The 72,089-nt window shown below is 35.2% G+C and overlaps 3 protein-coding genes across 3 annotated transcripts; 1 reads left to right on the top strand and 2 right to left on the bottom strand.

Annotated features, from left to right (window-relative positions):
- The first annotated feature begins 19,377 nt into the window (after window positions 1-19,377).
- LOC108979951 (enolase 1, chloroplastic) lies at window positions 19,378-23,400 on the top strand. The gene is made up of 7 exons (XM_018950754.2): window positions 19,378-19,984; window positions 20,960-21,267; window positions 21,590-21,744; window positions 21,821-22,138; window positions 22,418-22,564; window positions 22,652-22,702; window positions 23,016-23,400. Exons 1-7 carry the CDS (start codon window positions 19,563-19,565, stop codon window positions 23,079-23,081), a joined length of 1,467 nt encoding a protein of 488 aa, XP_018806299.1. The 5' UTR covers window positions 19,378-19,562; the 3' UTR covers window positions 23,082-23,400.
- Window positions 23,401-24,567: 1,167 nt separating this feature from the next.
- On the bottom strand, window positions 24,568-26,089 carry LOC108979946 (strictosidine synthase-like). The gene is made up of 3 exons (XM_035690739.1): window positions 25,815-26,089; window positions 25,261-25,452; window positions 24,568-25,054 (listed from the first exon to the last, which is right to left on the bottom strand). Exons 1-3 carry the CDS (start codon window positions 26,087-26,089, stop codon window positions 24,568-24,570), a joined length of 954 nt encoding a protein of 317 aa, XP_035546632.1.
- A 2,566-nt stretch (window positions 26,090-28,655) lies between these two features.
- On the bottom strand, window positions 28,656-42,386 carry LOC108979954 (phenylalanine--tRNA ligase beta subunit, cytoplasmic-like). Its single transcript, XM_018950756.2, has 20 exons — window positions 42,151-42,386; window positions 41,979-42,034; window positions 41,755-41,855; window positions 41,171-41,300; window positions 40,951-41,066; window positions 40,160-40,226; window positions 39,468-39,509; window positions 37,999-38,040; window positions 37,783-37,859; window positions 36,894-37,020; window positions 36,644-36,811; window positions 34,227-34,355; window positions 33,979-34,113; window positions 33,726-33,860; window positions 32,459-32,533; window positions 31,409-31,516; window positions 30,762-30,851; window positions 30,582-30,665; window positions 29,106-29,196; window positions 28,656-28,960 (listed from the first exon to the last, which is right to left on the bottom strand). Exons 1-19 carry the CDS (start codon window positions 42,206-42,208, stop codon window positions 29,128-29,130), a joined length of 1,809 nt encoding a protein of 602 aa, XP_018806301.1. The 5' UTR covers window positions 42,209-42,386; the 3' UTR covers window positions 28,656-28,960; window positions 29,106-29,127.
- Between the last annotated feature and the right edge of the window lie 29,703 nt (window positions 42,387-72,089).

The raw sequence follows: 72,089 nt of genomic DNA, 5'->3' as shown, positions 1-72,089 counted from the left end.
TATCAAGTGTCATTTCTGCAAAAAATTTTGGTCAGGTTTAGAGAGATTGCCACAAACATAGGGCATGGTTTGAAAAGAAAGGTAAGCCTTTAGCTTACGTATGTTTTGAATCAAATCTTATTGAAGTCCTGTCTAATACTTGGTGGATTGACTCAGGTTCCACTGTTCATGTTTCTAATTCGATGCTGAGCTTCCTTACAATCCAGACTTTAAACCCAAATAAAAGTTCCATAGTCATGGGAAATGGAGTCAAAGTTCCAGTGGTTGCTACTGAGACATCGTTTATTTCTAGATACTAATTATTATCTAGATTTGTTTCAGACACTTTATGTTCCTTCAATTTCTTGTAATTTGGTTTCTATGTCTAAACTCGACCTCGAAGGTTATTCTTTTTCATTCCGTAATAGAAGGCTAACTTTGTTTAAAAATTCTTCTTTTGTTGGTTCTAGGAGTTTATGTCATCGTTTATATAAATTGAATCTTAATAGTCATTTTAATGAAAGCCTTCTAACCTTGCATCATAATGTTGAAACTAAACGTAACCTAATCAATAAAAATTCTTCTATCTTGTGGCATAGACGTTTGAGCCATATATCTAAAGAAAGAATGAATAGATTCGTAAAGATGGGGATTTTGCCAAACCTAGACTTTACTAATTTCGATGTGTGTGAGGATTGTATTAAGGGAAAAAAAACCAAACACACTAGGAAGGGTGCCATAAGAAGTGGTGAACTTCTTGAAAATGTCCATAAGGACATTTGTGGGCCGTTTCTGTAACGACCCGATCTGATATTATTAGGGATAAATTATGGATAATTTCATTGGGCCTAAATTTGGTTAATGGGCCAATTATTATAGAAGCACAATTGAGTGTTCGAATATTTTTTGAAATAGACTATGGGCTTAAGATTTTTATTTTGGCAGATATCGAATTTTTATTGGGGCTTGCCATGTTGGTTAATATCATTAAATATTTTTGTTGGAATCTTGATATGGGCTGAGGAATTTATGAAACAAATAATTTTCTTTTAAGGATTAGACGTGGCCCAAATACTTGAAATGGGCTAAAAATCCCAAGCTCGTGATATCTTGTTTCAGACTACACGTTCTACGCGATTCACGTTCGTTGTTTTTCATTGTGTACACAGCTTCATCGCATCCGCTTCGTCCGCATGCACGTCTAGCCTTCTGACTCAATACAGGTCTCTTTCCCTAGGGTTTATTTTTTTGGTTCTCCATCATCTATATATATGTATACATATGGTTAGATCTCCTACATGAAGAACCTCAAGCCACAACCTCCCTTTACGTTTAGAGCATCCTAAAAACTTAAGCCCCACGTTCAAGCACTCAACCAATTCGTGAACCACCAACCCGTTGCCCCTCTCCTCTCCCTCCACCATAAATTATCACCACTACACCGCAGTGCAATGCAGTAGCCACGTCCAGCCTTTCACGACATCCACGCAATGAACTACCAACGGAAGCCAAACCAGCGTTGCAACCATGGGAATGCAGCCCACGTTTCTTCCCTCAGCCACCGTGCAAAGAAAAATAGAAACTGACGCCGCTACTTAACCATGAGCCACCAAGTTGCACCACCGTTCCACCTCTCATACGCCCTTAAAAGCCAACCATGTCACAGCTCCCACTCTGACCACCACCATGCCCAACCACCAAAATTGCACTGTGGAGTACTCTGTTTTGCACCACCGAAAATAGAAGATTTTTCTCCCCACCATGAGCCACAACCCAGGCACACCATGGCACCAACTCCCTCCACGTCGTTACCACTGGCACAGAAAACTCTGACAGGCACTCCATGTCACTCCAGGTCCGCTGTGTCTCTCTCGGTAAGCCACAACGAGCAATTCCCTCCCTTTTTCTCTCTTTATCACTCCTGAAATTTCTCTCTCTCAATTGCATAGTCACCCAGCTCGCCGGAGTGGCCATCTCCTCACGCTGCACTACCTAGGTCACGGTAAGCCCACTACCTCTTGCGTAACTCCAATCCCGAGTCAATGCAACCCGTAGCATATATTTTAGGTGAGTTAGTCAAATTACAGAAATACCCCTATCTTTTTAGGATTAACAGTTGAGAATGATTTTAGTGTTATTAAGATTTTAGGTTTTGGAGAATATAGGTTATTTTAGTATCTTAGGTTATAATTACAAAGTCGTGTTTAATTAGAGATATATGAAAACTACTTACATACTTTATAGGTGATCGATTTTGTGATGGAGATGTCAGAAAGTGTCGCAGAGTAAGTAATTTGATCCCAAGATTATCACAGTTCAGCTTATATAGATTATTATTAGCGTCAGTTCTTTGACAACCATTTTTATGTACCACTTATGTCATATGCAAACATGTCATCCAACATAGCATACGATCATGTCATTCTGCATCATGTTCAGATTCAGAAATTATAATTATGTATGTATTATGTCATGCATCTCATGTGCATAAGATACGTAAGCTATCTTAAATTCAAGTGCAAGATAAGATCAGATCAGTTAATCATATAGCCGTTTAGATGCATGGTACCAATGCAGTTCAGATCAGGGTGGATGTGCAAGCCACGGACTCAAGCATGGTCCACCACAGTATGCCAGAATACTATCAGCGGCTCCTCTTGTGGTCGCGGGACGTGGGGCCGGTGCACAACCTTGCACACAGGGTTAAGTGTGTTGGCCAGTTAGATCAGTCAGTTAAGTCAGATAAATCAGTCATGCATAGCATAAACATTAATATGAACAATCATGAATTTAAGCTTTCAGCATGAAAACTTTTATGAAAACCTTATATTTATTATGTTTACGTTGTAATGTATTTCTTCTTGAGTGTTGACTCATTTTAGTTTATGTCATGTTTTTAAACAATCCTAGGTAATAATATTTATGAGGATGAGAATGCAGGACAGGACTTGACCCTGGGAGGCGAGACAGAGGCCTAGATAGTTTATATCGTGTTTAGTTTATGATTTAAGGTTTAAATAAATTATTTTGATAAGCACATGAGATTTTAGTATTTTTTTTAAATAAGTGCTTCCGCAAACTCTACGTTGGATTCTAAGTATTTAATAAAGTTTGTTTTATTTATGGAATCTTTGGCATCTGGCACATCATTAAGGTTTTAAGAAGAAAAAGTTTTTTTTTAAGTTCAAGTTTAGTAGCATACCGGCACCCCAAAAATTCTAAAAATATCTTTACAAGGGAGCGGGGTGTTACAGTTTGACTCACCATCTTTTGGTAAAGAAAATTATTTTATCACCTTCATTGATGATTTTTCACCTTTTTGTTATATCTATTTATTGAATGAAAAGTCTCAAATAGTGGATGCCCTAGAGGTATACATTGTTGAGGTTGAAAGGTAATTAGATAGAAAAGTGAAAATTGTCAGATCAGATACAGGTGGTGAATATTGTGGAAAATATGATGAACTGGGTCAATACCCTAGCGCATTTGCTAAACTCCTAGAAAAACATGATATATATGCACAATACACCATGTCAGATATGCCTCAGCAGAATGGAATGGCTGAAAGGCGTAATCGTACATTGATGAATATGGTTAGGAGTATGTTAAGTAATTCATCTTTACCCATTTCATTATGGATGGAAGCCCTTAAGACTACTATTTACTTATTGGATAGGGTTCCTACTAAAGCAGTTGCAAAGACTCATTTTGAACTGTGGACAGGAAGGAAACTAAGTTTAAGGCACCTGCACATTTGAGGTTGCCCAGCGGAGGCTAGGATTTATAATCCACATACAAAGAAATTGGTTTTCAAAACCATTAGTGGTTACTTTATTAGCTATCCATCCAAAGGGTATAGATTTTACTATCTTACTCATAATACGAAAATTATTAAAACAGGTAATGCCAGATTCATTGAGAATGGTGAAATTGGTGGGAGTGATCAATTACAAAATACAAATATCCAAGAAGTTAGGGTGGAAGTCCCACTACCCATAACTTCTAAAGAAGTTGTTGTTCCTACAGTTGTAGAATCGTTTGACAACGTTGAACAACAAATTAATGATCATTCACTCTCGAATGAGATTATCACCAATGAACCAATTATGGAAGAACCACAAGAATTAACATTAAGAAGGTCTCAAAGAGAACGAAGATATGCTATTTCTGATGATTATGTAGTTTATTTACATGAATGATGAGTTGAAATCAATGGACCAAAACAAAGTCTAGGAACTTGTTGAATTGCTTGAAGGATATAAAGCAATTGGTTGTAAATAGGTTTTTAAGACCAAATGCGACTCTAAAGACAATATTGAATGATATAAAGTCAAACTTGTGGCCAAAGGTTTCACTAAAAAATGAGATATTGATTATAAGGAGACCTTCTCTCCTGTATACAAGAAGGACTCACTTAGAATCATTATGGCTTTGGTTGCTCATTTTGATTTAGAGTTACACCAAATAGATGTGAAAACTGCTTTTTTGAATGAGAGTTGAGAAGAAAAGGTTTATGGATCAACTAGAAGGTTTCTCCATAAAGGAAAAATAACTTATTGTTTGCAAATTAAATACGTCAATATATGGACTTAAATAAACTTCTAGACAGTGATATCTTAAATTCAATGATATTATTATTTCTTTCGGATTTAAGGAATACACTATTGATCGGTGTATATACTTGAAGGTTAGTGGGATCAAGTTTATATTTTTTATTTTATATGTTGACGACAAATCGCTTGCCAGTGGTGATCTTGGTTTGTTGCACAAAAATAAGAAATTCCTCTCTGAGAATTTTGAAATGAAAGATATGGGTGAGACAACTTACATGATTGTAATAGAAATATTCCGGGATCGTTCATGTGGTTTGTTAGGGTTGTCTCAAAAGCAATATATTGAAACAATCTTAGGGAGATTTTGGTATGGAGAACTATTCAGCTAGTGTTGCCCCAATTCAGAGTGGGGATAAATTTATTCTCATGCAATGTCCATAATGAATGGGAACGTAAACAGATGGAATGAATTCCTTATGCTTCTGTGGTAGGAAATTTGATGTATGCACAAACTTGCACCAGGCCAGACATCAATTTTGCAATTGGTATGTTGGGCATATACCAAAGTAATCCTAGAATGAATCATTGGAAAGATGCAAAGAAAGTGATGAGGTACCTAAGAGGAACAAAATATTATATGCTTACTTTTAAAAGGTTTAATAATTTGGATGTGATTGGCTACACTAATTCAAACTTTGTTGGATGTGTTGATAGTAGAAAATCAACTTTTGGTTATGTATATATGTTGGTTGGAGCAGCAATCTCATGAAAAAGTGCAAAACAAACTATTATCAATGCATCCACAATGGAAGCTGAATTTGTGGCATGCTTTGTGGCCATATTTCATGGTTTATGGCTGCGAAATTTTGTCTCAAGACTTGGAATTGTTGACACTATTGTGAAGCCACTGAGAACTTATTGTAATAATTATGCAACTGTATTCTACTCCAAAATTGAAAAATACTCTAATGGTGCTAAACACATGGAGTTAAAGTATTTTGCCATTAAGGAGGAAGTTCAGAAACAACGGTGTCTATAGATATTAATACCAAGCTCATGGTTGTAGATTCATTAACTAAAGGGTTACTGCCAAAGACATTTAAAGAACATATTAGGAGGATGAGTCTTGATTGTAACCCTTAATGCCCATTATGTTTTTGGATTGCAAATGTTTGTTTATGTTATTAAATATTTTCAGATCTCATTAGTTATGTTTCTGATTTTTCTTGTTTTCCATTTTGCACGTACATCTATAAGATTAGATAAATGATAATAGGAAGTCTTTGACAAAGACAATTTTTGTTGGACCAATTTTGGATACTTCTCATTTATGAACCATGGTTGATTGGGTTGCTAGTGTTGCGGTATATGGAAAGGACTAAGTTGCCTTATTGATGTACAACCGCCATGACTCACTCCAGTGATTCATTTGACCATTGTATTTATGATGACCAATTTAAATTAAAAAGGGATTAATTTTTTGCATGTACAACGTTTACCTCGCATTGGGCCTAACATAAGGTTAGTCATATGAGCCAAGTGAGAGAATGTTAGATATTTAATGTCCCACATGAAATGTGTATAACTTTTAAACTCCTAATAACATGAGGTCATCTAATCCAAAATTATAGAATATTGGCTGATATGCATTAGAGAAGTAGATTCTTATTTTTACTCCTACTTTGATGGGAAGTGGAGTGGCGATTACTAAAGAATTGACAGTTATCAAAAGGAAACAGGTCTTTTCTCTACCCATTAAAAAAAGAAATGTCACTACAAGGGGAATCACCTTTTTCGGCGATCCACTTTTGCTGGGAAAATCAATAAAATCGCCGCCTATAACTTTTCCCAGTGATTTATAAATCGCTGGTATTAAAGCCCCACTTTTGATCTACTCCAACAGAAGCAAAAAATCGCCGGGAGATCTATTTTCTTTACCAGCGAAACAGATTTGTCGCAAATCGTACCTTTTATTGCCGCAATTGCAAGACGTTAATCGTTGGAAAAAATTAATTTCAGCGATTTAATACTATCGCTAAAAGAGGGAAAATTGTCGGAAATATTCTTTCCCAGCGATTTTTTTAAATCGCCACAATTGATTAAACAGTTTTGAAATAACAATTGCGACGATAAAAATGCGCCGATACAGATCAATACCAGCGATTTAAAAATCGCTGCAATTGAGTTATTGGTTTTGTGAACTCAGTTGCAGCGATTAATTAAATCGCTGGGAATACTTGTCTCAATGCAAATTATCTTGCAACAAGTAGTATGAATATTTGCTCAATTTTCATAAATATTTATCAAAATCTTGTAGCCTGTATTAGACCAAGAAGCCTATCTTTATAATTACGATACAGGACAAGGAGACAATAGCTTCATTGCTACTAAACAGAAAATAGCCTGAATTGGGCCAAGAAGCCTTGTCTTTACTATTAAACATGATAATGTGCGGCGATATTAACTCGTCGCAAAACGAATCGCTCATTTTCAACAAATTTGAAATTGTTGAGACTGCTCATTCTTGGCGATTAAAAATTCGCCGGAAATAGTATCTTGGTGAATTTTCTAATATGCTTTTCTCCGTGCTTTATATTCGCCGCTAATAAGATTCACTCGCCGCGAAATATCTATTGTAGCGATTTTCCTATTTGTTGCAACTAAAATTCCACTATAGTCATCTGCGACGACAAAAAAATCGCCGCAAATAAATAAACAATAATTTTAGCATAAATATTCGTCATATATTCTGTTGAATTTCAGCGGCGATCCAAAAATCGCAGTAAATAAGAGTCTATTGCGGCGATTTTTTTGCAGCGATTTTAAAATCGCTGGAAAAGACTTGATTTCTTGTAGTGCGTACTATTTTCGTCATTAGTGTGTGACTTCTCATTTTAGAAAAAGAGCTCAGATAGAGAAACATATTTTTCCTGCTGAATTCTACATTTTATCGGATTAAGATTTAATTGAAGAAATTGCTATAGATTCCAGTATGTTCTTTACTTATCGTGAAAATATGATAGTCAAGATCTTGGAAGTCATAAAATATTAAGTTGAGATCTATTTCGGTTTTACGCCTATTCAATTTACATATAGACGTAATACTAGATAGAAAATGCCAATACGAATCTTAGATACAAAGGTGCAAGAGCTACCTTCATAAAGCATTCAACTTTTTTTTTTTTTTTTAAGGTAAACGATTATAACATATTAATATGAATATACATGAAGAAAAATAAAGCATTTAGCTTGTCAAAGTCTTGTGGCAAAATCATGCATGGGATCGATGAATTAGCTTCTTGGGAGCTAGGATTGGATATGCAAAAGGGCATCCGTATGTGTTTGAGGTTTGAGGTCATTTCTCTTATGATTAGTTGATGAAATGAATCTTGTATTAAATTATATGTGGAGTGTTAGCTCTCAATTATCCTTGTTTATTTACAGGAAGCACATGAAAACGATGAACCCAATACCAGAGGATCCTAAGGGTGAGTGGATCATTCTCGCTATAGATGGGTGGGCTGAACGAGGGTTTTCTAATTACTTCCTACGTGAAGCTTTGTTCAAGCTAGCTAGTAATTGAAGTTTCACTTCCTTTCAACCTCTAAGCCTAAATAACTATTCAAAGTTAGTTATCTTTAAAGATTTAACTAGTCCTTTACAATATTGAATGTGTATATAAATGAATCAGATAAAATGATAGAAATGGATGTGATTTAACTTCTGAAATTATGAAGTTTTAATTTTATGAAATAAATTATTGGAACACCCCAAAGTTAGTAGAGATATAAATAATTTTTATTATTGGATATTCAATTAGTTTTAAAGATATTTAAGATTATAAAAGTTAGATTATAATATATAAGACACACACACACATACTATATCTCATAATAAATAGAAAATTTCTACTCTCAACCCGGTGTATCGAATACACCTAGTAAAGTGCTTACACGGCATAATTTGATGTAGAAAATAAAATCTAAAATTTAAATCTTACAAATCCGATCTAACCATTTAATTGATATAGATTGTGTGCTCTACACAATGTTTTGAGAATAGAATAACTCAAATATATATAACAAAACTAGTTAATAACAAAAGAGTATAACTAACATTAGTAATAATTTTTTCAGATAGTTAGGACCGAACTTTTTGACTCTAAACATAGCCACAGAAGGTGTAAGTGAGTTCATACTAAAAGAAATTTTAGAAAAAATGATATTTGTAGTCGTGAAATGTGTAAATGCCGTACAATCTTTTTACGACATTGGATCCTTGAATGAGAAAACTCAAATACAATTATTGAGGAAAACAAATAAGTGGGATATTTTGTTTAGAGTAGTGTGTTACATGTACCTATAATTTTACGTACAAGACTTATTTTAACAATTTTCATTTAAAATTCAGTTTAAAAACTCAAGTACAATGAGCATTTCTCTTTTGATTAAAGCAATATGTTGCAAATGTGCTAGAAAATATTGTGGCATGTAAAAAAGATCCAAAAAATGAATACATGAAAATGTAGGAAAATCTCACGAGTTTTCAATGAAGAGAAAAAGAACATGTAAATGAAGATCAAGAAATCGTTTCACTTGGGCTCAAAAGTAATGACATTGTACACATAAGCAAAGAGGAAGATAGTCAGCAGAATGAATTACAAAAGAACAAAGGAAACATAATTGTTAAGGACAATGCTAGGGTGACTACCAAATGTGCACACTAGCACAAATGAGTGTTTTTTTAAATCATTTTTTAAACATCCTTAACCATTAAGAAAAAAATATAAATATAAATTTACTAATAGTTACTTCCTTAACCATTAAGAAAAAAACAAAAATAGGAGTACTGGGCACATTTAATGGACATATTTGGTAGTCATACTATGATTTTCCAATTGTTAAAGCAATTCAATTTAGAAAAATGTAAAGATAAGTACTAGAAACGCATCCAAGACACAATTTCATTTCTTAATTTATTCAATCTGGAAAGGCATTGAAGCCATTAGAAAAATAAATGAAGTTGACTTCACAAATTACTCCAAGAGCTAGCTAGCTATTAGAAGATTATGCACGTGTATTAGAAGATTTTTCTATATATCACAACCACATGCATTTCTTTTGTTGTATGTTCTAGTAGACTCTCCACATTACATTTTTAGAGGATGATAGATGAGGCGAGATCTTATGGCATATGAGGCGAGAAAGCATGAAAATTAGAGATTGCAATGCCTACAAGCAACAAGTTTTCATAATATTAGTTGAGTTTAAATTTTATTTCAAAATTATAGCTTTATTATTATTGGGTTGTAATATTTATATTTTTCAATATACTTATGTTCTTTTGGTTGGATTGTAATTTTAGACCTATACTCATATTTGGTATTGTTAGGTTTATAATATTGATTTTATTAAAAGTTAAAATCTAAAAATATTGATATTTCTTTTTAGTAGATAGGCTTGAAGAACTACTTAGTGCGGATTTTGACATTCTATAGTGGTGGAAGATTAATTTCGTTAGATATTGTGTACTTTCAAAAGTTGTACGCAATGTTCTTGCAATACCAGTATCTATAGTGGCCTCTAAATCTGCATTTATTACAGCAAGTCGTGTACTTGATCCCTTTCGAAATAGTTTATCGACAATTATGGTAGAGGGTCTCATTTGTGTACAGAATTGGCTTCGTTCTTCTTCTACTCCAATTTGCCTTATGACTTTAATGGATTATGTGGATGATTTTGAGAAGTAGCTCATACGAGTATGTAACAAATTTATTTCCTTTTATATCTTTTAATGATTCATTGATTTATATGTTATGTAAACTTATATAATTTGTTTTGTTTTATCTTTTATGTATAGAACTTGTTGGAGAGGTTAAAAATTCTATAGTGGCATCGAATACAATGTCTACACCCAATACAGATGAATGAGGTGAGAAGAATATACTACTATACCAATTATTTTCGTCAACATAAAAAAATTTAAACTAAGATATTTATTATTTGTTTGCTATATTTTTACGCTAAATTTGTGGAGACTTAGAGTTTTGGACGTGGAGACTTAGAGTTTGAGTTGTGACATTTCTTTTTTTTTATTACTATTCAGTCATTTGTAGTATTTATAATTTGTAATATCAGTTTATAAGTATGTGGGTTATGACTATATGCATGGATTGTAAATTGTAATAATTTTTATGTGTAATTTCCTTTACTTCTTTTGGTTTTTTAACTTTCTTTTATTTTATTTGGAGTTTGGATGGTTAGAGATTTTTTTTTTTAATTTCTCTTTCTCTTTTCTTATTTTTAATTTTATTAGTATGACTGATAACCATTTTGGAAGGATATGGATAATTTATATTTATATTTTTTTCCTTTTTTCTATATTTTTCTTTTATTTAGAGTTTCGATGCCATTGGCATATTGCATCTTTTTCAAGCTTTTTTTTTTTTTCTATTTTTTGTTTGCTAATAATAATTTAGGTTGAAAATGAGATAAAGGTCAGGACTTGGGCTGAAATTTGACTAGCAATGTCAGTTGGCCAAAATGTCAAAAAGCTGACCCATTTGGTATTGACTAGCAATTTCCTCTCAAAATCCGACTCATCCTTAATCATGCGAATCCAGTGCTCCATCAATCTCGTTCTGGTCAATTCCTGACACAACTTCTATCATTCCGAGTGGAATGATAGTGGTCCCATAAAAAGGTGAGATTTACTCGAAATCTCAGTAAGTTAAACAACTAACTGACACAAAGATAAATCAATCATAAAAACTGATAAATATACAATGCATGAGATGCAGAAAATCAGTATACATGTCTCTCATCCAGATTCCTCAACATCTCTTAAAAAATATGAATACACGGATTTTTACTCAGTAAGTAATTTCGTCATCATTTTTGAAGAGATATAACTTCTTCATAAAAATTTCATCATAAATTTTCTTCATCATAGACTTACATCATTATCTTAATTAATAATATAAAGTGTGGTAATGTCACAGTTCCCCATATGTCCTGTGAATACCTGCCGGTGACCATAATATATAAGAAACTATGTTGTCTATAGACTCGTTCTCAATGTATTGGTAAATATAACATAACATCATAAAATTCATAACGCGTACATTCACCAGCGTTAGGTGTCATAACATGTCGACTTCGCTTCGGCGTTCCTAAAAAAAAATCCATTCGAAGCATGTTGACTGTTCTTCATCAACCTGGGGGTTACCACTCCATTATTAAATACTCCAAAGTAGACAGAGGAGTTCCACCAGGATAATTCCCCATCCTAGCCTTTGGGTCATGACAAAATAATTTTCATGCAATGTTTTAAAAAAAATATATTTTTCATGACATGTGCATATGTAGTAAATTTCATGCAAAAAATGACATTTATAAATGTAATATGCAAAAATGGTTAAAATGTCATATGTTATGTAAGTATGCACTCAATGTGTCATATAACATGATAATTTATGCTCAAAATAATAATTGAAGAATAAATGAAGCATTTATCAATAATTCATAAAAAATTTATCAAGGTGTAACTTAGAGGCCAATTTACAAACTTTTGAGTAAATTCAAAATTAGTGTCGTAGCTGCATAAATCGTGTGTATACTAAATTAGGGTTAATACTCTTATGGATATGTTTAAAATTAAAGGCTTCAAAAATTGGATATTTACAAAAATACCCCTCAACTTTCAAAAATTGTCATTTAGGCTCTAATTTTTCACTAATTGCAAACAAACTCCAAATTTAACCAAAGTTTATGGACTTCATATTTTTGTCATTATAAAACCATCTATGCTCTTAGATTTTCAAAATTCAAAGTGGAACTTGTCCAATTAGTCCCAACCCGTGGCATGCATCCTAGTTGATGCCTATATGTATTTTCAACTATTGATCCCTATGAAGGCATGCATATGAGATTTTCCTTAATTATTAATGATCACTAGCATCTTTAGGGACATTATGAAGTCTAATACTTGAGTAATCAAGTTCATCCCAACACTTAATCAAAGCTAAGAAATCCTTAATCACCAATATGCTTAAAACTGATTCATGCTTGATAATCAAAACAATATAGATTTAAAACCTATCATAACATGCTTCTAGTCACAAATCTAACCTTCCATAATCATTTTAGGATAATTACAAATCATATCAAATTATGTTTAGGACATGCCATAGCTAAATTTCTAATTAAAAACATTCAATCATTCAAACCTTTCTTTAATTGACCCGGTTTTGCATTAAGCATCATAACCTTCTCAAACTCAACCACATTTCGTACCAACACTTGGAAAAAAAGCAGCTTGACATGCTAGCTAAGATCAAAAGGAAGAAAATTTACAAATTTCATGGCCTTCCAAGCACTCTAGACTGCCTTACACACGAACACTCAAAAACTCACTCGGTTTGCACTCTTTTGATCTCTAAGAGGGGGAAATGTTCTCAAGCTTCAAGATGATACTTAGAGCTGTGGTGTGGGTGAAATGAGAAGGGGAGGGAAGTATTTATAGGTGGCCAAGGGGTGAGGGACGTTGGCTTGGGTGTTTGGTGATTGGGTGAAGTTGGAGGTGCTCAAATCTGAAAAATTTTCAGATTTGCTTGCATGAGCTTAGGTCACTTGTACAGAATGAAATAGTGCCCTAAACTACCTTCATTTCCTCTCCATAGTAGCTAAAAGGGTCCTCTAGATGACTCCAGGTCGTGGGGCATCATTTGGACCTAGATCCCTCAAACCACCTTTGACAACAGGTGGGTGAAGGTGGTTTTGTGGTGGCAGAAAATCAGTTCGGTTTTGGATTTTTTGGACAGAAAAAATGTGTCAAAATCATTCATGATGGTCATGGGACTTCTTGATGATTGGGCGGAAAAGGAGGTGGTGTGGGGTGGTGGAGCAAACCATGGTAAGAGGCTGGTTCAAATTCAATCCAAATGGTTCCTACACAAACTAGACTAAGGTGCACCCGATTTGGTTCTTTGAGTTGGTTGATGCAACCAATTTCGTCCAAGGCTCAAACTGAGTTTGGGAGGGTCTCAAGAAGAGTTTAAGGATCATATTACCCTTGAGGACAAACCACAAAATGTTGGGCCCAAGGGCAAAACAGCCCAAGCATTACAAAGGATGATGCACAAAACCGATTGAAGCATGGTTTGGGCTTGTTATGTCATTTTTCTTAATGACATGTGGAATGGTTTAGCTAGGGTATTAACATGGTCTAACCATAGTTTAAGGGAGCATTAATTCAAGAAAGTTTGAATTAAAAAGTTTAAGAAAAGATTAAGCATGATTAAGCTTCAAAGCACAACTTAAAGTGCACTAACCTCAAGTATGATGGTTAATGGCCTTAGCCAATTTTCAAAACTTAATTTGGGTACTTTGAGTGTGATTTGGGCTTAAGGAAACCCTTGGACTTGAAAATGGCCAAGGGTCCAATCTACACCAAAGGCCTTATACCTTCCTATACTTGGGCCAAGACTAGTCTTGATTTCCTAAGAGCTTGGTTCAAGGTTTTCTTGGGCTAGGCCCACGAATGCACTTAGGTCCTAAAAAGTCTCACCAAAATTACTAATGGGCTAGCCTCCCTAATTCTTAGCTCATTAACACTAAGTACCAATATTAATGCTAATCTTACTATCAACCTTAATGAAAGTGATTAATCCAAAAATAAAAGGCTAATCTAGAGTACTTAAGGGTTAATCAAGAGTTAATTAAACGAGGTGTTACACCGGCCCTAAAAAATATGATGTGGTATGAGAATTTAAAAGAACTAATCTTAAATGTGGTGTGGTATGGAAACCACTTTTACATCCCCAACCAAAAGATATCCCGTCAAGTTTTTCATGATAATTAGACTCATCCACGTATAATCAAAACAAGAATTTATATCCCATAAAAAAACTAGAATTTCTAAAAGATATTTTTAGGACTCATTTGGATATTAATAATATATCATAATACATGTAAATAGTAATTCAATAATTTGTGAATAATAATAAAATATTTTGTGAATAGTAATGAAATAGTAGTAAAAAATTAGTGAATATTTTGAGAATAATAATGAAATAGTTTGAGAATATTTGAAAACAATTGTGTTCCCAAACAGGTCCTTAAAACATGAATTCCTAAAATTTTTTAAAAGATTAGCTACCCAACAAAGGGATTATGTCGGAATTTGCTGACCGCTGTCCGAATTTTGCTTGATTTTCAGCTAGAGTTGTAGGACTCTAGTGGTCTCAGGTTGCCCCCTGCTACATTTCCACCACCAACCAGCTCCACCGTGAGTTTTTGGACGCAGCTAAGTAGGGGGTCATGGGGTTTTTTGACCTCCACGCCCGTTGGCTTTATTGTGAGTCTTTAGACTCGATTTTGGTGGCTTAGTGAGAGTCATGTGGTCTTTTGACTTTCACGCCCATTGGCTCAACTGCAAGTTTTTGGACTTGACTTTGGTTGCTAAGTAAGGGTCGTGGGGTCTCTTTACCTCCACGCCCATTGACTCCATTGCGACTCTTTGGACTCGGCTTTTGTGGCTAAGTAGGGGGTCATGGGGTCTCTTGACATCCACACCCATCAGCTCCCCCGCGAGTCTTTAGACTCAACTTTCGTGGCTAAGTAGGGAGATCGTGGGGTCTCTTGACCTCTAAAGCGAATCTTTGGACTTGACTTTAGTGGCTAAGTAGGGAGGTCATGGGATCTCTTGACCTCCATGCCCATTGGCTCCACCACGAGTCTTTGGACTCAACTTTGGTGGCTAAGTAGAGGGGTCGTGGGGTCTCTTGACCTCTACGCTTATTGGCTTCACCGTTAGTCTTTAGACTCGACTTTGGTGGCTAAGTGAGGGGGGTCATGGGGTCTCTTGACCTCCACACTTGTTGGCTTCATCGCGAGTCTTTAGACTCGACTTTGGTAGCTAAGTGAGGGGGGTCATGGGGTCTCTTGACCTCCATGCCTGTTGGCTCCATCGTGAGTCTTTGGACTCGACTTTGGTGGCTAAGTAAGGGATCGTGGGGTCTCTTGACCTCCATGCCCGTTGGCTCCACCTTGAGTTTTTAGACTCAACTTTGGTTGCTAAGTAGGAAGGTTGTAGGGTCTCTTGACATCCACGCCCTTCAACTCCACCGCGAGTCTTCGGACTCAATTTTGGTGGCTAAGTAGGGGGTTGTGGGGTCTCTTGACCTCCACTCCCATGGGCTCCACCGAGTGTCTTTGGACTCGACTTTGGTGGCTAAGTAAGGGGGTCATGGGGTCTCATGATCTCCATGCTCATTAGTTTTACCGCAAGTCTTTGGACTTGACTTTGGTGGTTAAGTAGGGGGATCGTGGGGTCTCTTGACATCTACGCCCCTTGGCTCCACTGCGAGTCTTTGGACTCGACGTTGGTGGCTAAGTACGGGTCGTGGGGTTTCTTAACCTCCACGCCCATTGGCTGCACCGCAAGTATTTGGACTCGACTTTGGTGATTGTAACACTAGGGTGAGACATGCAAGTTGAACAACTATCTGCCTTTATTGATCTTGCTTTATTGAATACATGTTAGAAATACATCTTAAAATTCCTTCAAAGGCTCAGCATTCCCAGGGTATTGCAACTTCTTTCCTTGACTATCATTGAGGCAGTATGACCCCAATCGATTGCTAGTGACTACTATGTATGGCCTTTCCCATCGCGGTTCGAGTTTTCCTTCGTCTTGTGTTGTCACTCCCACTTCTTTGAGTACCAGCTCGCCTACTTTAAAAGATCTGGGTTTGACTCATTTGTTGAAGTAGCACTCCGTCTTACTTTTGTTAAGGATATTTTGAATCTCAGCTTCTTCTCTTTTCTCTTTTAAGAGGTCAAGGTGCTCTTCCAGCGCCTTGTTATTTTTGGGTTGGGTGGCATGGCGGGTTTGGTGCGTAGGCAAGCCGACTTCTACCTAGGCCACTGCTTCACTCCCAAAAGCCAATGTGAATGGTGTTTTGTCTGTTGGGGTCTTCATAGTTGCCCTTTAGGCCCACAACACCCCTGAGAGTTCTTCCATCCATTCTCCTTTCTTGTCCGTGAGCTTATTTTTTAAAATTTCAAGTAAGGATTTGTTTGTCGTCTCTGCTTGCCAGTTAGCTTGTGGGTGCCCTGGTGACTAGTACTTGGCTTGGATTCCCAGCTCTTTGCACCATTCTTTGTAATGTTATGAATCAAACTGCTTCCCATTGTCAGAGATTATACTGTGGGGGATTCCAAACCGACAAACAATGTTCTTCTACAGGAATTTAGTGATGACTTTTGCCGTTGTGGTTGTTAGGGGTTGTGCCTCTACCCATTTTGTAAAATAATTTATAGCAATGACTACATGTTTTACCCCTCCCTTCCTTGGGTAGCAGGGACCTACCAGATCAATTTCCCATTGAGCGAACAACCATGGGGCGGTGATAGAAAAAAATTGCAAGGGAGACAATGTGGGACGGGAGCATAGATCTAGCATTTGATGCACTTCTTCGCAAATTGCTTGGGGTCTCTGAGGGCATTGGGCCAGCAGTATCCCGCCCTAAGGGCTTTCCTTGCCAAAGCCTTTTTGCCAGAATAGTTGCTGCAGACCCCCTCGTGTATCTCCGCCAAGACGTATTGGGCTTCCTCAAGTGAGATGCACCTTAACAATGGGGCGGCAAAGCCTTTTTTGTACAGGATTCCATCAACCCTAAAAAATCGAGATGCATTCCTCTTTATCTTCTTTGTTGTTTCTTTCTCCACCCCATCCCTCCTAGAGGCAGCTTTAGCTTGCCTGTTTGCTACTATGCTACCCTCCCTTGGTATCTGCTCGAGGCTAAAATAGGCAAGTTGGTCGCGGATCTCAAACACCTGGCTTAGATACTTCTTCAACTTTTACCCTTTTGAGTCGTACACTCCGGTTACTTGTTTTCCCACGAGTTGGGATTTTACCTTTGCTTCAATCTCCATGGCACCTAGAATTTTTGTGATTGCGACTATCAGAGCTTCGTATTCGACTTCATTATTGATGGTTTTAAATGTAAATGTGGTCATGTAGTGGTACTCTTGTCTCCCATCTCCCACGATGTAGATCCCTATTCTTCTTCCCGCTTGACAAGTAGATCCATCAACGAATACCAGCCAAGGTTGTTGGTGGGGTGCAGTTGGAGCTTCCTTTGGGAACCCAATGAATTTGACGATGAAATCTGTCGAAGTCTGCCCCTTCACTGTGCTCCTAGGCACGCAATCAATGTCGAATTCGCTGAGTTCCACTGACCATCCGAGCAATCTTCCTGAGCTATCTGGTTTTTGCAGTGAGCCTGGAAATATGATCATAATCTCCTGGCAGCTATTACCAATGTGAACGCCAACATCCATTTGCGGGTATCTAGTCTCGACGCCCCTCAATGCGTGACTTGTGTAATATACTGGCGCATGTATAGCTTCCTCTTCTTTGACAAGGACTGTAGAGACGGCGTGGGGGGATACCGCGAAGTATACGTACAAGGTGTCCCCCCTGATTGGGCTGCTTTAACAGAGGCGGGTTGGATAAGTATTGCTTCAACTCCTGGAAAGTCCGATTGCATTCTTCATTCCATAGGTGTATCTTTCGTAGAACCTTAAAAAAAGGAGACATTTGTCCGTGTATCTTGAAACAAACTTGTTTAAGGCTGCCACTCTACCCGCTAACCGTTGGGTATTGTTGATGTTCTACGGCGACTTCATATTCAAGATGGCGCCAATCTTTTCAGCGTTTACCTTAATGCCTCTTTCAGAGACAATGAAGCCCAAAAATATTCCCAAGTCTACCCCAAAAGCACACTTCACCTGGTTCAATTTCATCTTATAATTGTGAAGCACACTAAAAGATTTTCTTAGGTTTGATAGGTGTTGGGTAGGTGGTGTTGCAGCATTCTGTTGTTTCAACTCTTCGTTCTCGTTTTGCAGTTGCTCAACCATTGTTGTCGCCTTTTTCAACTTTTTTTCAGCTTTCGCCAACTTCACTTCTATGTTTGTCCTATTCATCTTTTGGTCACGGGTTGCTTGAGATCGCGTGATAGTTGGCATGTGAAAGTCACGTTGAAGTCTGTAGATATCCCCTACAGATGGCGCCACTGTTAAGGATGTGTTTCACACCACCAGATGCACGGATGACCTGCAACAAAGGGGATGGCAGCACAATGTGCTCAATGGGACTCCGATGCCTAAGTTAGAGAGAAGTGGTCTCAATCTAAGTATATGAATGAATGCCAAATACGTTACCTTTAGGTATTATTTATAGGAGCATAAAGGTGATGATAATGACTAACCCTCAGAATCTATTTTGGATAACTCTTGAATAAATTGGTAGGATAACCTTCCTTATCAAACAGAGGCGTTATCTGTTCACTGCATTATCCTCCACGTGTCCGTAGGTTGAATCCCTGGGCTTGCAGACTAATCCCGATTCTTGAAGCCTTAGACTTGGACCCTCCAACACATTGGCTTATCCATCCGAAACCCTGAATATCTCTTCCACCATCTCAATCTACTTCATACATTTTAACTTACTCCTCTCAACTTAAAAAAGTTAAATCAATCTCAATGAGATTATTATTATTTATAATTCAACTCAACTCAATTCATTTAAAAATTATTACCAACTGTGTGTCGGATGTCACTGTATCCGGCATGTTCCATCTATGCACTCAATTCAAAAGGAAAAATTAGAAATTCTCGTGGATATAGTTTTCAAAATCTCAACGTCTGCGTGGATTGTGGAACGAGGAAATGGACCCCACACAAACACACTCACCTAACCTTTTGTAATTACGCCTCTGCCCCCTCGTGGCCTAATTCTCAACGCGCGTCTACTTCTGTCTTTCCGATTCCAACCACCCAACAACACACAAAACTGTCAAACACAACACACTTTCTAGCTTTTATCGGCCCTCGGCGGACTTTCCCACTCTTTTCCCAATAAAAACCCATCAACTTTCTTTCTCTCCAAACACTGCCTCTCCCCTCCCCGAAGAATCTTGAACAGTTGAGCTTTCATTTCATCAACAATACACAGAGACAAATGGCTTTAGCTTCCCAGGCCGCCACCACCACCAAACTCCTCCAAAAGCCCTTCATCCCCTCAAAGCCCTTACCAAAGCCTCAAAATTCCACTCCCTTCAAGCCCAACAAACTCCGCCCACTCACTGTTCAATGCTCCGTCGCGGTTGCGCCGGCCGTCGTTAAGGCCTCGAGAGAGCATGCGGTGAGGTCGGTCAAGGCGCGGCAGATCATTGATAGCCGGGGCAATCCGACGGTTGAGGTCGATCTGATCACCGATGCTCTCTACCGATCGGCTGTCCCCAGTGGAGCCTCCACGGGGATTTACGAGGCCCTGGAGCTCCGAGACGGGGATAAGAGCGTTTACGGAGGCAAAGGTGTCCAACATGCCGTCAACAACATCAACCAAATCCTTGGCCCTAAGCTCGTCGGCGTCGATGTTCGGTACATGTTTTTTTCTCTGTCATTGATATATTACTCACATTTTTAATAGCCTAGTGTTTGTTTGTGTGGAAAAGAGTTCGCGGAGAAAGTATTTTTCTTTTAACTGAAAAAAGATTCAATGTAGGTTAAATAAGAATTAATTTTCCTTGAAGCTTGGAATTTGTTTTGGAGTCCAGTGAAGGTGGAATTATGAAGTGAAATGAAGGCTCATAAATCAAGACAAGATCTTTGTTTTGTTACAAGTTTTATAAAGCAAGCAGAATAATTATTTTGAATATAGTTTTGGATATTCCGTTCTAACTATGAGGTATTTTTCATACATGCAAATGTTATAGCCATTGTAGTGGAGGTTTTATTAACCATATAGCCACTGCAGTGACACTGCTCAATATTGAGTAGCTGCCTTCAAATTGTAGTAGAGGTCCCGGATGAGTCTCATACCAATTGTGCACCATAAATGAAATAGATTGTTGGATGTATTATAAGTAAACTATATACATGAGCGTCTGGTTTTTAGGAATCATGGCATACAAGTTAGAGATTATTCTACTGGTAGGTATGGAAAATTTGAATTGAAGCATTGCTTGTTAAGCAAATATATATATATATATATATATATATATATATTTTTATAGTTGTTAAGCAAATAAAAAATGTGAAGAAAAGAACTAACTTGAAGTAAAAAAAAATAAAAAATCTATGGAAAGTTCTTGTAGTTCAATTCAATAGCATGTGGTTACAAACTAAGTCACTCTAACTGGACTGTCATTCAATCAGGCTACGACTGAAATGAGCTACTTTGTATGGTGTGCTCATTTCTCAGCCTGTTGACACCTAGCTTTTGCCAACTTTATTGTTCTTGCTTAGTGATTCTCGTAGATCTTGATGTATGTTTAGATATACTTGTTAGAGATGGAAAGTTAATTCTTCTGTTTGTAGGTTATAGCTCTGACATTTTTTCCCTCTGTTAACAAGGAACCAAGCTGACGTGGATGCTATTATGCTTGAGATCGATGGTACTCCAAACAAGTCAAAATTAGGTGCTAATGCTATATTGGGAGTATCCCTAAGCGTGTGCAGAGCAGGTGCAGGAGCAAAGGGGTTGCCCTTGTACAAGCACATCCAAGAACTGTCAGAAACAAAGGAGCTTGTTATGCCAGTTCCAGCTTTTAATGTGATAAATGGAGGCAGCCATGCTGGAAATAGTCTGGCCATGCAAGAATTTATGATATTACCAGTAGGTGCGACCTCATTTGCAGAGGCACTCCGCATGGGTAGTGAAGGTAAGCGAATTAATTCTCTTCTTGCCACAGTTGCCTTTTCTTGAGTTGGTACATTCGTTGTTGGCTCTATTTTAACAGCCATACACATGCCTTGTTTTTTGGTTGGAACTCTGATGGTTAGATGTGATTCAACATGGAGCATGATTATAACATGCATACTGCAATTGATTGAGTTTTTTATGCAATGCTTGGGTCTTTACTAATTAAAGACTTGTGTTGTCATTATGAACATGTAGTTTGTTCTTAGCTTGTTATATAATTAAACCAAATGCCCATCATCTATGATGAGAAAACTAACTGGTCTATCTTTTTGAGAAAGCAGTTTATCATATATTGAAGGGAATTATTAAGGCCAAATATGGACAAGATGCTTGCAATGTTGGAGATGAAGGGGGATTTGCCCCCAACGTTCAGGATAACAGAGAGGGACTGGTATTGCTAATGGATGCTATTGAAAAGGCTGGTTACACTGGCAAGGTATGAGGTAGTGATTTTTTGTATATTTTGTTTGAAACGTAGATTTTGCTCATGTGGCTTTGGAATGACAATACAGATTAAAATTGGAATGGATGTTGCCGCATCAGAGTTTTTCACTAAAGATGGGAAATATGATCTAGACTTCAAGAAACAACCCAATGATGGAGCTCACGTGCACTCAGCACAGAGCCTTTGTGAGCTCTACAGGGATTTTGTGAAAGAATTTCCAATTGTATCAATTGAAGATCCCTTTGATCAAGATGATTGGAGCTCATGGGCTTCACTACAGTCTTCTGTTGACATTCAACTTGTAGGAGATGATTTGTTGGTTACAAATCCAAAGAGAATAGCTGAAGCCATTCAGAAAAAGGCTTGCAATGGTTTACTTCTAAAGGCAAGCATCTATAATTCACCCCCCCCCCCCCCCCCCCCCCCCCCCCCCCCATAGTTTGCCGATTCACTCATAATGAAGCTATAAATTTTATATTTTTCATTTTTTTCCTTTCTGATTTCGGGTAGCTGTCATTCTTTCCCTCATTTTCTACAGAGTTTCCCTTTGTAATCCATTCAATCTTCAACTTTTGTAATTACTAAATTTACCTGGACTCATCATTGTGAGGACAAAGGCTATGTTTATGCTGATTTAGCTCATCTTTTGTCCATTCAATATCAGGTTAACCAGATTGGTACAGTGACTGAATCTGTTCAAGCAGCACTTGACTCTAAAGCTGCAGGCTGGGGCGTCATGGTCAGCCACCGTAGTGGTGAAACCGAGGATAACTTTATTGCTGATCTTTCTGTTGGCTTGGCTAGTGGACAGGTTTTAATTGCTGGATTAATCAACATTACTATGATTCATATCTATGTTATTGCTTTGAAGTTGACCATTGTATCTTCAATCATACAGATCAAAACCGGAGCTCCTTGCCGAAGTGAGCGGTTGGCCAAGTATAATCAGGTAAATTGTAAGCTTTAGTTATCTTCTCTGTTCATATTTCATATAACCTTTTGAAAGTTTGGTCTGATTGTATGGTCTAATTCAACCCAATTTCATAAGTTTATGACCGACTAATATTAAATATTGCAAATGGAGTAATACATTCTGATGTTTCTCATAAGTCCTGATAGATTACACAAAGAAGCCCATGCATCTTTGGAATTGACGTTGATGTTCCCAGAATGTCCTTGTGCTCGTTTTTCGCTTATCGACCGAATTTCATGACTGTTACTCATCACAATATATTGTTTCTGGGATTTTTTTTTGGTTGCAGCTTCTCCGCATTGAAGAGGAGCTCGGAAGCGTGCGTTATGCCGGTGAAGCTTTCAGATCACCTTAGGGACAAGAAAATAGCTATTTGTCAAAATTTTCTTTTTACAATCTTGAAAGAGTAATCTCTCAACCTTCCTTTCTGGAATTAGTCTACAGGATTAAAGTTATCTGAGCTGCTACTCAAATAAACGGAGGAAAGTTTAGATGAATTTTTGCTTGTGTGAGTCAGCTTAGATGTGATCTAAAAGCATTAGCTGATCAATTCTTCCATGTGTCTCGTTTGGAACTGAAACTACTGTTTTCTGTGAGTGAATAACAAAAGTTGTGCTGTGAAGCATCTATTGTAGTAGGAGATAGATGAATCTGTCTCCTGTTCCAGGCATCAACCAGTATCATTTGTAGTTTTCCTATTTCATCAGCCCATTTTCCACATTTCCTCAGCCCTTATGGTGGAAAATTTATTTCATAAAATCTTAGAAAGAAGAATCGAAGTTTGCCTTCTGCCTCATGCCAAAGACCTCTAAGCCTTATTCTTTTCCTTTTCTAACCAAACCAAATTCTAGTGATTGTCGATAGGACTACTGAGGAAGATGAATATGTATAGTTCATACATACATACATACTTAAAACAACCAAGATAGCATCAGAAGAGTTGGGCATATAATATAGTCTCTAATACAGAAGTTTTTGTGGGAGGACCAAAGGTTCGAAACATAATCTTGTCGCATGACCAAGCATGGATCTGCAACATCAGGCGTATGTATATTTGGTCAATTATCATCTACTTTAGTCTTTAAGTACCTAAAACTGGTCTATAAATTTGAGGAATCCTTCTGTCAAGAATGAATTCAAGGGTACTAATTAAATGGGCATGATTGACCGTCTGGAAAAATCCATTGGTAGACCTATGGAAAGAAAAGAATATTGAAAATGGATTTACTATGTATCAGTTACTATTCACTCACACACCAATGGAGGCGAGACTTTCTTTGTGAGAGGAGCCAACGGGAGCTTCTCTTTGTGTGGGTTTAGTTGAATTTTTTTTTGCCCTGAAGTACTTTAGCCAATAGATTCAGTTTGTTTGTGCTGAGTGCCTACCAAGTGCTATGGAGAAACTTGTTTCATTCCTAATTTATTTTGATAAACACCAAACCTTGAGGCATACTATATATGGGACTAAAATAAAGTATAAAGCTTTAAATATTCCTGTTTTTACACTGCATGCATGGTTGATGATCTTGTATCAGCTCTTCCTGGTGATATGCTTGGGGAAACTCACTTGATTTCCTGTACTGCATTCCCTCCAAACAAGACCCTTTTCATCATTTGAATTGAATAACATACATTTAGTGTAAAACATGAGGTGTTTTGATCAATTTCTATTCGCTTGACAAGTTGTGAAATGTCCAGAATATCCCATCTTTTACATTAAATGGATTCTGTAATGATGTCAAATATGGAAGAATAGATAGCATGAAAATTGAAAAACTTTTATTCAGTAGGGTTTGCCAGTGGTTGTTCAAGTCCCGCCATTGCAGTGGTAGCAGAACTCTTTAGGTGTACTTATAGAGACCAACAAAGTTGGTATATCGAGACGCTACATAGTAACTAGCCCCAGCAAACTGCACAACTCCAGTGATTCTCGTGGTGTTATATTCATTTTCAAGTGACACTTTTTCCATAATATTTCCGTCTCGATTGATCCTTATCCTGGTGGGCACAGTTTCTTGTGAATCTGGTTTAAATATATTCACAGCTACCCAAAAGAAGTCTCCCCCTGGTGTCCTCCTTATCTTATTCGGCCTTCCTGGGAAGATTATGAGAGTTTCAGCAGTATAAATCTGGGGACCTTCAAGCCAAAACCTCTGAATTCTTCCTCCTATAAGCTCTGAGACCAGAATAGAATCACCATTTGCATTGACTGCATCCCCGGCAGCTCCGGAAAGCCCCCTTAGCAACACAGTTACCTGTTTTGTCTTCATATCATATTTCAGTAAACTTCCTGTTCTGTCATTATTCAGAACTGCCTGTTCAATATTCCTGCATGATATATAGTAAGTACACTGATTTACCCCCAATAAATCTCAAGAAATTACTTAAAATGTACTACATCAACAAATTTGATTGGAGATACTAAGGACTCTAAGATAAAGCATAGCATTAAAAAGAACCTTAGCTGTTACACACCACTTTCTGTAAAGTAAATATCTCCGGTCCTAGGGTGGAGGCTTAAACCGTTAATGAACCGGAAGGGCACACCATTTACGGCAGAAGCAAGCTGGGTTGCCAGCCTTCCGTCAGTCCCAGCCACCAAGATACCATAGTATGCATCAGCAATAAAGAGCTGGTTGGGTGCACGGTTGTACTCTAAACTTAATGGCCTCCCACATCTTGGTTCCAAGTCTCCACTAGTTTGGCCATCACATACCGCCTTGGACCTGAATCAGATTAACAACAACATGAAATATTTATAGCACAAATTGAGGCACACATACACACAGAGATTAAAGAACATATATATCTAATTAAGGTCAATGTTCAGATACTTTGCTGATGATATTGCTCATTATATGCATGTTCTTTTGAGCCTGTAATCAGCTAGCTAGAATGGATTACTGTGTATGATTCCATCTCATTTTGTATGGCTTTGTTCTGATACATATATGTGCTAGAAGTCACGGGGCTCTGTTCAAACTACTCGAGGCCTCAAATATAAGAGAAATAGACAAATGAAGTGAACCCTACTATATATACTTGAATAGAGTATGGGAGAATAAGAAATTGTCATATATATACTAACCTATTCCCTGTAGTGGCAAAATCTGAGAAATTAGAAGTGGCTGCTTGATATTTGAGGATTCGACCATCTTGGACACTCACATAGAAGTCTTTAGGAAGGGCGGTAGGAAAGCCAATGGATGCAGCAGCAGTGACACCTGATGGCAAGGGGATCTTGACAAAAGTTAAAGAAAGAGCCATATGAGGTGGAATGAAGAAGACCAGAATTAGTAGAAGGATATTGGAAATGGGGTTCATGGAAACCCAGCTGCCAAGGACAGAGAGTACTACAGCCATGTCTTTGAATGAAGATCCATTGCCATCCACATTGCATGGTATTTATAGGCATGCATGCAAATTAGTGATCATTGATTTTTTTTTTTTTTTTGGTTCCTTCTTTTTCTAGGCAGTATCTTCATCTTGCATTGATGTTTTTTTTTTTTAAAAAAAAAATTCATGAACATTAACTTAAGAAAAGATGATGTTCAACTGGTATGTGCTAAGCAGGAAAATTTGGCTGCCGTGAGAAGTCGGTCGATGACGTTTTCAAAAGGGTTAAAAAATGCAAAGAAGTTGCCAAAAATATTCCCTAAAAAGTGGTAAAAGCTTGACTAAAATGGGGATATTTTGTAATTTTCCCAAGTTGAGTTAAAATGATGGATTATGAATAGTTCATCTTTTTTGTACAGACGCAAGGATTTCTTGGCCATACCAACAAATTGTACAAAACTCAATACAAAATGATGTAATGCATTGGATATAGAGAATTAACAAACAGGTAGTGGGTCAGAGAGTTGAGCTGTGAGCACAGTATGTAACTGAAATATCCCTCCGTCTCCCCCATCGATCCTAGGCTGAGTTAGTTTTATATGGATGAATATACTCTCCATCTAAATATATACGACTAATGCTACATACTATTGTAGAATGTGTAAATACCGTATAATCGTTTTAAAAAAGAGTGAGATCCACTATTAAAAAATTAATTTTCTCATTATGTGAGTTCTGTATTTATTTACTTCTTTCAAACTGATTACACGGCGCTTACACACTCACGATTGCAACTATCATTTATTATTATTATTATTATTATCCCATCATTACAACAACAATCCAATAATTGATATGACCCATTACTTTTTTAATTTTTCATAAAAAAATTAAACATATCTCAACATGCTTCATATATACAAATAATCTCAATAGAATATACAAAACTCACTTAAACATCTTAACTAATTATTATTCATAGAGAAACTTAAATCATCTGAGATACTCTTAACATCCAAATGGAGCCTAGATTTTGTCAAGATTTTAAACGTTCAAGATTTGACCCTTATAATAATTCTAACTCCTATCCTAGTTTTCTCGAGTAATACTTTTCTTCATTTTAGATTTTGTCATCTTCAGTCATATATTTTTTCATGTGATACATTTTAAACAAATACTACTTAATCGATTGATAAATACAAACGCTTAAAATATATCACATTAATATGTGCTATTAGGAATGATATGACATATTTATGATGAACGGGAACATTATTTTCTTTTATTTATTTATTTTTATTTTATCTTAATTGATGGTCCAAAGCATAGAATAAAAGAAAAATTATTCTCATCAGTCACTATTCACGACCCTGCATCCTAAAAAAAAACAAATTTTCACGTCATGTTGTGTGGGGTGTGTGACGTGGACAGTTGCTGATTTGTAATAAAACTCAAAATAAAATAATAGTTAAAATTCTTTCTCTCTTCCCATTCCCATATCCGGAAGGGAATTAAAGTGAATAATATAAAATATATATATATTTTTTAAATTTTGTTACAAAAACAAATGGAGGAAGGTCTGAAAATGGCAGTAACGTGACTAGTTTATGTCAACTTGACTCCAAAATTGCACTTCCCTTAATTTTTATTTGGACAACAAGCTTTTTCTGTTGGGTACGTAACGACAGATTCAGAAATGATTATACAAAAAATACTCTTCATTCAAAAATACTTTTTATTCAAAATATGGTCACGTTATAAAGAGTTGTATGTGTTTCAATTTCCTTGTCTATTTTCTTTCCTAAGCTGAGTATTTCGAGTCTGGTACCTCTCTTTTACCCCTCGTGGAGTACAAGAGGTATGTATGACCATAAGGGACACTGCCAAGCAAAGGTAGTGTAACTTAAGGCCTCGTTTGTTTTTAAAGATAAAATGAGATAAATTAAGATTAAAGTTAAAAAGTTGAATAAAATATTATTAGAATATATTTTTTAATATTATTTTTATTTTTAGATTTGAAAAAATTAAATTATTTATTTTATTTTATGTGAAAATTTAATAAAATTATAATGATTAGAAGAGAAATTTTCAAAGTTTTTAAAGTTTTGAATTTTAGTCTTGAAAATAAACCAGGCCTAATATTCCCTGTTCTTTCACATGGCTAAGGAGGGTTACTCGGATTCATCTTTCAACCAACAAATGACAAGTGAAATAATCAAAGACACTACAAGTTTTACTCTCAGTGATAATAATTCATATCCATTTCAAGCTTTTTGAAAGACAACATTGAGTGCCTGTTTGGGATTGCAATAGGAAATAAAAGTTTATATATATATATATATAGATAGATATATAGATTACAATTTTAAATTGTATTGAAAACATCTGTTATTAAAAAATTATTTACTGTTTGATAAATGTGCACTTGAAGCTTCATACAACAAGTAAAGAGGCATACATATATATATATATATATTATTTTATTTTATTTTATGTCGGGGAACTTCTCCAAGGCAGGGCCCTTCAGACCCATCCTTGCAGAGTAAACCCCGGTCTTGTGCACCGCACCATCGGAAGTTTCCCTACATGGAACTGGTTAAATTCCTGACATATATATAATATCTTTTCCTCGTTGATTATATAAGTTAGGCAACAATACATAGCTGATGTTCAAAGCATGGCTAAGAAAAAAGAAACAGAAAGAAAAAAAACAAGCTAATAGCTATCATATTTATGCTATATCAAGACTTAATATTGGGCAACTGATGATATTCCTTGACTGCATCAAGGGTGGCTCCAAACTTGACTGAACCAAGTATATTAATGGATGCCGATGTTATTGGCTTTTATGGCATTGGAACTTCTGAAGGACAAGCATTGGAAGCAAGGCTAATGTGCCTGTGGTTATTTAATAACACATAAAGCATGCAGTGCAAGCAAAACTCAATATTAGTAAATAGTTGAGAGAGAAAAATGATAAATCTTCAATCTTATGAAGAACTTAAGAAAACTTAGTAAAGGAAGAGATGTTAAAGAAACTTACATAAGCTGCTATGAAATAAATCCTAAAAAAAGCACTGAATGCTGAGTTCAAAATAGGCACAAGGATCAGGGATGTCAAACTTGTTCAAGACCTGAAGCCACAGATTATATTCTCAAATAAGATAATTGTAATTCCAAACATGAAAGAACCTAAAAATGTCCCCAAATTGACCTGATAAAACAAAGGCCAGAAATCCCTAATTCAAGTAGCATATACTAATGTTCCAATGCAATGCAGAAACATGAGATACATCATTAACATGACTTGCATGCCTGTAAAGTGTTACATCTCTTGAAAACCAATTGGAAATACACCGACCGAACTAGTCTGAATTAGTCAGTTTCGGCCCATTTCTACATCAGTTTTGCTTGGTTCACTAGAATGAAAATCCGGTCATGCAGGTTCACCTTATGGTTTATATGCTTTATTTTTTAGAATCGTGTAAGAAAGAAGACACGGTACCCATAATTTCTATGGTTTATACCCTTACCTAATCCTACCTCCTCGTAAGTATTTCCTCTCAATCTCATAAGTGCTTTCAACAGTTTCCACCTTATGGTTGGCATAGATCTTTGTTTAGCAGCTGGGTAAACTAGGGGAAAACTTGAAATCTTAGAATTAATCAGGGACTGAATCCAACGAAAGCTGATTTGAAACTTCAAATTAATTGGTTTCTTTTCTTTGGATCGTGCAGGAACTCCCAAGTTGCGTCATTAATTTTCTTTTCTTTCGTTCTCAACTGTAACTAGATTTTATTAAGGATTATAGCTTTTTTTATAGGGGCAAGGTTTTGGGATTTTTGTAACTCCCTTGCTCCTTTTTGTATAAGGTATTCCTCTGCTATAAGTGAGAGCTAATCAATAAAATTGGGATACCGTCTTTTTTCTTTTTTTGAAAAAAAAAACTTGAAATTAATTCAGTTTCAGGGGGATTGCATAGCATTGGTGGGGAATTTTTCAACCAAGTCAATTCTCCCCAAAACCAACCATTCATATTCCTAGGTGGGGGAAACCAAGAGATTATTATTATTTATTAAATATTAAATCCATATAGCACAATTGTCGACCTTGCCTGTGAAGTAATAGATCATACAACAACTGCTAAATCAATGTCTAAAAACTAATGCCTGATTCCAGAACACAGGTAAGTCCAATGGTGTGCAATCATTTTCACCAGCTGTTGAAGCAAATTAATTGTATACAATCACATGGCAATCAAATTTCAACCAAGTCCAGTGAGAATGAGTCCCTCAAAAGTACTTCACGCCCAAATAGTTTTTCACGAAACTACACGATATTATATGATCAGGATTTTAAATTAAAAATTAGAGCACAAATTAAACAGTTAAAGCATTATCTTAAGCAACTGAGACTTAGAAAAAGAAATGAAAAAGGCAAAGTCAAGGAAGAATTGCACAATATCATTAATGCTTTCATATAGTGCTCAAAACACAAGTATTTATGGAATAATATTTACCTCAGGGTGCACGATTCCGGATGTTCCTATTCGCTTCCCTTTATAAATGATACTAGCTTGGGTACCCATAACAAACTCAGGATCCTTCAGAATATATCAAGATGGAGAACATCAACAACAAACACATACATATAAAAAAGCAACTGCAATGGGAAGGGGAGAGAAACTCTTGAGCCTTACATCTGAAGGCTTTAGATAGAATGTTGTATTGTCATCAGGTGGAACTAGCCCAATTACTAGCATGATTCTTTCCACCAAGCCATGAATTATCTGAAAATTATAAGTTGGGAATTAGAAACACTGGTGAATCACTTCACAAGTAACACATGAATGATCAATTTTTTTTTATGGAGTTTGTTTTGGATAATTAGTCTCTCTTTCCTTCTATCTCTCTGTAAGATAAGCCAACAGTCTTTGGATCACATTCTTCCTTTTTTCTTTTGTGCAGAGGGGGTAGTTTGGGATCTGAAATTAAGTATTTGTCATGTTCAATTGATTATGCTAAGTCGGCAAGATCTAGAGATTCTCAAGGGCTTGACAATGACGACTGGAGAAACATGAGGGAAACATGCATACAAACTTTTGAGAGTTCTCTAGCACAAGTGTAATTGTTGGGGAAATCATGTCTTGATACACAACTGAAAATTATAATATATGAATTACCAGTTATGCAAGTCATCATACAATAAATAGAAACAAACTGAAATTACTCAAAAAATCAATGATTAGCCTATTAGATAAAACTTTTTCACATAGCTATTGACAATCACAACTTCATATATTCAAATGTTAATAACCAAGCTGAGTATGATGAGATCCTAATGTACCTCATATCCTGCAGTAGCACCACAATATAGAGCAGCAAGCTGGCGACGATTTGTTGCTCCTACATCTGTAGTCTCATCCAACAGCACTATGTCACCCACTTCAAAAATCTAGAGACAAAATTAGAAATGAGGGAACCTTCTCCAGAGATGTACAACAGAAAGTACAGGAAGAGTATTACCATGCAAGATGAAGACACGAAAAAAAAAATCCAATAAATGCAAATGATGCTAAAAGATGTCACTATTACAAAGTGTGGAGAGAGAGAGAGAGAGAGAGAGAGAGAGAGACATCTTCAATTGAAACAGTTGGAAATAATTTAGTACTTATAAACAGTTGGAAAGGAATGACAGGTGCTTTAATAACAAGGAGCGTGCAGTGGGGGAAATCTGGAACTTTTTTGTATTCTCTCTTTTCCAGTGGTTTTCTGCTGTTGTATTGAAGTGAGGGAATGTTCATGAGTTTTTATCTTCTTTCTAGCCTACTAGAATGTAATTAGGTGTCTCACTTTGTATACTCCCTGTGTACTTGGGCATTACCAAGTTTCATTCGCATCAATAAAGATTATTACTTATAAAAAAAAATTAACTGAAGGTATTAACTAATCAAGAATGTGAACTGATTACATTATAACCGTTACATAGCTTCTAAGAAATTCATAAGCTGCCTTCTTTTTCCCTAAATGCATAAGCTGTCTATTAATGGATTAAATAACACATAAAAGATGCTATATTTAATTCAATAGTTTTTCATATTGGGTATTTAGTAATGACAATGAAAAAAAACATGCAATAAACACATAAATGATTACAAATAAGAGATCGTCAACTTGAAACATAATTTTACAAAGTTTGTATTTATCAACACACAATTAAACAACATGACTCCACAAAAAGAGCATTAGAACTAAGAATAATGACCCAACAGAATTAAATGGTATGCAGTACTCAAAAATTAGTCAGCCGATATGCTCAGAGATCTGCTAATATGATAGAAACTTAACAGACTCAACCATAGAAAAATCAATGGTCTATTGAAAAACTACAGTGCACCTTTATGGGCTTTGGATGGCCTTTGTTCTGTCCAACAGTTTTCAATATACCAGGCATAAGACTGGTACGAGCAGTCTGTGGAAATGGAGCAATGTGTCAAACATTAGATAAATAAACAGAAAAAAAAAAAAGAAGAAAGATACATATTGTTAAAATTCTTATCATGTGTCTTTTTTTTTTTTTTTTTGATCAGTACTTATCATGTTTAATTTAAACATCAGAAATTTCAACTGAACCACATGAGGAAAGAAGAAAAAACAGACAGCCGAAATCAAATAAACTAGGAAGAAAACCTTCAGTTTAGTGTTGGAAGTAGACAAGATATTAAGCTACACCAAGATCTATTTTGATTAAAGGAAAAAAATGCATTCACTTCAATGAAAAAATGGAAATGCACAGGCCTGCAAATCAGGATAGCAACTTCAATAACATCTACTTATTAAAAAAAAAAAAAACTTTGATAACATCCTAAAATTGAGACATACAATCTTGCTAATCAATCAACTCAATTTTGCATACCTAAAATTCATTACTAAGTTGGGAAGAAAATATCTGGTTCAACTCTACACAAAGTACTTATCATGCATGCTAGAGATCCTAATTGGGCATAGAAAATCATGCAGTTCATAAGCACAATTTTTTTTATAACATATCAATAGAAACTATAATTTGGAGGATTGCGTAGAAGGGATAGCAATAGACCCTAATATAGCAATCAACCCCAATCATCCTCTTTAATAGGAATGAATACTAGGATGGAAGGTTCATATCCAACAGTTGATTTGAAAAAATATGGACCCCATATATAATCCATGATGGGGTATATTTTTATTTATTTTTTGATAAGTAAGAAATTTCCATGATGAAGGCATATTAATAGATTGTATATCACAGTAGATTGTATATCAATATATATGTTATAGTATTTATATAATCTTCATACTTCAACACTATAGACTACTAACAAAATTCAGTGAAAGGAAGCGAAGAAGGAAACCGCCTAATCAATCAAACAGCAAGCAGCGCACACAGTTACAATAAAAAAGAAGAAAATGGAGGCAACATGTTAAAAAAAATACTGGCTTCTAAAAGAAATGCAATTCATGAAATGTGATTAGTCTTGATCCAAAAAGGGAGAACAAAAATAATAATAGCAAGGACAGAAAAGGAGAAATTCTTAAAAAGAAATATGAGTACCTAAAACTGTTCTTTCAAAATCCCGCATTATCGCAATACAACTGAGCACACAAGGCTTAGGATTACAAACCTCATTTTCAGAGGAACGAGGATTTTCAATGATCACTGCATTTGATCTGTCTCCTTCATGATTTAACATTGCAAAATTGTCATTAAGCGAGCACAAGATAAATGACATGACCTCTGTAAACCCACACATTGCCATCTGGTTGCAAAATAAATAAAAACAATGTTTCACAGATAGAATATAATTAAAAAAAACTATATGAGGAACGATAGCACTAATCAAGAAACAATCCAGATTTTTTTAATCTGCTCTGTACCTCTAATCTGATAAGATGACTAAACTCTTCCAAGCGCAGTGGCTTCAAAGACACAGCCCTTCCCTTTGAAACATTGTACCCCTTAGCAATCGTAATATCCTTAACATTATTGTAGCCATAAGCAATGGCAACATCCTTAGCAATGAAAAAAATGCCTTGTCAATACAAATACAAGTGTGACACTCCAAACATTTTTGGTACAGAAAAGAGGCATCAATAAAATGGCCAGGTTTTAGTACTATCAATACCTCCATAACATCACATGGGTGAAGAACATCATTTCTAGTTGGAGGTACAGATACAGTAATATTGGAGTTACTATCACCCGACACAGACTGCTCAGCACACAATTGCATCCGATTTAACAAACTAGTGACCTGAATGATAGAGAACAGTGAGAAATACAAGTTATAGCCCTTGCATATGATGAATTACGGTCACTGAACACAAAAACACAAATATCTGCATCACAATGTGACATTCTACTCATCATATTGCTAATCTAATGCTACATTTGTTGGGAGGGAGAGGAATTGTGATACCCCATATGATATGGAAGGGTAGATGGTGTATGAGATCCCACGTTGCTTGGAAAGGAGAAGTTCTTGCTTTTTATAAGGTTCCAATGGGACTCTAATTGTATCATTGACTAGTCCTTTTGAAGTATAGGTCATGTGGTTTGGGTCTTCCATTGGGACGTTACAAATGGTATCTCAACCAGAAATGTGAGACTTGAGCCGTGCCACCTACAATGGACAAGCCCGACGAGGACGTAGGGAATTTAAGGGGGGTAGATTGTGATACCCCATATGATATGGATAAGGGTAGATGGTGTATGGGATCCCACATTGCTTGGGAAGGAAAAGTTCTTGCTCTTTATAAGGTTCCAATGGGACTCCAATTGTATCATTGACTAGTCCTTTTGGAGTATAGGTCATGTGGTTTGGGCCTTCAATTGGGGCGTTATAGGAATGCAGATGGAAAGGGTTCAAAAGGAGATGCAGAGGATAAATACCATCCCACCAATTACAATCGGACAGATCAGATATAAGAGGGGGGCAGATTTTTTGTTTGGCTAAAAGAGGAAAAGTGTTATAAAAGGGAATTTGGGTTTAAGAGTTGAACTACTGAAGTTATAGGCAACAAAATTACTTTTCATTATAAGGAAGAGAAAAAAGGAATATAGATAGTGAGAAAATCAGAGAACTAGAGGCAGGGCCCTGGGGGGGACAAAGAAAAGGATTATAAGCAGCAAAACTACTGAGAAGAATATAACAATATAACAAGAAGTTCTTTTTTTTTCATTAATACTAACAGATGAACAGGTCAGGCCCCAGTTACACAGGGCATATATACGAGAGACAAAGGGTTATGTCGTATCATTACTCTTGCAATATTCTCACCTGAGCCAGCCATTACAATTCACAAGCGGATTGAGCATTCCACTCATTCTACAACAATTTTAAATTATGGATGTGTTCTGGTCCCTCTTCATAAGTGGGGGTTTCTCTGGTATACTTCCCATATAGTTGGGTTGCACTCCTCTAAGCTTAAATAAGATATATATATTTATTGAAAAAACAATTTTAAACATTTGACACCTTCATTTTATTAAAAGAAAATATTGTTTTTGTAACACAACATTATCATTATGCACCAATGAGATAAGACATGCTCCACCAAATATCCCAAGGCATGAACCCTATGGAAAGGCCTCCTACATCTTTCTTCGTCAGTAAGGCATGAAATTGGAGCCCAACAGGGCATTTATTGCTATAAGATAACCAATGTCATCAGAATTTCTTGAGTGCTAATTGCTTAACTTCTAATCTTTGACATGGAACTTTCTATGCAAATTAAGCTTGATATGCTTAACTAAAAGCTCAAGTTGGATTATCCCCAACCGCCACACTAGAAATACAGCACATACAGCTACATATTAAGGCAAGCTCAAGCTCTATAGATTTTTGACTGGAGAGCTCTTGAGCGAGTATGTATCTGAGTATCTGACTAAACCTTATCACAATTTTGCATTTTCCTTAGAAAGATGGTTGGATGATCATAATTCTTATGGGCAGATAAACAACTATGCCTAAGGTATCTCATATAACATGAAGCACACAGGACAAATCACATTCAATCAAATAGGTCACCAAGAGAGGATTTTTTACATTGATACCAATCACAATCTTCCACCATTATCAATATTATTATATATATAACTGTCATGGGAGAAAAATGGCGTCAGTTAAAAAGAATATCTCCTACAAATAATTTTTATCAATGTTGTCTGGAAGCTTGAATGTTTATTCACCCACAAAAAGTATCGAAAATCTCAGAAAAGAAGAGCACTTCTAAATTTTCTAATTCCAAATCAGTAATCCTTTGGCAATAGAAATCCTTAAGCAGTTAAAAAAACACCATTGGAAAAAAATAATAAAAACAACTATCAATAGAAAATATACAGAAATAAATTTCCAGTTCGCAACACATGAAGAGTAAACAATATAGTGCTACTCAGCCCAACCATAAATTAAAAACTATATAAATAAAGAAGCGTCTGTGCCCACAGACACAAATTACCCCCACAGAAACCATTTTAATGATTCATTTTAAGGTTTTATGAATCCTGAAATAGCAATATAATATGAAGAAATTGAAATACCTCGTCAGCCTCCAAGGGGACTCCAATTGCACCAGTAATATAAGACAGAGGAACTTCCATATTGTAGAAAGATAAATCAGGATAGACAACTGACTTCCCATTAGAATATATCACCTCAACTGGCTCAATTTCAAACTTTCTTTCACAATATTCTGAGAAGGTCGTCACCTAAGAGAACAGATAAAAACCTTTCAATCATCAACTATAAATCAGAATTACAATCCGAAACAACTGGGAACTTCTTGATTACCACTGTGTTTAAAACTATCTTGGCTTTTGTCAGATCGGTAGCAGTGCATTCAATGAACACATTCTTCGTCTTAAGAGTGATTGCTGAATGTGCACCATTGATAATTGGGGGTAAAGACAAAACAGTTCTGCATCAAAAATAGAATTTGCATTAAGAATAGAATTTTCAGGGGAAGAAAAAAGAAAGAAATGAAACATTAAAACACCAAGCAGAAATAAAAGCTATTTGGAAATAGAGTTTTGAAAATTCTGTGACTTTTTTCCCTCCATCCAAACTTCTTCACACCAAAATACAATCCCAAAAATAAATTTCATAAGAAAAACGTCTTACTTCCGTAGCAAACAAAAATCAAAACTCGAAAAAAAAAAAAAAAGAAAGGTCACAAAAATTATCTTCCCAAAAATATTTTCAATGGACCCCACCACTTTTTCAAACCAAAAAATAATAATAATTATCTCAAAAACTTTCTCAATCAAAACATGTTTTTCATGGGTCTCACCACTTTCATAAGATCCTCAAAAAACCTAGAAGATTTCTCAGAATTTTCAGGAGTTTTATAAAAATCATGCATTCAAACATTCCTATAAGTTGGATATATATCATTGGATAGGAAAGGCTGGTTGGCAGACAATGGTAACAGCATTAACAGAGGCAGCATGATTTTCTTGTTCTATGAGCATTCAATAAAAACAATAGCGTAATACTTGCCAGTACTCTCAGTAAAAGGAACAATATGAACTCAACATCTTCAAAGCAAATAAAGCTCCAATAACTTAACACAAAAAAGAGTAAATTGATAGAAGGGTAAATAAATAACAATAACTAAATAATTGGCAGGTAAAAGAGCCAAGAATTTTTATAATTTCATAAACATTAAAGATAATCATACCTTTTGTAGTCATATATCACAGGGAACACTGGTGAGTTCTCAATTATATGCAAGAATTTCTTTAGTTTCAAATCTGACTGCCAAATCAGCAGAACATAAATCAAGAAATTACATAGTAACACCTTCACAACTGATAGAAAAGTAAATATAGTAATTCTTTAGAATTGTGCATGAGCAATGTGCATGCAATCACCAATATCTTGATCTAAGACTCACCTTGTAAAACCCCATCAGCTCATCAGCTCTGAAATGCTTCTCCTAAATTGCAAAACACAAAGTTACAAGCAATCAGTTCTAATATTATACATTGACTCTGCAAGTCTGCACTATTTTCTCATTGAGTAAAAAAAAGGATGAAGCTATGACATGTAAAAGGAAAATTTTCTTAAACCACTGCCATTTCCCAAAGTATTAGAAAATTGTGGTAAGACAGCAAATTCTCTGATCAACCAGAGTTTGTTAAAAAAAATCACATTATGAGATTAAGAATTAGATTGCTAAAAATATGAACGCTAAATCTTACTGTCAAGAAAATGGATAGGGAAAAATGTGGTGTGCCAAGAAAATAAAAAACACTAGAAGAAAAACAAAAGGGCTCTTATTTGAGGCATTAACTTAGGCTGCGTTTGGATGTTGAGCTGAGCTCAGTTCTTTATGAATAGTAGTAAATTAAGTAGTGGAGGGTGTTATGTGGGGTCTATCTAAACTGAATTTAAAGTGTGTTTAGATGTTAAGATGCGTTTAATACTTTTTATGGGAAGTTGAAAAAGGTTGTGGGTACCACGTATAAAGATGTGTTAAGTTGAAAAATATTGTGAGTCCCATGTATAAGGAGGTTTTGAGTTGAGATGAGTTTAGTAATTTGAGAGTTGGGTGTTTGGATGTTAGACTCAGCTTAAAATTACACTGAGCTCAGCTGAGTCTTGCAACCAAATGCAGCCTTAACCTTCTGCCTTTGGAAGCTACCAACTACACGATTCTAAAGTTTTAAAATAGGTATCATACGAGAAGAAAGGCTAGCTTAGATATCAAGCACAATACACCAATGGGAATGAGATGGAGTTAAAAACTTGAATAATGAAAGATAAAATTTTAATCCAATTTTCATTTTATCAGGGAAAATTCATCTTTTATTCGAAAGTCTTTTAAAAGGTCCTTTAAGCAGTCTGATATTTTCTTATTCACAAGCCTAAATGATGGTTTTGTATAATCCTGATTCTCATGGCTTTATCAGGTAGCACTCATGACTTTATCAGGGATCTAACAATAGGTAACATCCGTAACTTTTTTAGCACGGACAGCTTACGTAGGGAAGATCCTTACCATGGATAGCCTAAGGAACCCTAATATTATTTTAGTTGATTGGTGTTGTATGTGCAAAAATAGCGGAAAATCTGTAGACCACCTTTTACTCCATTGCTAGGTTGTGCTCTTATATGTCTAATTTCTTTTTTGTTGGAGAGAAAGGAATGACAGAAATTTTGAGAACCGATAGCAGATGATGGAGGATGGAAGACCTAGAAACTTTTCTTCTTCAATACTCTCTTCCTTTGGGTATCAGTTATATCTTCTTCTTCTTTTTTCAAATTTTTAATTTGGTATTTCCCTTAAATACATTCAGTATACCTGGACCATGCATTTTACAATTCTTTATATAAATTTCAATTAGAAAAAAATAAGAGTACCTGTTTCAGAGGCACAAAATTTATACTTGAAGGTGGCAAGGCCTGAAAAAGATGAAAATGAAAATTGTAAGTTACTGATGTAAGTAAATGTCTCATAATTTCATACAACCTTTGGCATATCATTTAAATTGAGAAACTTTAAGCTCAATAACCTTATAAAAATATGAGAGAGGAAGGCAACTTGCCAAAGTAAACATGTTTGTGATATGCTCAACAAACTATGAGTGAGAGAGAGAGAGAGAGAGAGAGAGAGAGAGAGAGAGGAAAACATATTCAATAACCAGACAAAGAATAACTTACAAAAACAAACAAATCAGACACAATATAAAAAGCAACTTTTACTAGCAAGGAGTCAAGGACTGAACAAGTGAGAACAGAAACCAATAAATTTATCCAATCATCCAGAATAAAAAGTTCCTAACTCAAAACTCAGTTCTAGCAGATGGTTTTATGTCTAATGACTCTAATTCACATTCAGCTTCAAAGTATTGGTGGACAAATGGGTTGCCAAAAAACTTTTGGCCTAGGGCTGGGACTTCCTTCTTCCTCCCAAAACGATGTGAACTCAGATAAAAGAACTACCCGCCATACACTCGGCCATAGTTTCTCTCATACTTCAATGACACATATCCAAAACACCATGAAAATACACAACATACAATAACAAGAAGAATCAATACAAATAAACATACCTCATATGTGAAAGGGCCATGTAATGTATCCAAGTCATGGGTCCCAATTGCAACTAGGGTTCTTCGCCTAAACAAACATTACATGTGAGTTTGTGAAATGATAATTTACATAAAATCCTTAGAGAACCATCCAATGTTGATAAGACAATACTAAAGAAAAGTAAACATAAAGCCAACAGGAAACATATAACAACATTTGACAGTACTAAAGAAAAGAAAACATAATGCCAAGAGGAAGCTATTAACAAAATTGAGAGTAAAAGGTTGACTAAACTTTCTTTTTTGATAATTAGCAAAATTTTATTAAAAGGCACAATCCAAATACACAGAAAGTATACAAGAAATACACCTAATATATTTTTCCTGTATTCTTTTTTCTGGTGAGCACACTGACAGATGCTAGTTTGTGTAGGATGACACAGCCCCAGTATCAGGGGGTTTGGCTTTGAACGGCTGGCATACTACCAAACAGCATGGAAGCAAAAACAGTTTCAAATTTTAGGTAAAAACTAAGAAAAAATAAAGAGGCACATGATATTTTTCATTACTTCATGCACTCTGTTGTTTATTTTATAGTTATTCCATAAATTAAACAACCCACATATAGACTATAAAAAAAATAAACGCTTTCCTACCCAGATTTAGGGAGACAAACACAATCAAAGTTTATAAAAAATTACAACTTTATAAGGTTCAAAAGCATTTGCGGACGCACAATGAGGTGGACATAGAAGCTGATATGTATGCCAAGATACATACGATAAATGAAGCTGAGAGTCAGAATTCATTACCGACAAATGTTCTGATGGAGCTTATCTTGGAGATCAATAAAGCTGTTATATGTTACTTCATCAAACTTTATACCTCTTAAAACAGCACAAAGAACATAGGGACGAATTGAAGACGTCTGCAAGGGGAAAAAAATGAAAAGTTCATACCCCAAAAAATCAACTGTCCCACTCTAGACAAAACAATAACCCATAATAGACTTGCGAGATTCTGAGATAACACCTCTGGTTTCACGTGCATTTTAATCATTGATTTTCTACTAATATTAACCACTTTATATGTCGGCATCTCCTGTAGCCCATTGAAGATTCGAAGGGCTTGAGCAATCCCTTCAAGGCAAAGTAAATCATATCTGTGCACATCAGAAGGAAAATAATTATATTTACTTGCATTTTTTTACTACTAGAATAAATAAGAATCTTGCTAAGGCCTTCCTATATTTCAAGTTAACACAGAGCGATTTACCTACCAAAAAATAAATAACCAATATGAAGGGGGAATAACTAATTCATTCACTTCAGAAACTCAAACATAAAGCAAATCCCTCATATTGGGGAGAAAAATAATACGTGAGAGCATATACTCACATACCATGTTCTCAGAAGAAAACCAAAACGTAGTGTGTGAGAAGAAAAACAAAAACGAAGGTTAGAACAGGACATTATGAGTTCCTTCTTCGTAAGGAACAAATCAACTAACGTGCGCCGTTGAGAAACTCAAATTCTAACTTCAAAATTTGTATAAAAAAGGTTGAAGTGCCTCAGCGGAGAAAGCAATCCAATTGAGTAAAGCAGTTAATAAAATACCTATTGGCAGGGACTTCAATCTTGTAGATAACTTCTTCATCGTCCCCATCTTCCTCCTCTTCCAAATGCTTTTCCTTTCTAATAATCGCTTTCTCCGTTGTCTGAAACAGTCAAAGAAATACATTCTTGACACCCAAGAAACATACCACTTCAAAATTATCAATAGTAACAACAAAACGAAAAAGGAAAAATAAAATAGAGCCCAAAGAGTGAGAAACGCTTACAACGTCGTCGAGCTCGATGCCGAACCTGAAGCAAAGGTCTTCGAACTCTTCCTGAGCTGTGACATTCAACACCAAAACACAAAACAAAACAAATGTGAACAAAGTTTCTTCCTTCGAAACCGAAAAAACGAAAATGAAAAAAAGTGTGAGAGATGGGGGATTGAAAGCTTACTGTAAGTTTGCCCGATCGCTGCGAAGAGACGATCCCTTCCCACGCTGATAGTAGGCATGGTTGGACAATAGGAAGAGAGAACTGTGCAAAGTAAACGACTAAGCAGAAAAAGAAAGCAGGTATTGGAAAAGCGCCAATCCAAGGTTGTCGGGTTTTGTAGTTTTCTTTCTGATTCTGTTAGCGTAAACTGGACGAGGATTCCCTATAGCCCCCTCTGAAAGCTCGTATTCGGCCTCACGTCGAGTGGGAGTAAGGCTGCGTTTGTTTAGCTGAACTTAGATCTCTATAAATAGTAATGAGTTAAAATAATAAAATATATTTTATAAAATTTATTTAAGATAAATTTAAATATATTTAAATATTAATATAAATTTAAATCTATTTATAAAAAATTAAAAAATAATAATATTTCTACATGTAAAGATGTATTGAGTTGAAAAATATTATAGACCTGCGTGTAAAGAAGTTTTGAGTTGAAATAAATTTAATAATTTAAGAATTGAATGTTTAGATATTAAAAGAGAAAAATTTTATATATAAATCTCATATTCCTGCACATCACTTAAAAATATATAAATTTATTCTTTATTCTTATATTTCAAAAATTATGAAATATGAAAATAAAATAATAAAATGATATATTTTTTATATAGTATAATTAGAAAATATCTAAATCTAAATTGATTTCAGATGAACTGAATGAAGTGGATGAGAGTCCCAAATAATCTTTTATCAGTCTTTGTAATAGTCGATCACAATTTGATTATTATATTTTCAAATTATAATATTTAAAATTTAATTATAAAATTTAATTTTTAATATTTAAATTTTTAAAAAAATGTAAAATTAAATTATATCATATAAATACTATTTTATATGTATTATTTACTCCTTGATAATGGTTTTGGTTGGTAACACGAAGAACGCACCACTTGTCGACGAATAAATTCCTTCGTCAACAAAACCAAAAGAAAGAAAATGTCCGTACGTTATCATGTTCTTTTTTTTATTTTATTATTTTTTTGAAGAACATTGTTCTTACTTTAAACCAAAAAGAGAATAATTTGGGATAGAAATGACTGAAAGTGAAAGTCTTACCAAAAGCAATAGAAATGACTGGAAGTCTTCCAAATGTGTCGGTACGGTTAGAATATTACTATACTTAAAAGGAAACTGCAACACTACCGAAAGGCAAATGTTTTTTTTTTTTTTTTTACTTTTTTTTCAATCATTTTTTTAAACACTTTAAATATTTTAAAAAAATATAAAAAAATCATAAATTCATTTAAAAACATTCCTTAATCATTAAGTAAAATTAAAAAAATAAAAATAAAATAAAATACAATTTCGGTAAAAGTTTTCGGTAAAATATTTTTGTGGGAATAGTATTTTCCTACTTAAAATAATGGTGATATGATTTACTTTTCACAATATTTAATTTATTGTATAAATTAATTAATATTAAAAAATATAGAAATAAATCAATTATATTAATTGATACTAATTGATTTACGGAATAAATTAAATATTATAAAGAATAAATCATATCACCATACATATGCTAGAATATTATTGGAGGTACAACGAATTAAGAGGCCTGCCCAGGGATACAGTCATATCCGAGATGCGATAGGCCTAGTTTGTTTTCAGGAAACTTCTTAACTCATTTCATCCAATCATTACACTTTTTCAAATTCTCATTAAAAATAAAATAAACAATTCAATTTTTTCAAATCTCAAAATAAAAATAATATTAAAAATATATATTCTAACAATATTTTATTTAACTTTTAACTTTAATCTTAAAAAATTTCATCTCATCTTATCTTTAAAAACAACCGAGACTTAAAAGATCCAAAATGTCTTCCCTTTATCCATCCATTATCTAATAGTACACATTTCATATAATAATTGTGTCGCAGGCCTTATTTCAAATAGACGACAGGGTTGTTCCATAAGCCCTATCACTCCATCCTATGCTCTATATATAGAAGGAAAAATCTACATTCGAGGTAAGTTGATTTGAGTCTCAAATTCTAAGAGATTATATAAGGCATTAGAGGCGTTTAATACCCTTCAGGTCTTCTCTAAATTTTCTCGTGCAAGTTTGCTAAGCATGTTCATAGGGGTGCGAAACACGTCCACAATAATTATGAATATATTTTGGAAAATGATAGGGTTACTACCCTCTTACTACTAATTTACTATTTTTTTTATATTTGATTTTTTTTATAATTTTTTATTTTACTTAATAGTTAAGGAAGTGATAATTAGTAAATTTATATATTTTTTAAATTTTTTTTAATGATTAAGGATGTTAAAAAAATACTTAAAATAAAATGATAAAAAAATAAAAACACTACAAGTAGTAGATAGGTAGTAGATAGGTAGTAAGCCTATCACTACCCATATATTTTATGGTAGGTGTTATGCAAGAACAACAAGAGTTCCCTTGTACAGAACTCAACAAAAGGCCAAGATTTGATAATCAAGCAAACGAATAGAACCAATAAGATTCAAGAATAAGCAACTCAGAACAGTATCTAAAATAACAAATAGAAAACAGAAAATATCAAGAACAATATTAGCAAGAAATAAGAGAGTAAAGAATCAACACAGGAGATTTACGTGGTTCCACCCTAATGGTCTACGTCCACGGCAGGAATGGCCTCAGAGCTTTATTGATAATCAGTCCTCCACAGAGAAGTCTCAGTAACCATACATATTTACACAGCTTTCATCTCACCACAAGAAATCGCACAGATTTCCTTCACCAGTGAAACCCTAAGGCATGAAAACAGTATAACCCTCTCTGCTCTCTCACCCGAAACCTCTCTCAATCTCAGAAGATAAAATGATCACGCCCCTTAGGGTTCCAGAAAGATAGCTATGAATATATAATACAAAACAGATGCCAACACGTGTCAAGATCCTGGGGCATGAGAGTGAATCGACTCTGGAGCAGAAAGCAAGTCATGTGCAGACCACGTGAGTAACCAGCTCAGAGTAATAAACCCAAAAGCTTTCAGACTTAGCCACTTGTCCATCATTCAGAGACACAAGAGAAAAGGATTAGAGATTAAACCGTCAGATAAAAAGTAAATGAATTGACATAGCATTTACAAATCTCCACCTTGGCAAAACATTTATTGCCAAGTTTAAACAAATTCTCATCATTGGTCATTCCTGCACTGTCCCCCCTTCTACAGGGGACAGACCCTAGACTTCCATACCAACTAAGTTCAGACAGTGTCTGAACTTAGAACAAGGGAGAGCTTTTGTCATCATATCTGAGGGGTTGTCCTCAGTTGAGACTTTATCCACACAAACAATTTTAGAATCTATGACATCCCTAATAAAATGAAGCCTTATATCAATATGTTTAGACCTTTCATGGAAAACTTGATTTTTTGCTAAGTGTAAAGCACTTTGATTATCACAGTGTACTGTGATGTCATCACAGTAAATGTTTAATTCACAAGCAATACCTTTTAACCATATGGCCTCTTTTACTGCTTCAGTCAAGGCTATATATTCAGCTTCTGTGGTAGACAAGGCTACCACAGATTGTAAGTGGGACTTCCAGCTGATGGCTCCTCCAAAGGCAGTAAACACATATCCAGTTAAGGACTTCCTTGTGTCTACATTTCCTGCAAAATCAGAGTCTACAAAACCAGTTAGTTCATAACCCTTTTCAACATTTTTCCCAAAACTGAGACCTAAACCCGAGGAGCCTGCCAAGTACCTATTTGATGGCCTGCCAATGAGTTTTTCCAGGGTTTCCCATAAACCTACTGACAATACTCACAGCATAAGTCAAATCAGGTCTAGTACAGACCATTGCATACATTATGCTTCCCACCATGCTAGCATAGGGAATTTGTTGCATAAAGCTAATGTCAGGTTCTGATATAGGGGCCTGATCTAAGGACAATTTAAAATGCTGACCTAAAGGGGTGTTGACAGATTTTACATGTTCCATACCAAATCTCTTAAGAATTTTAGAGATGTAATTTTTCTGAGATAGGTGTAGCACTTTTGCATCCCTGTCTCTTTCAATTTCCATTCCTAAAATTCTCTTAGCAGGGCCCAGCTCCTTCATTTCAAACTCTGACTTAAGCATGCATTTAACTTGATGGATTAGAGCAGTGTCTTTACAAGCAACCAGCATGTCATCAACATACAAAAGGAGATAAATATAAATTCCTTTTACTTCCTTGTAATAAACACAACTATCAAAGCAACTTCTTTTAAAATTGTTACTAATCATGTGTGTATCAAACCTTTTGTACCACTGCCTAGGTGATTGTTTAAGGCCATATAAAGATTTTTTAAGAAAACACACTTGATTATTACCAATATCATGAGTAAAACCTTCAGGAGGTTGCATGTAAATATTCTCCTCAAGTTCTCCATGCAAAAAAGCAGTTTTGACATCCAATTGTTCAAGATGCAGATTTTCAAAGGCTGTGAAAGCAAGCAGTAGTCTAATAGAGCTGTGTTTAACCACAGGAGAGAAGATTTCATTAAAATCAATTCCTTCTCTTTGTGTAAAACCCTTAGCTACTAGCCTAGCTTTATACCTTGTCCCTTCTATCCCTGGTATGCATTCCTTTTTCTTATAGATCCATTTTGACCCAATTAGTTTCACTCCTTGAGGGATAGTTACAAGAGCCCAAGTTTTATTCTTATTAAGAGATTCCATCTCCTCATGCATGGCTAAGATCCATTTAGAGGAGTCTTTGCTTTTCATAGCTTCTTTATAGGACCTAGGTTCTTCATTAATAACCTCATTTGCAACAGTTAAAGCAAACATGGTGAGTTCAGCTTGACCATACCTAATAGGTGGTTTAATAACTCTCTTTTGTCTATCTCTAACTAGGTTATAAGAGCTGGGTCCACCTTGATCCACAATTCCAGAGATATCATCCTCATGGTCATTGTTTACAATAGGTTCAGGTTCAGGTTGAGTATTAACCTGCTCCACCTCAACTTGTAAACCATTTAAAGAGCTGTCAGTATCAGGATTAGGGGTACCATCCTGTACCCGAGCCATATGAGACTCATTAAAGATAACATCTCTGCTTATAATGCATTTGTACCTACCAGGTCCTTCTACCCAAAGTTTGTATCCCTTAACACCTTCAGGATAACCTATAAAAATGCACTTAAGTGCCCTAGGTTCCAGTTTATCAATTTTTGAATGTGCATAAGCAATACACCCAAAAACTCTAAGGTGCTCATAAGATGGGGGTTTTCCAGACCATAATTCTTGAGGAGTTTTAAACCCTATTGTAGAAGAATGACACTTATTTATAAGGTATACAGCAGTAGTGGCAGCTTCTGCCCAAAAGGTTTTGGGCAGCCCTGCATTAGACAACATGCACCTAACCCTTTCTAAGATAGTCCTATTCATTCTTTCAGCTAATCCATTCTGCTGAGGGGTTTCCCTCACTGTTTTATGCCTAAGAATTCCCTCTTACTTACAGTACATGTTAAACTCATTTGACAAGAATTCTAAGCCATTATCAGTTCTCAAAACCTTGAGTTTTCTGCCTACTTGGTTCTCTACCAAGGATTTCCACTCTTTGAATCTTTCAAAGGTGTCAGATTTATTCTTTAAGATATAAATCTAGACCTTTCTCGAGTAGTCATCTACAATGGAAAGGAAATAGCTCCCTCCATTATGAGAACTTACTCTTGCAGGTCCCCACAGGTTAGAATGGACATAGTCCAGGGTTTGTTTTGTGTTATGAGTGGCTGACTTAAAACTGACCCTTTTGGCCTTCCCATAAATGCAATCTTCACAGAAAGGCAAATTGCTTAAGTTTTGATCACTCAGCAGCCCCTGTTTTTGCAACTCTACAAGACCCCTTTGACTTACATGTCCTAGTCTTCTATGCCATAACACTGCTTGGTTCTCAGCAGTGTCCTGGGTAGGGGATGCTTCCCCAACCACAGTTTTTCCAAGAAGAGTGTATAAACCATTTTTGATAACCCCTTTCATAATGACTAAAGAGCCTTTTGTAACTCTAAGAACCCCTGCCTCAGATTTAAAGGTATATCCAGATAAATCAAGAATCCCAAGAGAAATTAAATTTCTCTTTAATTCTGGAATAAATCTGACTTCCCTTAAAACTCTTTCAGTATTATCATGCATTTTCAATCTAACTGATCCTATACCCATGATTTTGCAGGACTTATTATTCCCAAGAATTACTTGACCTCCATTTAACTCAGAGAATGTTTCAAACCATTCCCTAATAGGACACATATGAAAGGAACAACCAGAATCCATAATCCATTCTGTTTTTGAGTCTACTTCACTCACAGTGAGTACTTCAGCACTCTCATATCCCTCTAACACCACAGAGGCATCCCCTGCCTCCTTAGATTTATTTTGAAAATTGTTTTTCCTTTCAGGTCAGTCTTTCTTGAAGTGCCCTTCCTTGTGACAATGAAAACATTTAAAATGTTTTCCCTTTGACTTGGATCTAAATTTCTTACCATCATTTTTTCCTTTCTTTTCTCTTCTTTCTGTTCTGCCCCTAACAGTTAAACCCTCCCCATGACTCTGTTTAGTAACCCCTCTGTTTTGAAGTTCCCTAGTGTGAAGAACAGATTGAACTTCATCTAAAGTAAGAGAGTCTCTACCAAACATCATAGTTTCTTTTAAGCTTTGGTATGATGAGTCCAGAGAACTCATCAAGAGAATGGCTTGATCCTCATCCTCCACCTTAATGTCTATGTTTACTAAGTCTAAAATGATTTTGTTAAACTCATCAAGGTGCTGACCTATAGGGGTTCCAGGAATCATTTTAAAGGTATAAAGTTGGGTTTTTTTATGAAGTCTATTAGCTAAAGATTTGGTCATGTACAGATTCTCAAGCTTCAGCCATATACCCGCAGCAGTGTCCTCACTGGCCACCTCTCTCAAGACTTTGTCTCCAAGAGAGAGGATTAGGGCACTGTGAGCTTTCTGGAGAATGTCCTTCTGGACAGTCTCCTTGTCATCCTCTTTCGAGGAAGATCCCCTCTTTCTTTCACCAAGGAGGGCATCTTGCAGTCCATGTTGGACTAGCAATGCCCTCATCTTAATCCTCCAAAGCCCAAAATCATTTTCACCCGTGAATTTTTCAATATCAAACCTCATGGTCCCCATCGACCTGAGCTCTAGATACCACTTGTTATGCAAGAACAACAAGAGTTCCCTTGTACAGAACTCAACAAAAGGCCAAGATTTGATAATCAAGCAAACGAATAGAACCAATAAGATTCAAGAATAAGCAACTCAGAACAGTATCTAAAATAACAAAGAGAAAACAGAAAATATCAAGAACAATATTAGCAAGAAATAAGAGAGTAAAGAATCAACACAGGAGATTTACGTGGTTCAACCCTAATGGTCTACGTCCACGGCAGGAATGGCCTCAGAGCTTTATTGATAATCAGTCCTCCACAGAGAAGTCTCAGTAACCATACATATTTACACAGCTTTCATCTCACCACAAGAAATCGCACAGATTTCCTTCACCAGTGAAACCCTAAGGATGAAAACAGTATAACCCTCTCTGCTCTCTCACCCGAAACCTCTCTCAATCTCAGAAGATAAAATGACCATGCCCCTTAGGGTTCCAGAAAGATAGCTATGAATATATAATACAAAACAGATGCCAACACGTGTCAAGATCCTGCGGCATGAGAGTGAATCGACTCTGGAGCAGAAAGCAAGTCATGTGCAGACCACGTGAGTAACCAGCTCAGAGTAATAAACCCAAAAGCTTTCAGACTTAGCCACTTGTCCATCATTCAGAGACACAAGAGAAAAGGATTAGAGATTAAACCGTCAGATAAAAAATAAATGAATTGGCATAGCATTTACAGTAGGTATAGTAATATTCTAATACGTATATTAGCATGTTATTCCAATAGCAGTTAAAACTGTAAAACACAACCTTTTTATTTATTTTTTATCATTTTCTTAGTTATATAATTTGGAAAATATTCAACTTTTAAATGTCGTAGTACTTATTTCTTAAACAAAATGGTTAGTGTTCACTCATTGTTCATATGAGTAGAGAGTGAACAATAAATCATTGATCATCCTTTATTATTTATTTATTTATTTATTTATTTATTTTGCATTGGTGGTCGGCTAGGTTTGGATACTAAGAGTATTCAGGTATTATCAGAATATCTTATTACTATTTATTATTTTATTATTATTTTTTACTTATTTTTTAATATTTTTTAATATTCTATAATTACTTTTTCAATACTATTCGCATAATAGAAACACTACTATTGTATATTCGAATTTCCTAGCATTACTTTGCTTGTAAGTACTTTCATGGAAAGCCCATTTTGCAAAATTGTGCATTAGAAAAACTAAACAGTATATTTTCTTAGCAGTCTATGGCTAAAGACTATGTAGATGAGTCGTAGTAAGGATATCATGCATTGACGTGTACAGTGAAGCAAGTTTCTCTCTAATAAGGCATTGGTCACGTCAAATAAGCATTTTCTAGTTCTGGCATAAAGCAATATGGCCGGAGTCTTGGCATATTGCGACTTGCATGAGAAAAAGTATTTTTAATTACATGTCTTTTTTTTTTTTAAGAGACTGGGGCTTTAATTTTATTGATAAATCTTCACTTGTAATGGAAGAATACCTTACATGTTTCTAACTATATGTCAAATATGAGTTTTACGTGATTTAACAATGTGGGAGTCTAGCTAGCAGGATGAATATTAAGGGCTGATTTGGATACAAAATCATCTCATTTCATCTCATCTAATCATTACAATTTTTTAAAATTTTTACACAAAATATAATAAATACTTCAACTTTTTCAAATCGTAAAATAATAATAATATTAAAAAATAATATTCTAATAATATTTTATTCAACTCATCTAAAACTATCTCATCTCATCTCATCTCACTATCCAAACCAACTCTAAGAGAAGCAAGAGGGTCATTAATTGTCCTAAACCTTCTCTTTAAACATTCTAATTCAATCTCATTAATTCTTAATAAAAACAATGTGCGGGCTTGGTCTTGTTTTCTTTACAAATAAAAAATCTTAAAAAATAGTAAGTGCATTAGTGAATAAACATTATAAAAAAATTACTTATTTGTGGCTAGTTATTCTTGTAAAAATTATTATTTCCTGTTAAAATGAGTTTGTTTTCATCGCAAATAATCATTCTCGTCACAAATAATCTGTCACAAATGATCGTTTGTCTTGTAGTGAAAGTTTAATGTGTTGGATAATATTACTTAGTTCATTACTCGTAATTAGTTTATTGACTATATTTCACAAAACTAAAATAAGTTCTCTCTCTTTATTATTTAGAAAAAAAAACTACATTAGAATTTTAAATATGTTTATAGACACATAATAACAGTGAAAAATATATACACCATGCGTTACTCAGCTTAGTAAATACTGTAATGTTAAAAAGAAGTACTATTCAACTTTGTCTTTCGTTCTTAAGCTTCACTCACTACAACACAATTTGTCTTTTGTGACAGAGGAAACTGTCATAAAAAATTGCCAAAACATCACTAAAGATATTTGGTGAAGGTTTGAAACTGTCACCATGACCGTCACTTAATGTGCATCACAGAAAATATTTGGTGATGGTTTACTGTTGAACCGTCACTAAAAATATTTTTAGTGACAGTTGGAGGTGTTCCGTTTGGTTGAACGTTCGAACGTTCTATTTTTTGTGACGGTTGAGAACTGTCACCGAAAGTAACGTTTGGATGTCCAATTGAATGTTCGAACGGCAACCCGACCGATTGGCATTCGAATGAGAGAAGTTGACGTTCGTTAATTATTGTTCGAACGTATCATATTTACGTTCTAACGTTTATGCGTCCGAACGTTAATTATAATAAACATTCGAATTTCCATTCAAACGTTAATGGACCAATGTTCAAACGTAATGGGTTTAACGTTCAGACGTTAATTCGAATGTATACGAATGAGCATTCGAATGCAAGTGGTACGTTCGGAGGTTTGTTCGAACGTTAATCGTTTAATGATTCGAACGTTTGTTCGTTTGAGAGTCAATACGTTCGAACGTAGAGTCATACGTTCGAATGTTACTATACAATTTTATGTATTCACGTTCTAACGTTGGTTCAAATGTGAACCAACGTTTGAACGTTTTTAATTTACATTCAAACGTACAGATCAGAAATACTAATTTCATAAAATTTAAAAACATACCAATTGTATCATATTACATACCATCAATTAACAACTAACAATGTCTTATAAAATTTTAAAATTAGATATTAAAACTAGCCACCACTATGGAAAAAATTTATTTATTATTTTTTCCTCGTCCACCGCAATTCTGTTGCAACGACATAACACGTTTCATTTGCACCATCGTCTCCCGTTGCACTTGCTCTTGGACTTCATTGCATATTCTTTGAGTATTTCTACACAACAATATTTCTACACATGTTAATTCATCAATAAATATCATAAACTCACAAACTATTCACAAAATTCACAAATAAATCACAACTATTTCAAAAGTAAGCATAAAATCACAACAATATGCATAAACATCTTTGAGTATCTTTAGAAATATAATTAGCACTCTCAAATTCAAAAAAACCAAAAACTATTATATAAAAATATTCACATCAATCCAAAACCTAAACACAATATATTTCTAACCATATAAACATATTCAATAAAAATTCACAAACAATAATCACAATATTTCAAATCCATATCACAACAACAATAATAATATTCCCACAACAATATTTCTACATATGTTAATTCATCAATAAACATCATAAACTCACAAACTATTCACAAACAATAATCACAATTATTTCAATAGTAAACATAAAACGTATAAACATATTGCTAAAGTTTAGAAATATATCTAGCACTCACAATATCCCCTTACAAATGAAAAGCTTCCAACTTGCCAATAATCACAACCAATCATTCAAAAAAAAAAATACAACACTAACTTATTAGAAGTATATATATAACAAAAATACAAGATAAATATCATAAAATTTAAGAAAATACAAAAGACAAATAGTTTTCCTTACCAAAATCAATGGAACTAGATGTGCAAAATATTAATAAACCCTCCCACTCTCAACTCTCAACTCTCTCTCACTCTAACACTTTCTCACTCTAACTCTCTCTCTCTCTAACTCACAACCCTCTCTCACTGTTTTGCACCGTCTCTCTCTCTGTTGTGCGCATGGGAGAAGCAAAAATAAGTCTGCTGCCTCCCGTGCGTGTATTCATTAAATCACAAAATCTTTAGATGGGACGTTCGAATGTTTAAGTTGTACGTTCGAACGTTATATAATCCCGCCCAATTTTTAAATGGAACGTTCGAACGTTATATAATCCCACCCAATTTTTAAATGACATTCGAACGTTTAAGATTTACATTCGAACGTTATATTATCCCGCCCAATTTTTAGATGACGTTAGAACGTTACAAATCTCGGTTAAATTTTCTACGGATAACGTTCAGACGTTTTCTATACACGTTCGAACGTAACATTTTAATGTCCGAACGTTTCAGATAATCACAAAGGTTCTTAAATCGAGCGGGAAATTTCCCGCACTTTTATTTTTCATGGTCGAAGGTTAGATTAAAACGTTCGAACGTGGGAATTAGATCATCACATATATGAGAAAATTGAGTGGGAATATAATATTAATGTTCGAATGTAATAAATTCACGTTCGAACGTTACTTTTACCTTCATAGCTTAGTATTTATTAATATAATAGTTATATATATGTATTTTTTTCTAGATACTCATAATATTTCTCTTTAATATAATCTCTTTTTATTTTTAATAAGTTGAGAAAAATACTAACTTTTTGTGACATAAAAGTTCTTTCATATAACCCGCTTGTTCGAGATATTCTTTGTTACTTATTAAATTCTTCTTTACTCAAGGTGTGTGTATTTGGGCATCATCTCTAATTACTTTGTTGGAGAAAAATATTCATTTTTAAGATTATGAGAGGTGGATGCTAAGGTGAGTAATATGGACTATATATAGTATATAATATACTATATTATATACTATATTATGGTATAATATATATACTATATTATATATATATATAGTATGATAGCATAATACTTTAAATGAAAACATAATAATATACTATATATACTATGCTATATATATGAATCAATAATATATAATTAATAAAACTAACAACAAAACTTATATATATATATACACTATATATATATACTGTACTATATAGTACTATATAATATTTTTTTATTTATGTAAAAGTTGAGAAAAATACGAATATTTTGTGACTATTATTTGTTAATTTTAAATTCTTTTTTATTCAGGGTATATATTTGGGCATCATCTTCAACTACTTATGAATATATATATATATATAGTGTATTATATATATAAGAGTATTATATATAGTCTATATATAATATAGTATATAATACATTATAATATAAATACATTATATATATATAATGCACTATATATAGACTATATAGTAAAATTTTCTGGAATCACATCATCTGAGGGTCATAATTTGTATGACTTTCAACTTTATCCAAATATATAACTTTCAACTTCATCCAACCCAAATCCAATGGCCAACTCCGTCTTTGATCTCACTAAAACTGCCTTGCTATTTATTGATCTAATGGCCAGCCCCATCTTTGATCTCACTCTATATGAAAAAAGTATTATACTTTATATATAGTTAAGTTATATACTTTTTTTCTTTTTTAAGATTAAGTTTTGTACTATACTTATAATTTGGATAATAATCATATTCTAACTAAATTAGTATGAATATATTATATATACTTTTTAGATGTTAAATATTAATTCTCAAATTAAATGTATATTAAATGTTTTTAATCTTTACTTAAATTAAGATCCTAAACTTATAATTTTCTTCTTAAACATATTCAGTAAAAATTCAAAAACAATAATCATAATATTTCAAATCCATATCACAATAACAATAATATTCTCACAACAATATTTATACACATATTAAATCGAACGTACTAAGAATTACAATCTAATGTTTCATCTATATAAGTCCAAAACAGAACGGCGAAACGTCATTTTCACCGTTATCTAACTTCATTCCCGTTTGTACGTCGCCGCCACCGTCAAACTCTGCCACAACCGTCACTAAAAGGTAGGCATTCATCTTTTAACCTCTAACATATATTTTATTTGAGATTTGAGTTCGATTTTGTTTAAAACGGGCCAAGTGATGGCCGGATTTTCAACTTCATTTTTTGACCACCACGGCTTGCCATTGGCCAAATATTCACCGCATAAAAATTTTTTGAAGTGTACACTTCATTTCTACGGTGGCATTTCAGCATTTAAAACCTTGTAGATTAATTTTTGAGATTTCAATAATGGCTGAGTCGACTCAACCATTCTGTGTTGTAACATTCGAACGTGTCACCAAGATGTTCGAACATATGACGTTTCAATTACATAATTGTTAAGGCTTCTACGTTCGAACATGTATTGTTTTACATTCAGACGTAAATTTTTCGTAAAATTTACGTCTGAACATTTAATTATAACGTTCGAACGTAATACTTTTTAAATTTATTTATGCTTCAACGTTCGGACGTGAATCCTTTATGTTCGTACGTAAAACTCATTCGTTCGAATGTATAACATAAACGTCCGAACGTACGTCATTTAAATTTATTTATTTCTTACGTTCAAACGTGCATGTTATACCTTCGCACGTATGTGTTTTACGTGCGAACGTAAAGTATTTATGTCCGAACATTTTCTCTTAACGTTCGAATGTTTATTTTAGTATATTTGAACATTAATGCAAAGTAGCTTAACATTAACACTCAAGACACTACTCGTATCGTACTATTATGGTAGAGTGAGAGGTCCTGATTAATGAGTTCGACGAACTCATATGGGAGCAGACGAACCTGAGAGATGTTTTCCTCAGTAGAGGCTAGGGAAATATCTGACATTAAGGGGGAAGGTATACCCCTCAATAGTTCAGGAGTTCTATATGGGGATCTATTGTTTTGTGAACCACGCTATCATCTGAGTGTTGTTTAAGAAATTCGATCATATTTTGTATTTTACTTTTATTATATGTAAAGAAAAATATTATTTAATATTTCTATGGTTTTTTAATTTCAATTCTCAACCTTCTTTAATGTTATATTTTTCATCTTTAATACTAAATCACTGAACTTCAAATATATATAAACATAAATATATATTTATATATTACAAATTGTGTATATATAAATATATACAAGTCAATTTTTTAGACTTGTTCACAAATTATGCACTATAAAAATCATATAATTTTTAAATTAGAGTCATATTTAATTTAAATTTACAATTAACGTTCGAACTTTAGTAATTGACGTTCGAATGTTGGCGCAATACATCATACGTTCGAACGTTAATTACTAACGTTCGAACATTGGCGCCAAAACATTTCACGTTCGCACTTAAGTAGCCACAATGTTCGAACGTATATGTGACGTTCGAACATAAATTTTCCATACGTTGAAACGTAAAAAAAATCTCATCTGTCTTTAGTGACGGTTTCCAGAAACCATCACAGAAAAGGCTTTTTAGTGACGGTTTGGGAATTGTCACAATTTCCCAACTGTCACTAAAAAGCAATTGTGTTGTAGTGACTTGATTTATTTATATTAAAATATAAAACTTCTCTTAACAATGTTTTCATTGCTTAATTGTAGGCATAAAAGCCAACAAATTAGAAATTACACACGTTCTTTATGTTAAAATCAAATTAAGAAATTTTACCGAACATCTTGTGTGCACTAATTACCTTGAAAAACTGTAAACCAATCTTATTAAATCCAAACTTCCATCGCAATGCATTATTAACAATTTCATAAATGAGATGTAACTAAACTTCCACCACCAATAATTCAAAAAAATATTTAGAAATTTGATTAAATTTACCCTTTTATATCCAAGTTTGAGAAATGAGACGGGAGTCTTCAAACTCATCATCCATGTCCATTCCGAAATTTGTTCCGACAGAGAGATCAAATACTACTGTCTGGTTTTGATTAAGAGAGGAAGAAAATGTTGTCACTTCCCTGAGACTAAGAACATAATTAAAGATCTGAATAGGAATCTCTATCATGTGTTTTGATGATTGGGTCTTAAAACAAATGCAGGAAAAATCCACTAAGGGGAGAGAAGAATGGAGTGGTTCGTTATGGTTACTGTAATTAAAAAATAAGTCTATAAACTATATTAGCAATTCGAGGTGCCAAGCCCTCCAACACTTGGTCAATTCTGGGATGCAAAAGTTCTTCCTTCATTGATTATACTTGTTAACTTTAAATAAGCAATTACATAACATACCACTTCTATATATTTACCATGACCCAACAATACTAATGACCCACATAACAACTGACCCACTTAATATTAACTAGCCCACTAAATGAGACTCAATCAAAACCCAAAACAAAGCATGCGTAATTCATAATTGACCCAAGTGAAATGAAGACACTTAGATAACACCTAGACAATAGAACAAAAATATTGGAACCCTAACAGCATATAACAACACTTCCGCCCTTAGAGAACCTTGCCCTCAAGGTCTAGGAACCATCGTTGTAGAGTGGAGAGATCCTCCCAAGTTGCGTCTTCCTCAACCGTTCCAGACCATTGTACCAACACCTCTACGTCAGTCGTGTTTCCTCTTTGCTTAAGTCTTCTCTGCAGAATCTTCTCTAGTTTAGGAGCAAGGGCTCCCTCTTGAGTTACAATCAACATATTAGCATTACGTTGAATCCCATTCCCTAGCTTTCTCTTAAGACACAAGATGTGAAAGATATGATAGATGCGAGATTTGGGAGGTAAATCGAGCTTATACACAACTTTTCCAACTCACCAAATGATCTTGAAAGGACCATAGTACTGTGGCTCGATCTTAAGATTCCGGCACATGGTCATTGACATTTGCCTGTTGGGACACAACTTTAGGTAAACAAAGTCTACCTCTTTGTATTCTTTGTCCGTCCACTTTAGATCTACGAAGAACTTCATCTTTGACTGTGCTTCCTGCAAATTTTCATGTATGAGAGTTGCAATGAAATCATGGGTTCTTAATTCTTCATCAACAACTTGTACTTTTGTGGATCCTGACTCATAAGGCAGCATTTGAGGAGCAAGCTGGCAATACTTCGAATGGTGAGACCTTTATGGAAGAGTGCACTAAGGTATTATAGGAATCTTTTTCTAAAGGAAACCATCTCACCCAATCTCGTGGCTTGTCATTGGAAAAACATCTAAGGTAACACTCAAGCACCTTATTCGTGGCCTTGATCTGGCTAGCAGTTTGGGGATGATATGTTGTGCTGAGTAAAATATCTGTGCCACAAATTTTGAATAACTCCTTCCAGAAATGACTTGTAAACACTGGATCTCTATCACTGACAATTGTTTATGGGAACCCGTGTAATTTGAAAACATTTTCCATAAAGGCTCTTGCTATGGTCATAGCAATGTATGGATGAGTGATGGCCATGAAATGGGCATATTTGCTCAATCTTTCCATTACCACCATAATCATAGTTTTGCCACTTGAAGGAGGCAACCCTTCAATGAAATCCATGTTAATATCCTCCCAATTTGTTAAAGGTATTAGTAAAGGTTGAAACAACCCTCCAGGGTGGAGGGTTTCAACCTTATTCCTCTGATATACATCGCATTCATGGGCATAAGCTCGGACATCACTTCTTAATCCAGGCTAGAAAAGTTCCCTTTAATTCTTGCATGTGTTTTCTACACTCCAATATGGCCCCCTGATGGAATGTTGTGAAACTAATGAGGATCTACTGCTGGAAAGGCACCAAGACCCCAGATGAAACCTGCCTTTGTAAAAGAGTAGCAGATTTCAGATTTGGTAAAAGGTTTAAGTCCAAGTTCCCTTAACGGTAGTGGCTAAATAGCTGCTGCAATTGGGGGTCTTGGGGGGGTAAGCTTTCTTCAACTCCTCTATCCACTTTGCTTGCACTATATTGATTGCATGAAGATGATGGTTTGGTTGTGTGGTTGTGGTTATGGTTATGGTTGTGTTTGTTTGGTTGGTGTTGGGATGGGGGGAAGTATTTGGTGAATGGGTGTGATGAAATAAGGGTAATCTAGATAGGGCATTAGCTGTTGTGTTGGTTTTCCCACTCTTATATTCCACTGTAAATGTAACGCCCCGCCCCCGAGAGTCCGGAGAGTTAACTCATATTACCTGATAATCAACTCCAACATTGCTAATACTCTTCAAAAAGTTTCAAATCAAACGTAAACACTTTAAATCTAATTAACCACACATACTCGTATATAAAATCCTCAATACAGTAACCCCAAAATTTACCAACTTCTCTACATGTCACTTAAACTCACATTTCAACAATATAATTATCAAAAATCACCAATACTCATCGAAAACTTTCTATTCTTAATCCACTATTCTTAAGTCATCTCACCCAATTTTTCATAGTCTTGATCCTCAGCTGAAATATCAAAAAATCATCTGAAAATATTGGAGATAAGAGGGGGGTGAGTTATCAACAACTCAGTAAGTAAAGAACATATACTAGTATGCAAACATGAGCATTTACAGATTTTAGAATGCAGATCAAAACAATTTATTTTCAGAATGCAGAATCAGAACATGTTATCAAAAATATCAGAGTGAAAGTTCAAAAATATTCTTATTCAAATTCTTTTGGCATAGCATAACTGACTACCATCATACTAGAGCATCATATCACATCAGATGCAATGTTTAACCCCCGTGGTAGGGTTGTGCAAACCCCAACAGCTAACTGAGCAGAAACAGAATGTGAATCTTCCCCTTATTTATTCTCGGAGCCCCGAGTGTGCACACAGGAAATACCACCAGAAAAACCACTTTATTTCCAAAGTGGGTGCACCAGAAATAGAATAGTTGGTACCAACCCAAACAGAAGCCACTATTAGCACCAGTGGTAGGTCAAATAGGTCACCATCCACACACCACATCCCGATTCAGAATGTCATGCCAAAAGTTTCAGAAATCAAATCTTATCATATAAGAGTACAGAACATCTTCAGAACAAAACAGAGTTTTCAAAAATCACATCTTATCAGAGTACAGAACATCTTCAGAACAGAACAGAGTTTTCAGAAATCACAAAACATAATTTTATGCACAAACTTTCATATTCGCTCTCTTTTGCACAGTTCAGAAGCAAAATGCAAAATAGCTCATGTCTATACCAGTCATGCCAGAAAATACTTTATTATTAAACAAAATCTCATGAGTAATGCAGAACAAATAACTGAGGTAGTTCAAATCTCTTTTCATAAAAAAACATGCATATTTTCAAAAATCAACCTCAACCAATTTTATTTTTATGCAAATCTAGCATAGGAACCCCGCTTACCTGGACGACTTAGCTTTTCAGAATTTTCCTAAAAAATGTCGAGTCGACTATAAATCATCACCAATAAAAATAATCACGTAATTTCTGTAAGTTTTCAATCAATCACAGATTTCGATATTTAAACCTAAGCTTCTTAAATAACCTATTTTAATTCCTCAAAACTTAAAACCTTCATAATCCCAAAATATATCATCACTTCCGAAAATTACCAATATCCACCATAACCCACGTCAAACACAAAACACCAATATTTAAATCCGAAACAGCCAACAAATCTCATAGCATAAACCAATCACACCAACAACTACATCATCCAATCCAACTGACCCCCCTTACTCCTCGGACTCAGTCTGGCACAACCAACCAATTCACAGTAAATATGTGTTAGCGTGAAAATACATTTAAATCTCAAAAGTTTTTTGAGAAAATACTTACAATGCTATAATATAATTTTTGAAAGATCATAGAGGTGCTAGAAGTGGGAACGCAACAACAAAACAGTGCCAAATGCACTGTGGCCATGGGTCTCAAAAGCTCACTTTTGAACGGGGACAAACCAAGACCTGAGATTGCTAGGATAGGGCTTAAGGATGTCGGTGAAGCTAGTGGTGGTGGTAGTTGGCCGTGGGTGGCGGTGTAAAGGGTGGTTGAAGTGCAAAAAAATGTCCAAATCGGAAATGGAGTTGGATGTACTTCACCAGTGGCGGATCGGAGCTGGGGTTGGGTGCATTGGGTTGCTAGGAGGTTGAGGATGAAGTGGTGAATAAATGGTGGCCGGAGGTGGCGCGACGGCGGTGAGCGAGCACAAGGAACGCCGTGGCTTCAAGCCGTGCGTGGAGGAGAACGCCGACGAGTGAGGAGCTGAAAACCGGAGGGGAAAGTCGCAAGTGGGTGGGGAAGGTCGTGGGATGGGTTGTGTCGCCGGACGGTGGCGCACGGCGGCGGGTTGGGGAGGAGAAGAAATCGCACATGGAGAGGGGGTGCAGCGCGCGGGAGAGGAGAAAAAGAAATGGAGGAAAAAAGAAAAAGAGGAAGAACAGAAAAAGAGAAAAAAATGAAGGGAAAGAAATAAGGTCCAATCCTCACATCTTGGGTCACAAAAATGATCCAACAGAAACAATTTCAAAACAGCAAGTTAAATAAAATAATTCAAACGTAGTGATTAAATGAAAATAAAATAATTAAACCCAACAATAAATTAATTTAAAATAAACAGAAATTTAAATGCATAACAATTATTATTATTAAGGAAACATGTCAAATTTAATTTTCACAAATTAAAAATCATAAAAATAAGTCCACTAAAATATGAAAATTTAAAACAAGAGAATCAATTTTTAAATTAATAACAAATAATCTTTCAATTAAAAATACACTAAAATACGGGGTGTTACAGTAAAGTCATAACAGAGAAGCTTAGATACCCACTTCTGTTAGGCTGGGATCCCCACCCGTTGCTCTAACAAGTATTTTAATGCTTGCTGATTCGTACGAATTTTAAAAGATTGGCCCAACAAATAGTGCCGCCACTTTCTCACAGCTATAACTAATGACAATAATTCCTTCTTATAAGTAAATAGGTTCAAATTCTTACCCTTGCATTCCTGGCTAAGATATGCAATGGGTTGTCCTTCCTGCATTAAGACAGCTCCTAGAGCTTCCCCTAATGCATCACATTCCACAATAAAAGTTTTAGAGAAATTAGGCAACCTTAAAATAGGAGGGTGTATCATTACTTCTTTGAGTTGATCAAATGCTACTTGTGCCTTCTCAATCCATATAAAAGAATTCTTCTTCAAAAGAGCTGTAAAAGGGGCTGCAATGGCTCCATATCCTTGAACAAACTTTTGATAGTACCTAGTGAGGCCTAAAAAACTTCTTAAGGCCTTGATGTTTATCGATATAGGCCAATTTTGCATTGATGTAATCTTCTGTGGGTCAGCCCTTACTCTTTCTTGAGAGATCAAATGTCCCAAGTATTCTACTTCCTTGTTGCCAAAACCACATTTGGATTCTTTTGCAAAGAATTTATGAGTTTGTAACGTTTTCAAGACAATAGAAAGATGTTGTAGATGTTTTTGTAGTGTCTTACTATAAATTAAGATGTCATAAAAAAACCAACACAAACTTCCTTAGGTACGGCCTGAACACTTCATTCATCAACCCTTGGAAGGTTGATGGAGCATTGGTAAGCCAAAAGGGTATAACCAGAAACTTGTAATGACCCTCGTGGGTTCTAAAAGCAGTTTTAGGGATATTGTAACAGCCCGCTAGAAATTCATTGGTGAAATTTCTATTGACTTTGGGAATCTCGTGAAAAACTCATAAGTTTTTACTAATCGACCAATCGCTTAGGTTTTAGTCTGTCATCACAATTAATGTTATCACTCACTATGATGCTAGATTTATGAGTTTAATTATTTGAGATAGTTAGAAGTGTCAGAATGCGTTATGGTTTGCGCCATTAGACTCAGTGGATTATTTAGGATTTTATGGCGCAATAGCCTATTTTCATAATTTCGGACGAAACGTCTGTTGGAAATTATGAAATTTATTTTTAGAGGCACTTCGGGGTTGAATTTCGGTAAACGATTTTTCACTACAGGTTAATATGAATATTTAGAATTTTTTAGTACTAAGTTTATTATGTATTTTTTTTGAGTGAATAGTAACCTCGATAAGCGCACCTAGTGTAGTGTTTTCAAAATCACAGTGTAAAATATCCAAATTAGGTTAGAGAAGTTTTAGTTGGACACTTGGCAAGATCTTCGCCACACATAGTGAATAGTATTAGACACTTGGCAAAGAGGGTTTTATTTGTGAAGATCTTAGCCACACATAGTGAATAGGTTAGAGAAGTTTTATTTGTGAAGGAAATCAAGGTGTGAGATCATGCCACCTAAGCAAAGCTCTGTTTCATCTGATCAACTAAATTGTGTCAGACCAAAGAGGGGTTTCAACCCTAGCAAAACCCTAAATGGTTGGAATCCAATTGAAACCCCAAAAGCTTGGTTGAAACCAAAATCCTAAACGGTTTTCCCAAACCCTAAAGTTGGCCTCCAAACCCTTTTTAATCTGTTTTCTAGCATTGTGTTTAATCACTTGATTAAATCACTTCCACATGCTATTAATTAATCAAATCCTTGTTATGACATCATTATTCAACCTTTTAAACCTTGGAAATTTGATTGGGCTAAGAAAAATTGGTTTTGGGCTTGATAACATCTCAAACCCTAACCAAACCCCCTTTAAACCCCAAATTGAAGCCCACTTGGTTGGGGCCCACCAAGGCCCACGAAATTGGCCACCTTGGCAAAGCTTCTTGGAGAAGTTTTCTCCCCCACATAGCAGACCATCCACTGCCATTGGCTGCAACCCATTAGTACCTTGATGTGAAGAGAAGTCCACTCCATCAACCTCCATCTCTCACAGCTGCTGCAGGCAGTCCATGCCTCTCTCTATTCTCCACTTTATGCCACATAGCCACCTCCAATCAAGGGTCATTCAAGACCATAACTTCCCCCTCCAGAAGTCTAAAGTTGTGCAAGACACACTTCTCTCAATTTTATCACTTATTTCTCCCGTTCTAAGAGAGAAACCCAAAAGAGCTCTCTCGGGTAGATTTTTGGGTCTTTTTGCGTGGCCATTTTCAATTCTTTGTAAGTATTATCTCACGATGACTCCTTCATAAAAGTTGTTCATATTTGAGTCTAGTTTATGTGGATATCTTATTAGCCTTATTACATGTTCATTTGATTGGTCAAAAGTATTTTTAACCATGGAAATGTAATTCTAGGCGTGAAAGTGGAGAGTATGATATGTTTTGGAATTTTTGACCAAGCTAATGGATATATCTTGGTCCGAAAATTTTATGGAGTATTTTTAGCATGTGTTTGTAAATTTTTATTGAGGTTTTGTTGCATGAATAAAGCTTTTGACGATAGATTTCCTTAGATTTAGAAACTTGAAAACTGGAAGTGGAAAAACAGTTTTTGTTTTGTGAAGGTTTGAATATTTCGTGATTTAATCTTATTCCAAAGGCTTTGATATTTTTATATGATGATCCTAAGCCTCTTATATACTTATTAGGATGGTATTTTGAAGATATTTAGTATTAATTTTAAAGATATAACTTTCTATGCAAGAGGATTTCGGTTTTTGCCTAAGATATGATGTTTTTGGGTTAGATCCATGTTTTATTGAGTTTTAGCCATGTGATTTTACGTTTGATGGCTGGATCTTCTTTAGGACACATATTTAAACCATGAGATATTTTTGTTTGAAGATCACATCTGTATAAGCCATGGATCAAGAATTTGATCAAAGTTAGTGGAGAGAAAAGTTTTTGTTTTGGACTAAGTTCAAAACCAAAAACTCCAAGTGTTGTTTTGTGATTTTTGGTGGCTTTTTTTTGATGATTTAAAGCATGGTTGATCTTAGGATGATGTTATGAATATGTTAGAAGTAAGATTTGATTTTTTTGGAATTCTTGGAGATGTTTTTATTAAGGTCAAAACTTGTGATTTAAGGGTTTACTTTTTGGTAAAAAGTTTGGGTCTTTTTACAAAAAGTTTGGTGTTGATGATTAGCTTTTCTTAATAGATATTTTAAGTGTATTTTTAAACTTAGGATAGTAAGATCTTTGTTACAAAATTTTGGTTCAATCATAGATTTTGAAGATGGAAGAAATTGCAACCAAAATCAAGAGAAATCGCCTATGTATGTTTCGGCCATTATGAGTTTTCCATAGTTGTGATTGGTTTTAAATTTTTCTGAGTTGTTATTTGAGTCTAGGACAAATTTACATGAGGAATGTAAATTTTATAAATTTTTGGAGTTAGGATATGAAATCTTTAAGTTAGGTGTAAAATGATCATTTTTCCACATGTAGAGAGTAAAATGATAATTTTACTCTAAGTTGTCCCTCTTCACTTTTTTAATTGTTAGTAATTAATTTCTAACTTTTAGAATACCCTCTTACAGTTCCTCGTGTTTCGCGCTTTACACTCATAGGACGCGACGATTGAGGTAAGTTAGCTTTTAACTTATTATCAGTTTAATGTGTATGAGTGATAAGTAAGGGAACTAAATTGTATGTATGCATTTTATCATATGTGCCATGCCAAGTCATTACATATTTATCTGTTACACATAATTTTTTCTGTCATGAATTATTCATCTGTTACACAAGATATTCTATCACATATTGTTATACATTGCAAGTATGTCATGTTAAGTTAAGTATGCCATCTATTACATGTATTTCATATCACGTAATATTCACTTTCACATGTTATGCCATGTTAAGAAATGTTGTATGTTATATGGTATACCATGTTACGAAATGTTGTATGTTACATGTATGCCATGTTTTGAAATGTTCTCTGTGACATTTATGTCTTGAAGTATGTAATGTATGTCGTCTTATGTTCATGTCATGTTATGCTACGTTAGGACTTCTGTCTTTTATGTCACGTTCATGTTACGTCACGTTACGAAATGTCATGTATACCAGTTAAATTATTCATATCAATCACGACCCTAAGCACTAGGATGGGGTAATATCTTAGGGGAACTCTTTTGTTCACGCTGGAGTATCTAAATAGGTGTGAAATTCCCTGGGTTGACGAAGTACAGTCAACAGGTTGCGAATGGGGCCACAAATAATTCATGGGGCCACAACAACTATAGAGTATGAAGTATGGGGCCACAACAACTGTGGAGCATACACTACGTGAGACACAACAATTGTGACACGTAGAATACGTGGGGCCACAACAACTGTGGAGTACGTATTAACGCAATCACAGCTGGTATAGAAACCTATGATGTGATGCGGTAATCGGCAGGGACACATGACTCAAGGGGACGAGTGTAGCACCCATATGGTCACTTTATGATTAAGTCTATTGAAAAAGATTCAATGTTCATGTATTTCACGTTCAAGTCATGTTTCACGTTATGTTATGTTCAATTTTACGTTCACGCAATCATGGTAATCCCATGAGACAAGAATATGTTTCAAGTTCATGTTATGTTATGTTCATGTTTACGTTATATTCTAAGTTCACATTTATGTTATGTTATGTCATGCTCAAGTTCATGTTTAAATTATGCATGTTCACGTTCATGTTATGTTTCAAGTCCATGTTATGTTTCAAGTTCATGTTCATGCTATGTTTCAAGTCCATGTTATGTTTCAAGTCACGTTCATGCTAAGCTTTACTTTAAATTTAAGTTATGCCAGTTATGTTATGTTGTATGTCAAGTTATGCTATGATTACTTATGATTTGATTATGCATTCATGCTTTTATTGCCATGCATGCATCATTAACCTGTGTGGAAGTTTTCTGTTAACTTGTTGAGATTTGTAATCAAATATCACTGTGGTAGTCCCAACTACCATTCCCCCCGAATGGTAGATTTTGTTACAGGATCTGAAGGAGAACTGGGAATCGACCAATTGGAAACGGTCGACTAAGCGACGGTGCGACGTAGATGGTAGTATAGTAGTTACCTCAGATTACTAGTATTTGTGGAGTTCAATCGCCAACACTCTTTTGATCACAACCATATGGACTATTATTGTGATCTTAGCTGTTTAGTATGTCGTAAAGTATGAAGTATGTTTTAAGTATTAGGGATATTTCAGTTTGGTGCATAGTATTACTAAAGAAAAAATTTATTATCCGCTATGAATATTGCATTATGCTAGATGCATGTTAGGAACATTGCATCTTATATGTCATGAACGGGGGCAAGTAACCTTGCGTTGTATGTCTTGACGCTTCAAATGTCCGTCCGATCCCAAGCGGAATTTGGGGGCGTCACAGATATCATCAAGATTCATCCTGATTTGATGGTATCCCGAGGGCAAATCAAGTTTAGAAAATATTACTTCCCCATATAGTTCATCAAGCAATTTATCAATATTAAGAATTGGATACTTATCTTTTATAGTATCCTTGTTGAGGGCACGATAATCCACTTACATACGCCAGCTGCCATCTACCTTTCTCACTAGTAGCACTGTAGATGAGTAAGGACTTTTACTGCTCCGTATAATGCCACTTTTCAACATCTCAGCCACCAACCTTTCTATCTTCTCTTTTGATAATACGGATACCTGTAGGGTCTTACACAAATAGGCTTGGCTTCTTCTTGCAGCTATATTTTGTGATCATAGCTCTTAAGAGGGGGCGTAGGTTTAGTGAAAATACCCTGAAAATTTTCAAACATTTGTTTTACTGTTGGTAAAACAGCCTCCTTAGAGTCCAATGTAGTTCCATCCAAAACTTGAAGCCATAAGCCTTTAGATGACCACCAATTAAGTTGGTTAATGTGCTTTTCTTCCTCAATATTCTTTGTTGGTAATTGCAAACCCTGCAACTTAACCTTAATATCTTCCACTGAAAACAACATGGTTAAGTCAGAAAATTTTTACAAAATAGACCCTAAACTCCTTAACCAATCCACCTCCAATACCACTTCACACCTACTAAGTATCAACACATAAAAATTAGCAACAAATTGCAACTTTTGTAAAGTAACAGGGACTGCCTTACAGTAACCAAGGCAAGGGAGGGTAGGACCATTTGCTACCTTAACTGTCAAATGGCTATCTAACATTGATAGTTTAGCCTTCTTTGCCACATATGGGTCAATAAAACTATGAGTACTACTTGTATCAATCAAAATCAGCACCTATTGATTGTTTATTTCTCCTTGCAACCGCATAGTTTTAGGTGCTAGAGACCCTGCTATGGCATGTGATGAAATGCCTAGCAATTCCCCTATTTCTTCAACCTTGGTCTCCTCTATTACAGCCAAAGCTACATCTATTTCCTTAGGTGCTTCCTCCTCTTCTACCCGCATTCATTCCAGAAGAAAAGTTTTGGGTCTGCTGCACCTATGCTCGGTTGGAACTTCTTGTCATAATAGTAGCATAAACTCCTATCTGTCCTTTCTTGCATTTGAGCGGGTGATATTCTTTGAATGGGTAAGGTAGGTCTCTTGGATATGTTGTAAGGGGCTGAGTTTGGATATAAATTCTTGGTATCTGGTTTGTTGGAGGGGCTGATAATCTTATTATGGGTGCTAGTGCTGGTAATTTGAGGGGTGAATTTTGGTTATTTGTGTTTTGAGGTTGGTTTCTAGGCAATAACCCATGGGTTTTTCTTAGGACCTCCTCCTCCTCTTGTAATCTTGCTAATCCAAATGCTTTAGAAAGTCTATTAGGCTTTAACATAGTAATAATAACTCTAAAATCATCCCGAAGCCCACTAAGAAAGGTACTGATACGAAATTTCTCCTTTACTCCACTAATTAGATAAGGCTTCAAATTGGGACTGATATTCCTCTACTGTAGTAGCCTGTCTTAACTTTATAAAAACTCCCACTGGATCCTCATAAGCAGAGGGCCCAAATCTGACCTTTAGGGCTGTGACCAACTCATCCCATGTGTGAATTGGGCTTAAGTCCATAAGCCAACAGTACCAAGAGAGGGCTTTGCCCTCCATGTAGAAAAAAACTATCTATAGCCTTTGGTCATCAAACATATGATAATAAGAAAAGAATTATTGTGCCTTAAGAACCCACTCCATAGGTTTAGACTCATCAAACTTAAGAAAATGTAACCTTAGTGACCTTGCATGTATCCCCCCATTTCCATCAAATAAAGGATTATTACTAATCTTAGTGTTCTTATTTGAGGATCCTTCACCTTATTGCTGATTTGCCGTTATAATTGCTAACTACTCATAACTAGATGCCAGATTATTAAGCTGTTGCAACACTGCTACTAACATGCTCTTCTAATTCTCTTGTTCTTCACACAGATGTAGAGTCTCTCCCTTCAATATTGCTACTACTTCTGACAATTGTGCCTAAAGCGTGCTCTCTGCCATGCCGCAGGAACGCAGCTCTGAGATCACTATTATTGTAATGCCCTAGTCTCTGTGGGGTCTGAGAGTTACTTTCTATTAATTAAACTCACATTCCAACAGTATATTTTTAGACTCTAAATTCTCAATGCCACATAAAAACTATTTTTTCAAACAAACTATTTCAATATAATCAACCTCCCAAAATACCAAGTCATCAAAACATAACAAAATTACTTAATAAAATTCATCAATACTCATAGAAACCTTATGTACTTAATCCACTATATTTAAATCATCTCACCCATATTCCATAATCTTGATCATCAACTGAAATATTCAATATATCTGATAATATTGAGGAGATAAGGGGTGAGTTATCAACAATTTAGTAAGTAGAGAACATATATAGTATGTAAACATGAGTCTTTTCACAGAGTTAGAATGTAGAACAAAATATTTTAGTTTCAGAATGCAAATCCAAGAACATGTTAACAATATCAGAGCGATAGTTCAAAATGCTTATATTAAAAAATGTCTTTTGGCATAACATAACTGAACATCATCATTATATCATATCATATCATATTAGAGCATCATACCAAAACATAGACTATGTTTAACCGTTGTGATGAGGTTGTGTATTTTGCGGACAGCTAAGCAGAATATAAATCACAATGATACCAAAGTGATTGCACTCAAAGTAGAGACCACTATTATATCTTGTGGAAGGGCCAGATGCCACTATTATGTCTCGTGGCAGGGTCAGAGGTTACTATTATATTCCGTGACAAGGCCATAGGTCACTATTATGTCCCGTGATAGGACCAGAAGTCATTATTATCACCCGTGACAGGGCCAGAGACCACTATTATCACCCATGACAGGTTCAGAGGCCACTATTATCACCCATGGCAGGGCCATATATCTGAGCAAAACAGAATCAGAATCATCGAATCAAAACTTGAAACAGAATCATATACATAATCAGAAAGTCATGCCAAAAGGTTTTTAGATGCCACATCATATCAAAACAGAGTACTGAATAATTTCATATCATTTTCACATATTCAAAAATGGATTCAGAACATTTTCATATAACGTGTACAAAATTCCTAGATTTCATATTCACTTTTGCACATTTAGGAAATAGCATGTCAAAATATTGCTCATATCTACACCAGTCATGTCAAAAATCATTTTCTCTTTTATATAGATTTCATGAGTAATGCAAAACACATAACTAAGGTTGTTTTCACATTTATTTTTAAAACATATCATGTACATTTTTAACAGATCAACCCCTGTTCATTTTCTTTTTAAGCAAAGTCTAGTATAGGAACCCCGCTTACCTAACCTATCAACTTTTTTGGAAAAACCTCTAAACCGTGTTAAGTAGAAATTTGATCGTTACCTAGACATAATTAAAAATACTATAAATTAATACAATTAAACTGTCACATATAAAATAAACAACACAACTAAACAACTCCACTACAATAAATCTCATGGTTTCAATTCTTCTAACCCAGTTACTACGCATCTCCAACCCACAAAATAACTTCCTAAACCCCACACATTTGAAGCGTTCACACTAATCCCATTAGCATACCCAACATCCAATCACAATAGAAACTACATATGTTTTATCCCAACGCTTCGAACGACACCAGCCTCATCACAATTACCTATTTTATCTCAACATTTCACAGGGACTGTGGCCACTACGCAGATTCACTAACAATGCTATAAAACAACCCCCAACACTTCAGATAATTATTTCGATCAAAACCACATCACCTAATTCTTAGTCTCTCATTTCCCATCACTTCACAAAGCACACAATCAACATCACAATGACACAGTTTCCCCAACCACCGATTACAACCATTCACACAGGCAACAGTTTCAACATGACAATTCATAGTTAACCCAACACAAGAATTTCTAGAAATCAAGTGTTAGTTATACCTTTATGTTTTTTACCACCAAGAGTAATCGTCTGATGTGAAGATGTTGCTGGATTGCCGTGAAAACGGGGGATGCTGTGTGCGATGGAGGTTTGCAGTAGATCTAGGCTTTTGTAAGTGATGGTATGGGTGTTTGTCGTGGTCTTAGGTGGAGCCGAGTGGCTTGCCGTGAAGACTGGAGGGAGGGGCTAGACTACAATGACACAAAGAGGGGCAACAAGCCCCAATTTGCATAGGGATTGAGAGGGAAATCAACTGAGGAAGAGTAACATAGATAGAGGTGGAGAGAGAGAACTTACTGGCATCACTCAGGCAGTGGGGCTCAAATCTGGACTATGAGAGTGAGTGGTCAATCTTGGGGTGGTTCATCTGAAATCAGTGGCTGCTGTTGGTGGTTCTCAATATTGGGTTTGCTTGACTTGTGGTGGTGGTGATTTGGATCTTCAGCACAAGAGAGAGACATATCGGCTAAGAGAGAACTTGTAAGAGGGAGAGAGAAACCATGGGGAGGGATTGGTGAGTATGGGGCATGGTGAAATAGAGAGGGAGTTGAGGTTTCGATCACAAAGAAGGGGATGTGCAAAGGGGTGGCGACATGG

This window comes from Juglans regia, chromosome 6, assembly GCF_001411555.2.
Source record: "Juglans regia cultivar Chandler chromosome 6, Walnut 2.0, whole genome shotgun sequence".
Classification (NCBI taxonomy): Eukaryota; Viridiplantae; Streptophyta; class Magnoliopsida; order Fagales; family Juglandaceae; genus Juglans; species Juglans regia.
Note: the sequence above shows the minus strand (reverse complement) of the source record. Positions and strands in the feature narration are given on the sequence as shown.

Bases quoted from the DNA above. Each gene is read 5' to 3' on its own strand.
- LOC108979954 (XM_018950756.2), bottom strand. From the start codon at position 42,208: ATGCCTACTATCAGCGTGGGAAGGGATCGTCTCTTCGCAGCGATCGGG. The intron at 41,856-41,978 runs GTAAGCGTTTCT...TGACTGTTTCAG, and splicing joins GCATCGAGCTCGACGACGTT to ACAACGGAGAAAGCGATTAT. The intron at 40,227-40,950 runs GTAATGAATTCT...ATGTTTGTTTAG, and splicing joins CTCCATCAGAACATTTGTCG to GCGAAGAACCCTAGTTGCAA.
- LOC108979951 (XM_018950754.2), top strand. From the start codon at position 19,563: ATGGCTTTAGCTTCCCAGGCCGCCACCACCACCAAACTCCTCCAAAAG. The intron at 21,268-21,589 runs GTAAGCGAATTA...TTGAGAAAGCAG, and splicing joins ACTCCGCATGGGTAGTGAAG to TTTATCATATATTGAAGGGA. The intron at 22,565-22,651 runs GTTTTAATTGCT...TCAATCATACAG, and splicing joins TTGGCTTGGCTAGTGGACAG to ATCAAAACCGGAGCTCCTTG.
- LOC108979946 (XM_035690739.1), bottom strand. From the start codon at position 26,089: ATGGCTGTAGTACTCTCTGTCCTTGGCAGCTGGGTTTCCATGAACCCC. The intron at 25,453-25,814 runs GTTAGTATATAT...AATCTGATTCAG, and splicing joins TTTGCCACTACAGGGAATAG to GTCCAAGGCGGTATGTGATG. The intron at 25,055-25,260 runs GTTCATTAACGG...TATATCATGCAG, and splicing joins GTAAATGGTGTGCCCTTCCG to GAATATTGAACAGGCAGTTC.